The sequence below is a fragment of the Haematobia irritans genome, unplaced genomic scaffold (genome assembly GCF_050003625.1).
Source record: "Haematobia irritans isolate KBUSLIRL unplaced genomic scaffold, ASM5000362v1 scaffold_45, whole genome shotgun sequence".
Classification (NCBI taxonomy): domain Eukaryota; kingdom Metazoa; phylum Arthropoda; class Insecta; order Diptera; family Muscidae; genus Haematobia; species Haematobia irritans.
Genome location: NW_027445804.1, coordinates 1 through 62,507, shown reverse-complemented (window position 1 = coordinate 62,507; position 62,507 = coordinate 1). Strand labels below are relative to the sequence as shown.

Here is a 62,507-nt window from a genome sequence, read left to right as displayed (position 1 = left end):
GCTTTCCACATTGCGGTGAAACCGTTTAGATCATCTTTGAAATACTCCAACATGTTACCGGCATTACTGAGAGAAAATCTACCAAAGAGTCTTCTAGTCGAAAATACGATTTTCGACTTTTGTATCTCTATACTGGTGGAAAAATATTTCGGGCATTTCATCTACTGAGCGTCAAATTAGGCATAATACAGCCCTAAGAATTTTTTACCATCTTACATGTAGACATGTAGGGAGCCACCGCGGTGCAATGGTTAGCATGCCCGCCTTGCATACACAAGGTCGTGGGTTCGATTCCTGCTACGACCGAACACCAAAAAGGTTTTCAGCGGTGGATTATCCCACCTCAGTAATGCTGGTGACATTTCTGAGGGTTTCAAAGCTTCTCTAAGTGGTTTCACTGCATTGTGGAACGCCGTTCGGACTCGGCTATAAAAAGGAGGTCCCTTGTTATTGAGCTTAACATGGAATCGGGCAGCACTCAGTGATAAGAGAGAAGTTCACCACTGTGTTATCACAATGGACTGAATAGTCTAAGTGAGCCTAACACATCGAACTGCCACATAACCTAACCTAACCTACATGGAGAGGATATTGATCCACGGTTGCTATAATTGGTAGAATTCTACCGAAATCGGTAGATTTTCCACTCTTTGGTAGATTGGTAGAATTCTTAATGTTTTGGTTGATTTCTATAGAAATAAAATTTTGACAACATGTTCTATGGAAATAAAATTTTGACAAAATTTTCTATAGAATTAAAAATTAGATAAAATTTTCTCTAGAAATAAAATTTTGACCAAATTTTCTATAGAATTAAAATTTTGACAAATTTTTCTATAGAAATAAAATTTTGACAATATCTTATATAGAAATAACATTTTGACAAATTTTTCTCTAGAAGTAAAATTTTGACAATATCTTATATAGAAATAAAATTTTGACAAAATTTACTATAGAAATAAAATTTTGACAACATTTTCTACACCCTCAAAAAAATCGCCTCTCTAACATATGTTCCAAACATATTTTGCAGGAAGCACATATATTATTGGATACTGCCGAAACATTAATATGTTTGTTTTATGTGAACATATTCTATTTTTGGAAGCATTTTGAGCCAAAAATATTATATGCTTGGAAGAATTTTCCCCAAAGAAGATTGTGCTCATTCCCTAATATAATTTTCACTTCCACGAAATTTTTTAGTTCTTGGCACCTTTTTCTGTAATACAAATAATGTTGAAGAAATTATTCAATTTTATAATTTTTTTAAATTTTACCTTTCGCCTGGACGGACAATCGAACCGAGGACCATACAGTTTGTAAGCCAACACACTACCACTGAGCTACGTAGCTGTTATAGTCACCAGAAGACAATTATCGTTATAAGTTACATTTATATAGCATAGTTTGCAGCGCCCACGAGCCCATGCAAACATAACATTATTTAACAGAAACATACATGTGTTGGCAAAGTGGAGCAGTGGTTAGCATGTCTGCCGTACATGCAAAGGGTCGTGGGTTCAATCCCTCCTCCGACCAAACACCAATTGTTTTTTTTTTTAATTTACGCATTTATATTTATACTATATAAATTTTTATAATGAAACTTCGAAATGTGGGTTATTAAAGATTTACAGTCAGAAACAGTGCTTGATATAAACGAAATGGACTGAGCTTTTGGATAAAAAATTATTTTTTTATTGCAAAAATAACAATTTTGTAATAAAAAACTGGTTTTGGTATAAAAGTTTGATATTTTGAAAGGAATTCAAAAACTCTAACAAAGGAAGAACGTGGGGTCGAGTATAAACATACATAAATAATTTTATAATATACACAAATTAAATAATATTTAGACTTAAATTAAATAATATTTATACTTAAGCGTATACAATTTTTGGCCTTATCATAAAGCAGTTTCCGAAACAACATATAAGCGGTTTCACAGAAATTGCTCTCTTTCGATCCTCTCGCTGTGTTAATTTGATATCTTTCGTCAACCCTCCCGGTTTTTATCTCTATTTCTTTCTCCATACTCTCTCTCTCTCTCTCTTTCGCTCTCTGAATAAAATATCACAACATATATATGTTTACTCGAAATTTGTAAATTTATATATGTTTACATTCACACATATAATTTTTATGAAACATGCATGCCCCAAACATAATATATTCTAACATATTAACATATGTGTTCCAAACATTTAGTGTTAGTTTGAGAACATTACATGTTTGCACTTAAATATATTGTGTTTAAAAATTGTGCCCGAAACACATTTTGTTTATATCGAAACATATGAAAAACATATTTTTCTAACAGTGTATAGAAATAATTTTTTTTTTTTGGATCTCAGCTTAAAGCCATGCATAGACTAAACTACAAGTGTAGATTAAACAACAGAGGAAAAGTATGCTTGTCAAATTTATTTGGGCAAAGCCCGGAATTACCACATTCCTCATCAGCATCCTCTACTTGCAGCAAAACTATCAACCAATTATCAGAATAAATTCGGGTAATTCACTCAACCCAAAGTGAACTACACTTGAACCTCCCGAAAAAGGGTTTGATAGTCGGCTACTGCCTAAATAAATTTGCCAGCATATCTCTTTTCCTTTGCCAAACTCAAATCATCGATTTGAATGTATTTGGCTGGGTTTGTTTTGGAGCGTGCTTCCTCTATCTTCATTCGTTTTGTTTGTTATTGTTGGCTTCTCTTCAATCGTTATTGTTGTTTTTTTTTTTTTGATCTCAGCTTAAATCCATGCATTGACTAAACTACAAGTGTAGCTTAACCAACAGAGGAAAAGTATGCTTGTCAAATTTATTTGGGCAAAGCCCTATAGACTGCAAGATGGTTGGATGTACAGCTGTTTCGGAATTACCACATTCCTCATCAGCATCCCGAATTTATTCTGATAATTGGTTGATAGTTTTGCTGCAAGTAGAGGATGCTGATGAGGAATGTGGTAATTCCGAAACAGCTGTACATCCAACTATCTTGCAGTCTATAGGGCTTTGCCCAAATAAATTTGACAAGCATACTTTTCCTCTGTTGGTTAAGCTACACTTGTAGTTTAGTCAATGCATGGCTTTAAGCTGAGATCAATAAAAAAAAAACAACAATAACGATTGAAGAGAAGCCAACAATAACAAACAAAACGAATGAAATAAAAATTTGACAAAATGGTCTATAGAAATAAAATTTTGACCAAATTTTCTATAGAATTAAAAATTTGACAAAATGGTCTATAGAAATAAAATTTTGACCAAATTTTCTATAGAATTAAAATTTTGACAATTTTTTCTCTAGAAATAAAATTTTGACAATATCTTATATAGAAATAAAATTTTGGCAAAATCTTATGTAGAAATAAAATCTTGACAACATCTTATATAGAAATAAATTTTGACAAAATTTTCTATAGAAATAAAATTTTGACAAAATTTTCTATAGAAATAAAATTTTGACAAAATTTTCAATAGAAATAAAATTTTGACAAAATTTTCTATAGAAATAAAATTATGACCAAATATTCTATAGAAATAAAATTTTGACAAAATTTTCTATAGAAATAAAATCTTGACAAAATTTTCTATAGAAATAAAATTTTGACAAAATATTCTATAGAAATAAAATTTTGACAAAATTTTCTATAGAATTAAAAATTTTACAAAATTTTCTCTAGAAATAAAATTTTGACAAAATTTTCTATAGAATTAAAAATTTTACAAAATTTTCTCTAGAAATAAAATTTTGACCAAATTTTTCTCTAGAAATAAAATTTTGGCAAAATCTTATGTAGAAATAAAATCTTGACAATATCTTATATAGAAATAAAATCTTGACAACATCTTATATAGAAATAAATTTTGACAAAATTTTCTCTAGAAATAAAATTTTGACAATATCTTATATAGAAATAAAATTTTGACAAAATCTTATGTAGAAATAAAATCTTGACATATAGAAATAAAACTTTTACAAAACTTTTTCTAGGAATAAAATGTTGACAAAATGTTCTATATAAATAAAATAATGACAACATTTTCAATAGAAATAAAATGTTGACAAAAATTTCTATAGAAATAAACTTTTAAAAAAATGTTCTATGAAATAAAATGTTGACAAAATTTTCTATAGAAATAAAATTTTTACAAAATTTTCTATACAAATTAAATTTTGACAGAATTTGAAAGAAAAAATTTCACTAAATTTTCTACAGAAATAAAATTGTGACCAATTTCTCTATCGAAAAAAAAATTGTAACACAATTTTCACTAAATTCTTTATAAAAAGTTTAATTTTCGTTTTAAGCCATACTACCAAAGTCTCATTTTTTCTTCATTTTTGTAGAAGTGGTAACTTTCTCGACACATTTACAATTTGCATCGTGAGAAAAAATGGGACCCAAAATTGAGTTTATTTTATTATTCAATTTGTTTTTAATTAGTATAAACCAAAAATGCATAAAATGGTTGAATTAGTATAACTTAAATTTATTATTTCCCAATCGATCAAAATGCTTTGAAGATCGAAAATGAAATAATGTGTCGTCATTTTGACGAAGAATGACTGTCTAGGGCTAAGAATTGTAGTAGGTGTTGGTATTTTGGTCGTATAAAAGTTTTTTACATATTTTTGTATGTCAATCAAATGTAATTTTTTTTCATTCTGGAGTTTTTTTGCAAACGGTTTGAGAAAAATAATTCCAATTATTTTTACAAAGAATTTCCTACTGCATTTTTGGTTACGTTAAGAAGAAACATGTATATACGGCCGTAAGTTCGGCCAGGCCGAAGCTTATGTACCATCCACCATGGATTGCGTAGAAATTTCTATTGAAGACTGTCATCCACAATCGACTTACTTGGGTTGCGGTAACACTTGCCGATGGCAAGGTATCTTAAAACTTCCTAACACCTTAATATAGTCCACATAGTCCATACGTGGTATATATTAAACTAAAAAGGCTGATTAAATACGTATATAATTAAGTTTAAAGTTTCTATAGAAATAAAATTTTGACAAAATAAAATTTTGATAACATTTTCTATAGAAGTAAAATTTGGAAAAAATTTTCTATAGACAGAAAATTTTGACAAAATTTTCTATAGAAATAAAATTTTGACAAAATTTTCAATAGGAATAAAATTTTGACAAAATTTTCTATAGAAATAACATTTTGACAATGTTTTATATAAAAATAAAATTTTGGTAGATTATTTTTGGCGCGAGTGGCAACCATGATTATGAACCGATATGGACCAATTTTTGTGTGATTGGAGATAGGCTATATATAACTATAGACCGATACGGACCAATTTTGGCATGGTTATTAGCGGCCTTATACTAACACCACGTTACAAATTTCAACCGGATCGGATGAATTTTGCTCCTCCAAGAGGCTCCGGAGATCAAATCTGGGGAACGGTTGATATGGGGGCTATATATAATTATGGACCGATATGGACCAATTCTTGCGTGTTTCTTAGAGACCACATTCTAACACTATGTTCCAAATTTCAACCGGATCGGATGAATTTTGCTCCTCCAAGAGGCTCCGGAGGACAAAACTGGGGATCGATTTATATGGGGCCTATATATAATTATGGACCGATATAGACCAATTTTGGCATGGTTGTTAGAGACAATATACTAATGGCATTTGCTCCTCTAAGAGGTTCCGGAGGTCAAATCTGGGGATCGGTTTATATGGGGGCTATATATAATTATGGACCGATGTGGACCAATTATTGCATGGTTGTTAGATACCATATACTAACACCATGTACCAAATTTCAGCCGGATCGGAAGGAATTTGGTTCTCTTAGAGGCTCCGCAAGCCAAATCGGGGGATCAGTTTATAAGGGGACTATATGTAATTATGGACCGATATGGACCAATTTTTGCATGGTTGTTAGAGACCACATACTTACGCCATGTACCAAATTTCAGCCGGATCGGATGGAATTTGCTTCTCTTAGAGCAATCGCAAGCCAAATTTGGGGATCCGTTTATATGGGGGCTATACGTAAAAGTGGACCGATATGGACCAATTTTTGCATGATTGTTAGAGACCATATGCTAACATCATGTACCAAATTTTTTAGACATAATTAATTTTTTTCACTTGTTAAAGAAAATTTTGTAGTTTGAAAGAAAAAATTGGAGTTCAAGATCATGGACCAAAAGAGAGTGAATTTCATTGAAATACGAACGCGTAACGACTAAGGCAGAATATTTGGCAATTCTGTATGGAAATCTTAACGAATGAGCCCGAAGCAAACATAAGTCGACTGTTCGACTCCTGTAGAAGAAGTTATTCGACAATTGGTTCACATGCATGCAAAAGTGTATTAATCTTAATGGGGAATATATTGAAAACAATAATGCTATTTTCGATTAACAATATTGGTTTTTATTCTTTAATACCGAAATATAAAAGGCAATCACTGTACCACAAACTTTTACTACAGCTTAGTTCAGTTTTGAAATCATTGGTTGATTTCATATTCCATTTTTCTAAGGAATAAGGGAATAATCAAATTTCTCAAAAAGAAACCCCAATATTTGGTTCCCACTGCCCCATACGATATACATAGTCCTGTCTTCAGCTAACAATTGCTGAACTGGTTTATGGTTTGATTTTAGCAAAGGATATGAGAGGGCTGACCCAAGTTAGCAGTGAGTCAAGCAAACATATCCCTGATTGAATTAAGCATTTATAGTTTGTTTACACTGCCACACCACACAAAGGAAATGAACTCAGACCGTAAATTCTTGGCCCGCATAGTTGAACGATTGGAATTGGCAATGGGTATAAGGGTTAATAATAGCTGCTTACCCCATTCTTTGACTCAAAAACTACAATCATTGAATCATATCACTATCATCAATTAAAACCATAAACCTATTTCTACAACGTATATGGTTTTTGGGCTATAAGATTTAATTTTAAATAAAAAATTTAACTCAAAATTTTTAAATTTAATATAAGAGTCATGGGAGATACTCTAATTTAACTTCTTGTCGTAACATTGTCGTCTAAAACAATTAAAAATCACATCCACATAAAATGTCTTTAAGCAAAAAATAAAAAAATATCCTGGCTTTAGTGGGCGACAATATGAGGTAAATGGTAGCACAAAAATGGTTAGTATGCAAAAACAAAATTGGTCATTTGGAAAGACCAATACAATATTCACACATGGAGAAAAATTTCTATCCATCAACTGCAGACACAAAATATAACCAAAATATTTCCAATTAAAAAGTTGATTGACAATGAAAATGTAATCAATTAAAAATTATCAGACCCGCCTGCGAATAGTTGGGTATCAGGGATTCATACTAGATGGATGACAGATGCAGCATCTTTCAGGCGGAGGTATTTGCCATTGCGAAGGCTGCGGAACTACTGTTGATGAGGCCGATATTCAGGAGCGATATCAGCTTCTTCATCGACAGTCAGGTAGCAATAAAGGCCTTAGGAAATCCGAGCATAACATCAAAGGTAGTCAGCCGCTGTCGTAGAGAGCTTAGAGCTTTCACTGAACACTGTGCTGGGTACCTGGACATTATGGAATAATGGGTAATGAAGAGGCGGATGTGTTGGCTAAAGAAGGCGCATCGTTGCAGATGTCTTCCCCCCGCTATCTTTATATACTTACAGGATCAACATCAGATACGATGAATTGTGGAATGTACACACAAAGAAAAAAACGTTTGGAAAACGTGTACCGAAAACGTTTTTCTTTTATTAGAGTTTTTTGAATTTCTTTCAAAAGATTTAAACTTTTATTACAAAAAAAATCGTTTGTTACAAAATTTCTATTTTTTCAATAAAAAACAAGTATATACGGCCGTAAGTTCGGCCAGGCCGAATCTTATGTACCCTCCACCATGGATTGCGTAGAAACTTCTACGAAAGACTGTCATCGACAATCGAATTACTTGGGTTGTGGTATCTTAAAACTTCTTAACATCGTTTTCTAAATTGTGAGTTAATCCATACGTGGTATGTATTAGACAATACGTAGAGAGCCCGAATTGAAATATGGGGGTCGCTTATATGGGGGCTATATACAATTATGAACTTGATATGTACCAATTTTTGTGTGATTGGGGATCGATTTATCTGATGGCTATATATAACTATAGACCGATATGGACCTAGTTAGGCATGGTTGTTAACGGCCATATACTAGCACAATGTACCAAATTTCAACTGACTCGTATGAAATTTGCTCCTCCAAGAGGCTCCAAAACCAAATCTCGGGATCGGTTTATATGGGGGCTATATATGATTATGGACTGATATGGACCACTTTTGGCATAGTTGGTTAATATAATATACTACCACCACGTACCAAATTTCAACCAGATCGGATGAATTTTGCTTCTCCAAAAGGCACCGGAGATCAAATCTGGGGATCGGTTTATATGGGGGCTATATATTGTTACGAATTTGATAATTATAGACATAAGTTTATTTAAATTAGTTTCCGTTAATTTAAAATTTCAAATTGTAACGATAAAATTCGCTATCACTTGTTGGAATCCTCTATTAATTTTCTAGTATTTTCCTGAATTTCTTTTATGTTCTTTTGTTTGCTTACCGAAATGTTAGTTCTTACTCTCTCATAGAATAGCAACCCCTTTGCTTTGTTATTCTGCATTCTCATTTCATCTCATTGTCTATTGTCATTGTTGTTGTAGTAATGCGAGCATATATCTATGTGAGTGTGTATGTGTTTGGCAGCCACAGGACGAATAACTTAATGGTCGTAGATCCTTCTAGCATTGTCTAAGAATGTTCTGGCGTTGCCAGAATATTGTAGTGTTACCAGAATGTTCTCGTATTGCCACACCGTCATATATAAAAGCGCTCGCATGCTGCTAACGAGTCAGTCTTAATTAAAGCATCAAACGAATAACTTCAGTGTGAACGAATTGTAAAGTGTGAAGTCATAGTAAATAAATTGTAGATTGTCGTTATTTAAAAGAACTGTGTTTTAATTGTCGGGTAATTAAAAACGCCTAAATATAAAAACGTAACAAGTGGTGTCAGAAGTGGGATAACGGAAAAAAAATCTACAATGAAGTTTAATGAGCTTCGTGTGGAAGGCTTAAAAAAGGAATTGAGCAAACTGGAGCTGCCGACAACAGGCAATAAGGCCCAGCTTCAAAAGCGTCTACTGGAAGAGTTTGAACGGCGTAATATGGACATTGCGACGCATGAGTTTTATTATAAGGAAGACATTGATGAATCAATACTCGTCAATACAAGCAGTGTAGAAACTCCATCTGTGGCTTCGAGTGTTGTGGATTACACATCAATGCTCAATGTTTTGAGCAAAATGATGGAAGAAAACTCTAGAAAAATCATGGATGAGAATTCTAGAAAAATGGAAGAAAATTCTAGAAAATTGCTGAAAGAAAATGTCCTACAAATGGAAGCAAGTTCTAGAAAATTGGAAGAAAAATTCGACGAAAATTCTAGAATTCTCAACGAAAAATTACAACAAATTTCTGAAGGCCTGGAGAAACGTGTGGACCATATAGAAAATCAAATTGTGGAATTGGATAAGAAAGTTCTTTCCGTGGATGAGAAAATTATGGTTCATGATGAGAAGTTTCTGCACATCGAGAAAAAAATGTCAGAGCTGGAAATTAAAGGTGGTCCAGTGCGCGTCATCGAGGGCTCAAAAATCAAAACTCCTGTTTTCGATGGCTCAACGTCATTTGATGTCTTCAAATTCCAATTCGAAATGGTTGCTTGTAGAAATTTGTGGAATGACGATGATAAAGCAATTGAACTTCTATTGGCATTAAAGGGCAATGCTGCTGATGTGATACAAAGCATTCCCGCTGCTTCTAGAAATAACTATAATGAAGTAATAGCGGCACTTCAACGCAAGTATGGTGGAGAGCACAAGCTTCAGAATGGAATTGAGAGGAAGAATCCAGAAATCGAATGAAACCCTACAAGATTTCGCAACAGAAGTTGAGCGGCTAGTGCTTTTGACATACCCAGGTGAGAGTCATCCTCTTGTGGACCGCATCAAGATTGAAACCTTCGTCAATGGAATTCGAGACCCAGATATAAAATGTGCAACATATGCGTCACAAAAGGCTACATTCGCTGAAACAGTAACATTCGCACTTGCACAGGAGACTGCGAGATTGCTAGCGCGGCCTCAAATTCACAAGGTACGTAAAGTAGAGACAGAGTGTGACGAATCAAAGTCCGTTATTGAGTCGATGAAAGAGGCCATGAAGCAGGCAATGCAAGAAATGAAGCAAGAGGCAAATAAATCCCGGATCAAATGCTATAACTGTGATAAGCCGGGACATCTAGCTCGAGAATGCAAAGCACGACGCAAACGGTCAAGATCCACATCACCATCTCTATTAAACAATAGCCATAAGAAGGTGACCCCACAGTCAAGTGAGTCACCTTTAACCTAAATCGAGCTAGTTCAGCGGGGCAAGAGCTGGCTCCCACAGACGATGGCCCCACCATCTCCATAGCAATAGTTCAGCAGAAAAATAACAATTTAACTATTGCGGGTGTCTATCATTAGATCTGATCATTAGATCTGATTTAGTAAAAGGAAAAGTTACACCACTGATTGGAGTCAAGCTACGCACGGCTACAGGTGAACCCGCAACCGTATATGGAAAGGTCGCCGTAAAATTAACTATTGCTAACAAATCCGTTACTTATGATTTCATTGTGGCCGATATAGTAGACGAAGTTATAATTGGAGCGGATTTCATGATTGCTTTTGGCCTTAATTTGGATATGAAGCGTCGTGTAATGACATGGTGTGATGCCGAAATAACGGTAAACGTGGGATACGACGAGAATACACCTGTCAGACGTTTGACAACGAGCCAGTCAGAGTCTATACCACCGAATGCCGAAGCAATTATATGGGTTTCTATGGATGGAGATTGTGAAGTCGGCCAATTGTGGGTTGTTGAACCAGCAGAAAACAAAAGCAACAACATCTTGATAGCAAATGCCCTGGTAACAACGAACGAAGAGAGACTAATACCAGTTCGTGTCTTGAACTTGTCTGACAATCACGAGCAAATTGTAAAATTTTCTGACATTGGCAAATGTACACCAGCCGAGGCAATAGTCAATTTGGAAGGCAACTCATCAAAGACACATGGAGCAGTAAGAAAACATCTAGAAGCGTATGTCGAGGCTTGGACACGTCATCTATCGCCGTCAGAGAGAAATAAAGCCAAGCAATTGTTGTGGAAAAACGCCTCTGCTTTTGCTTCTGAAAAGGGAAATCAAGGAAGAACATCTGTAGTGAAACATGAAATTAAAACCGCAGAAGAAAGGCCCATAAAACAGGCACCACGAAGTGTTCCCCTGGCAAAAAGAGACGAAGTTCAAAAGCTCATAAAGGAAATGGCGGAGAGTGGTGTGATCGAGCCGTCATCAAGTCTTTGGTGTTCCCCAGTTGTGCTGGTCAAAAAGAAAGATGGAAGTACCCGATTCTGCGTTGACTACAGAAAACTGAATGATGTCACCAAAAAGGACAGTTATCCGCTTCCACGCATTGATGACACGTTGGACACACTAGCCGGAACAACATGGTTTTCTACGCTCGATTTGCAGAGTGGATATTGGCAAGTAGAGATCGCCGAGAAAGACAAGGAAAAGACGGCTTTTGGCGTTAATGGTGGTCTCTGGCAATTCAATGTAATGCCGTTCGGGCTCTGCAACGCTCCGGCTACCTTCGAAAGATTGATGGAGCGGGTACTGAAGGGGTTGCACTGGAAATCGTGCTTGATATACTTGGATGACATCATAGTGATGGGCAAAACATTTGACGAGCACCTTAAGAACTTGAAGGACGTTATCCAGCAATTGTCAGCCGCTGGTCTACGCCTTAACGCAAAGAAATGCTACCTTTTCCAGCGGGAAGTTAAATACCTGGGTCATCATGTGACTGCAGAGGGCATATCAACCGATGAAGACAAAATCCAAGCTGTCAGAGATTGGCCACGACCCCGAAATCTCCACGAATTAAGAAGTTTCCTTGGGTTATGTACATATTACCGACGATTCGTCCCAAACTTCGCAAGCATCGCCGCTAGTCTCCATAAATTGACGCAAAAAGGTCAGAAGTTCCAGTGGAGCGACGAACAGGAGGATTCATTCCAACATTTAAAAGAACTTTTATGTTCAGCTCCTGTTCTAGCGTATCCTATTCCGGGCGAAAAATTTGTTTTGGATACAGATGCCAGCGCGCATGGTATTGGAGGTGTGCTATCCCAACAGATAGACGGCAAGGAGAAGGTCATCGGATATTTCAGTCGAACGTTGTCCAAGCCCGAGAAGAACTACTGTGTAACGCGACGAGAGCTGCTAGCCGTCATAGAGAGTGTAAAACATTATCATAAATATTTGTATGGACAACACTTCTTGCTCAGGACTGATCACTCAGCTCTACGATGGTTGCTCCAATTCAAGAATCCGGAAGGTCAACTGGCACGTTGGATCGAGAGGCTCCAAAGCTATGATTTCAGTATCGAGCATAGAAAAGGTGGAAAACACGGTAACGCTGACGCTTTGTCACGTCGACCTTGCAGTATAGAATGCAAGCACTGCTCGAAAGCTGAACATAAGGAGGAGATTGTTGATATTCGGCTGTTACACATCGAATCTGGAGTGGACTGGCCAACAGAACAGCGTAAAGATCCCATTTTGAACAAAATTATTTCGGCAAAGGAAGAGAACAAGAAGCCCATTAAGAAAGACATCGCAGCCGAAAGCCCACTTATGAAATCATACTGGGCTCAATGGGATAGTTTAGTTCTAGTCAATGGATCCCTGCAACGTAAATGGGAAAGCGAAGATGGCAAGAGCAGCCGAAATTTGATCATCGTACCGGATTCCAAAATAAGAGACGTTTTGGCGGAGTTCCATAATGGTCCCAGTGGAGGTCATCTGGGAATAACCAAAACCGCCGAGAAAGTGAAGCAACGATTCTACTGGGTTGGATGCCAGAAATCAATTGCTGAATGGGTAGCCAATTGCGAGAAATGCATGAAGGCGAAAGGTCCAACAAGGAAAAGTCGAGGTCCTATGCAAGAGTATAGACCAGGAGCCCCGTTTGAAAGAATAGCAATGGACGTGGCAGGCCCTTTCCCAGTAAGTGATTCTGGAAACCGTTATGTCCTTGTGGTCATGGATTACTTCAGCAAATGGCCGGAGGTGTATGCAATTCCAAACCAAGAGGCAAAAACGATTGTGGATGTGGTCAACAAAAACTGGATATGTCGCTACGGTGTGCCGTCAGAGATTCACTCAGACCAGGGAAGAAATTTTGAATCGGCCATATTCAAAGAGATGTGTGAATCCCTTGGTATCAAGAAAACGAGGACTACACCATTACATCCACAATCCGATGGCATGGTAGAAAGGTTTAATCGCACTCTGGAGGAACATCTTCGAAAAGTGGTGGACAACGGCCAGAGGGACTGGGACGAGCATATACCAAAGTTTTTGCTGTCCTATAGATCTGCCATTCACGATTCCACCTCTCGAACACCGGCCAATGTTCTATTCGGAACTGAGTTGAAGTTGCCTGGAGATCTGATATTCGGCGCTAAACCTAATGAGCTCGCCATGGAAGAAAACAGAAACGACATCGCAAACACTTTCGGTGAAGTTCACGAATCAGTGCGCAACAAAATAAAAATGGTCAGCAACAGAATGAAGGCGAGATACGATCGTGCTGTAAATACTGAGGGCTTCCAAGAAGAAGAATTGGTTCTGCTATTTAACCCGCAACGAAAGAAAGGATTGTGTCCTAAACTGCAAACACAGTGGGAAGGCCCATACAAAGTCATCAAGAAGATCAATGATGTTGTATACCGGATTCAGAAGGACGACAGCCCTAGATCAAAGATGAAAGTTGTACATCTGGAACGATTGGCTCCTTACGGAACAGGTTCTGTGCCTGTTCGGGACGAACAGGCTTAAGCGGGAGGCAGTGTTACGAATTTGATAATTATAGACATAAGTTTATTTAAATAAGTTTCCGTTAATTTAAAATTTCAAATTGTAACGATAAAATTTCGCTATCACTTGTTGGAATCCTCTATTCATTTTCTAGTATTTTCCTGAATTTCTTTTATGTTCTTTTGTTTGCTTACCGAAATGTTAGTTCTTACTCTCTCATAGAATAGCAACCCCTTTGCTTTGTTATTCTGCATTCTCATTTCATCTCATTGTCTATTGTCATTGTTGTTGTAGTAATGCGAGCATATATCTATGTGAGTGTGTATGTGTTTGGCAGCCACCAGACGAATAACTTAATGGTCGTAGATCCTTCTAGCATTGTCTAAGAATGTTCTGGCGTTGCCAGAATATTGTAGTGTTACCAGAATGTTCTCGTATTGCCACACCGTCATATATAAAAGCGCTCGCATGCTGCTAACGAGTCAGTCTTAATTAAAGCGTCAAACGAATAACTTCAGTGTGAACGAATTGTAAAGTGTGAAGTCATAGTAAATAAATTGTAGATTGTCGTTATTTAAAAGAACTGTGTTTTAATTGTCGGGTAATTAAAAACGCCTAAATATAAAAACGTAACAATATAATTATGGACTGATATGAACCAATTCCTGCATTGTTGTTGGATACCATATACTAACTTCAGGTACCAAATTTCAACCTAAACGAATGAATTTTGCTCTTCCAAGAGGCTCCGGATATATATGGACCGATTTCGACCAATTTTTGCATGGGTGTTTGAGACCATATATTAACACCACGTACCAAATTTTAACTGAATCAGATGAATTTTGGTCTTCCAAGAGGCTCCGAAGGTCAAATCTGGTGATCGTTTTATATGGGGCTATATATAATTATGGACCGATGTGGACCAATTTTTGCATGGTTGTTAGATACCATATACTAACACCATGTACCAAATTTCAGCCGGATCGGATGTATTTGGAAGAAAAGTATATACTTTGTGTGATAAACGTTTATTCTTTTCCAGGATGTAAAAACAATTTCATAAAGACTAGCTCAAAAAAACATTGTTTTCTTGCTAATTACATTGTCCCTCACATTTTTCTCACATCCACGAGGATTTTTAGTTCTTAACATTTTTTCCTGTAATACCAACAATGTAGAGGAAATTATACGATTTTATAATTTTTAAAATTTTTTTACCTTTCGCCTGGACGGACAATCGAACCGCGGACCATGCACTTTCTAAGCCAACACACTAACCACTGAGATATGTACCTGTTATGGTCATCAATAGATAATTATCCATATAAGTTAAATTTATATAGCATAGCTTGCGGCGCCCACGAACCGAATAAACAAAGTTTATTTAACAGAAACAAACATTTAGTTTGGCACCGTGGAGCAGTGGTTGCTACGTCCGACTTGCATGCCAAGGGTCGTGGGTTCGATCCCTGCTTCGACCAAAGTTTTTTTGTTTTTATTTTATTTTTTTCATATATTCCATATATGTTCGGAAGATTCCGAAAAAATGTTCAACATTACATTGTACTATATTAAATTTTGAACTGTAAAATGTGTCTTATTAAAGACCTTAAGTCAGAAAAGAACAGTGTTTGATATAAACGAAATGGACTATGTTGTTGTTTCAAAAATAACTTTTTTTATTGAAAAAATGAAAATTTTGTAACAAACGAATTTTTTTGGTGATAAAAGTTTAAAATTTTCGAAGCAATTCAAAAAACTCTAACAAAAGAAAAACGTTTTCGGTACACGTTTTCCAAACGTTTTTTTTTTTTACGTGCATGTACCAAATTTCAGCCGGATCGGATGAAATTTACTTCTCTTAGAGTATTCGCAAGCCAAATTTGGGGGTCCGTTTATATGGGGGCTATATGTAAATGTGGACCGATATGGCCCATTTGCAATACCATCCGACCTACATCAATAACAATTACTTGTGCAAAGTTTCAAGTCGATAGCTTGTTTCGTTCGGAAGTTAGCGTGATTTCAACAGACGGACGGACATGCTCAGATCGACTCAGAATTTCAACACGACCCAGAATATATATACTTTATGGGGTCTTAGAGCAATATTACGATGTGTTACAAACGGAATGACAAAGTTAATATACCCCCCATCCTATGGTGCACTCTTAGAAAAATATGTTTTTCATATGTTCCGATATAAACAAAGTGTGTTTCGGGCACAATTTTAAAACACAATATATTTAAGTGCAAACATGTAATGTTCCTAAACTAACACTAAATGTTTGGGACATCTATGTTAATATGTTAGAATATATTATGTTTGGGGCATAAATGTTTCATAAAAATCATATGTGTGAATGCAAACATATATAAATTTACAAATTTCGACTAAACATACATATGTTGTGATATTTTATCCAAAGCGACAGAGAGAGTATAGAGAAAGAAATAGAGATGGAAACCGGGAGAGTTGACGAAAGATATCAACATAACACAGCGAAAGAATCAAAAGAGAACAATTTCTGTGAAACCGCTGGTATGTTGTTTCGGAAAACTGTTTTATGATAAGGCCAAAAATTTGACATGCTAAGTCTAAATATTATTTAATTTGAATAAAGAGAATGGACATTCGGAACCAAGAGAATAGACATTTGAAAAAAAAGCCTGTGTTTTCGCCTTGAGAGCAGCATTTTATGTATGTGTGGACATGTGTTTTGTTTATCATTTTGGCATTATGGGCACAATTTTTTTCTTGATTCGTTAAAAGAAATCATAAAAATAACGAAAGGGCACTATACTCTTTTTAGAGTTGGGACAGTAAAATGAAATAAGGAGGAAATAGTGAAAAATTACACAGTAAAATGTATAAAAACAAAGTTTAGTTCCTCTTTATTAATAAGTAGTCCAAGAGGAGTTGACGGACACCTTCAAATATAAAAGCGGGCATTAAGTTCGAGTTTTGCAGCTAAAACAATTTAAAAAGTTTATTTTCTTTAAAATGAATTAATTATTAAAGAAAAATAAAAGACATATTAGACCGATGGTGTTAAATGCTAGTAAAAAACTGTTCACGCCTAAATAAATTTATGTTTATATTATAAAATTATTTATGTATATTTATACTCGACTCCACGTCCTCTTTTGTTAGATTTTGAATTCCTTCCAAATATTAAAGTTTTGTACCAAAAACAGTTTTTTGTTACAAAATTGTTATTTTTGCAATAAAAAAATAATATTTTATCCAAAAATCAGTCAATTTCGTTTATATCAAGCACTGTTAATGACTATAAATCTTTAATAACCCACATTTCGAAGTTTCATTATAAAAATTTAATATAGTATAAATATAAATGTGTAAATTAAAAAAAAAAAAAAAAAGTGTTCGGTCGGAGCAGGGATTGAACCCACGACCCTTGGCATGCAAGGCAGACATGCTAACCACTGCTCCACGTGGCAAACAAATGTATGTTTCTGTTACATAATGTTATGTTTGCATGGGCTCGTGGGCGCTGCAAACTATGCTATATAAATGTAACTTATAACGATAATTATCTACTGGTGACTATAACAGCTACGTAGCCCAGCGGATAGTGTGTTGGCTTACAAACTGTATGGTACTCGGTTCGATTCTCCGTGCAGGCGAAAGGTAAAATTTAAAAAAAATTATAAAAGTGAATAATTTCTTCAACATTATTTGTATTACAGAAAAAGGTGCCAAGAACTAAAATATTTCGTGGAAGTGAAAATTACGAGTATGTTAGGCAATGAGCACAATCGTCTTTGGGAAAAATTCTTCCAAGCATATGATATTTTTGGGCTCAAAATGCTTCCAAACATATAATATGTTCACATAAAACAAACATATTAATGTTTCGGCAGTATCCAATAATATATGTGCTTCCTGCAAAATATGTTTGGAACATATGTTAAAGAAGCGATTTTTTTTTGAGGGTGTGGAGGGTATAAAAATATTTTTGAACCAACAACACAGTCCATTTCGTTTATATCAAGCACTGTTCTTTTCTGACTTTAAGTCTTTAATAAGACACAGTTTACAGTTCATAGTAAAAATTTAATATAGTACACGCAAAAAAATAATTCTTTCCTCCCAAACGAAATTTTAGACAAACAAAGTTCGTTTCTCATTTGCTTTTCGTTCAAAGGAAGTGCATTTGGAAGAAAAGTATATACTTTTTGTGATAAACGTTTATTCTTTTCCAGGATGTAAAAACAATTTCATAAAGACTAACTCAAAAAAAAATTTTCTGGCTAATTGCATTTTTCCTCACATCTTTCTCACTTCCACGAAGTTTTTTAGTTCTTAGCACCTTTTTCTGTAATACCAACAATGTAGAAGAAATTATACGATTTTATAAATTTTTAAAATTTTTTTTACCTTTCGCCTGGACGGAGAATCGAACCGCGGACCATGCACTTTGCAAGCCAACACACTAATCACTGAGCTATGTACCTGTTATGGTCATCAATAGATAAATATCCATATAAGTTATATTTATATAGCATAGCTTGCGGCGCCCACGAACCGAATAAACAAAGTTTATTTAACAGAAACTAACATTTAGTTTGGCACCGTGGAGCAGTGGTTGCTACGTCCGACTTGCATGCCAAGGGTCGTGGGTTCGATCCCCGCTTCGACCAAAGTTTTTTTTTTGTTTTTTTTTTTACATATATTCCAGATATGTTCGGAAGATTCCGAAAAAATGTTCAACATTACATTGTAGTGTATTAAATTTTGAACTGTAAACTGTGTCTTATTAAAGACCTAAAGTCGGAAAAGAACAGTGTTTGATATGAACGAAATGGACTGTGTTGTTGTTTCAAAAATAACTTTTTTTATTGAAAAAATAAAAATTTTGTAACAAACGAATTTTTTTGGTGATAAAAGTTTAAAATTTTCGAAGCAATTCAAAAAACTCTAACAAAAGAAAAACGTTTTCGGCACACGTTTTCCAAACGTTTTTTTTCTTTGCGTGTAGTATGTAATGTTGAACATCTTTTCGGAATCTTTCGAACATATCTGAAATATATGTAAAAAAAAAAAAAAACAAAAAAACATTTTGGAGTTCGGTCGAAGCAGGGCTCGAACCCAGGACCCTTGGCATGGAAGGCGTACGTACGGTGCCCAACTAAATGTTTGTTTCTGTTAAATAAAGTTTGTTTAATCGGCTTGTAGGCGCCGCAAGCTATGCTATATTAATATAACTTATATGGATAGTTAGCTATTGATGACAATAACAGATACGTAGCTCAGTGGATAGTGTGCTGGCTTACAAATTGCATGGTCCGCGGTTCGATTCTCCGTCCAGGCGAAAGGTAAAATTTTAAAAATTTATAAAATCGTATAATTTCTTCTACATTGTTTGTATTACAGAAAAAGACGCTAAGAACTAAAAAAACCTCGTGGAAGTGAGAAAGATGTGAGCGAAAATGCAATTAGCCAGAAAAGATTGTTTTTTGAGTTAGTCGTTATGAAATTGTTTTTACATCCTGGAACAGAGTAAACGTTTATCACAAACAGTATATACTTTTCTTTCAAATAAACATCCTTACAGCGAAAAGCTAATTAGAAACGAACTTTGTCTAAAATTTCGTTTGGGAAGAAAGAATTATTTTTTTGCGTGCACGTTGGGCTTCTTCTGCGACCTGCGAGCAAAACAAACTGATCTGGGACGACAAGAGCCGCAAGAACTCTGATTTTCTGATGGCGACTCGCAGAGACGATTTGAGAGTATTGATAGGCATCATAACAGGACACAACACCCTTGGAAAACACATGGTAAGGATTGCCTTGATGACTGACGATATTTGTAGATGGTGTCTGGACCCAGAGGCAACAGAAGACTGCTTCCATTTTCTGTGCCAGTGTCCAGCATTATCCTTTAGAAGAAACAAGATACTGGGGTCCTTTTTCTTTCAGGACATAACGGATGTACCGACCTGAAACATGAAGGATAACATATACTTGCCTTCATCAAGACCTCGGGATGGAAGACCTAAGAAACCTATATTTGGAACTCTCCTGCAAACTCAAATTATTGTTGAGGACGAAGAATAACAACTATGAGGAAACACCCGTCTCAACATGGTCCAAGTGGGAGCCAGCCCTTTTTTTTGCTATGGGTTGGTCTCATCCTACATAACCTAACCTAAACTAACCAGACCCGTCTTATGTACTAACCCTGTTCCACAGTGTGCCGCAGGGTATAAAACCCAATTGAGTTTTGCGACCAAAATCAATTAAATTTTTAATAAAAACAATTGAAAAATTATTTATAATTACCGAAGAAATCAATCGTGTTTTTAATTAAATATATTGGTAATAAATTCTGTGATACTATATTTGTCGTAATTGAAAACATTTCAATTAAACAATGAAATATCTGAATCAGAAAAAAATCACTATGGAAGGCTCCTTAGACTATGTGTTATTTTTTTCCATGTAGATCCCTGCGGTAACAAATTCCATGAATGTGGCTTAGTTTTGTGGAGCACTATGCAAATATGCGAGTTATGTATCCACCTCATAAGGTACGAGTACACGGTCATGTGGTCATATCTCAATGAGCAAATTTCACAAATTTACCAACCAGTCAGCTGAAAAATACCAGGGCCATCCAGCTTATTGCTTGACTATTTAAGCCTTTGGCATTAAAAAAAAAAAAAACAAATAAAACAATTTACATTACATGCCAGTCCATGTCTCGTTGATGTCCTTGCTGCACCATGTTGAACATAAGAATAAGTTTAAAATACAAAAATCTCTACATTTGACTTTGTGCGAAAGAAGAAAAAAGTAAAATAAAATAAAACAGAGGAAAGTGTCACTCGGTAAAAATTATTGCCCTCCAGTACATACCTACACATGTGTGCTAAGGATAACGGGTAGGCAAACTGACAGACCACCGACAACACCACCACCATCACCATAAGCAGAGCAACCTTAAATATCACAGCAGCCAAACGATTTACAGCTAATCCCTTATGGGCATTTTGTAGCTATTTTACATGGCCTTCTGCGCACACAAACACACATATATCCGATTGTAAAGTCCTTTACATACTGCCTCCATGGCTCCTCAATCCATTTATATTTTTTTTTTTCAAGGATATGCATACAGAACATGGTCCTGATATGACCATTTGTGGAGTTAACGCGAGCAAGCAACACGTCAGTTTTGCTACTGGCACAAGCGACTTCAGATTCATGCAAAATTTAATAGGAGTTTTTTTTTGCTGGTTGCTCTTATTTGCTTACAAACATAAAACACATTTCCTGTCGTCTAGTCACATGAACCTACAATGTGTCCGGGAAAATTTATCTTGGCTTAGTATGTGGACAAAATGACCAGAGCTCTGCTGATGAAGACCATCTCGTTTGACATAATGATCTGCCCGTACAGAATTTATGAAAAGTCTTATGTCTATTCCATAGGTAACAAAATAGGAAAAGAGCTAAGATTTATGTGATGAAAATACTATACTAAAATCGAACAATATAATATTTACGCACGAAAAAGGAAATATTTCCAATAGACACTCAAACATATATTTTTCTCCCCTCAAATAAAGTTTTCAAGTTCATTTGCTCGAAGTCGTGGATGGATTCTTCACTCGACGGCTTCGACTGGGGCCGAGCCAAGCCAATGATGAGGCTTCTTTAAAATAAATAAAAGTAAGATTTCATTACGCTGAGGGAAATTTCAAAACAAGTATATACAGCACTAAGTTCGGCCGGGCCGAATCTTAAATACCCACCACCATGAACCAAATATTAGGGTTTCCTTTGAAATTTCAGGAGGGCTTGGAGACTTGAGGAAACTTCCCGAAGATAAATTTAAAGATTTCACCTATGAAGACTATATCAGATTCTGAATTTATAAGAACCATTTTTGTTTGAGTTTTAGAGGAATCATTAACATCTCTTGTAAGTGTGCAAGAAAATTATAAAATAACGTCTTGATTTGAAATCTTAAATCTGTAGAAGTAAAATCTGGAAATTTTACATTGAGTTTCAAGCAATTTTCATGATCAGTGCGCCTTCTACACCCTCATGAAGTAAAGGCGGTCTATATGGAGGCATTACCAAATGGACCGATAAAAACTTAATCCGATACACGTTTTTGTGAGCCTAAAATACCAGAATATTTACAATTTCAGGCAAATCAGATAAAAACTCTGGTTTCTAGAAACCCAAGGAGTTAAATCGGGAGATCGTTCTTATGGGGGTGTTAAATCACCATGATTTATTGTTTTTGATTATGTTTGTTTGTTTCAAATAGTATACATGAATTCAATTTACTAATATTTATTTTATTTTAATTCAATTTGAAATTGTTTGAAATTACTTTGAATTCAAGTCTTGATATTGAATCTCTATTTTTTGTATCTCATACTGACATCCCTACTACTAATATCGTAAATGTCATTCTCAATTCTTTACCCACAATATTTTCGTTATTGTTGTTGCAACACTTTAGGGCAATGATCAACATGTAAATAATGTAAACAATAACCGATATATACATACGTATGTACATATATTATAACTGTCCCATCTTTTATATCATTAGAAGTTTGAAGTTTGGCAAATAAAATATTAATATTCTAGAAAGTGTTGAAAGTGAAACATCGTGTTTTTACTACAGTGGGCCAATAGTGATTTTTATAGAGACATTCTAAGTAATGAGAAAGTGTGTTCGAATAACTCTTTCATAGAGACATTTAATTAATGGGAAAAGGTGTTTGAGTCAATTGTGTTATAAAAAAAAAAAACTCTTGCGTAGAGAAATAAACTAAATAGAAAGTACCATACCTGTGGGTCAAACATTGAGTTTCCTAAAGTAAAGGAAAATATACAAACTTAAATATTCGAAACATAAAGTGAAGCATCTTACCAAAGTGTTCCATAATAAAATTAAATTTTTGATAAAGGTGGAAGCTGGCTCTACTACTACCATTTGTTTGTTGCCTGAAACTGTGGAAGCTTGTAAGTTGGCCCAAATACAAGGTAACGTTTTATTTTATATTTCAATACAATTTGCATACCCAAACCGAACCATTGGGTAAGGAATTTGTCCCATTACATATTGGACAAATTCCAGGGCTGTCAAAACAGGCAGTCCTTAAACATTGGCGACCGTGACAGGACAAATATTCAGTGGCATTGTAACATTTTTTAATATTCTGAATTTAATAAAATTCAGTAGCGAGTGTCTCAGTACCACGAAAACCCATTTGTATAATTCGTGCGGTTACATAATCACTGACAACGTTATTGGAATACATTTGTTTTTGCCCCTGGAAATTTTACGCCATTTTTAAATTGCATTCTGTAATATTTTGTGCCGCGAATAAAATCATTTATGTTATTGGCCCACATCGAATTTCCACCATTTTTTTAATTTTGATTTTTCACATATTGGATTGTTGTTGGAATTTCAAAGGGCAATCACATCGCATACATTGCAATCCTCACATAGGAAATAAATTGCCTCGGTGAATTTTTTAGAACAACATTCAAATTATAAATCATATTATATTGATTCTGTCTCGAAATTTAAATTTATTGGGAAGTATATTTTCGGAGCTTTTGTATACATAATTTCGAACCAAAAAATATACAATGCCAAACGGTGAAGAAATAACACAGCCAAGCCCATCGCTTGAAGAATTAAAACAGCGTCGTGCCTCATCGAAAGGTAGTATGACCCGAATCAAAAATGTTGTCGAAGGAAAAAATGCATTGTCTCAGACTGAGTTGGAATGTCGATTGGGCATTATTGAGTCATACTACAAGCAGGCTTCGTATTATCAGAACCAAATTGAAAGGCTGTCTCCTCTAGACGATGGTAGGGCTGATATAGACGAACTTTACATCACTATTAAGACCAAAATTTTAGATCTGATTGGTAGTGGCAGACGGCATAGTGTTACTGAACAATCTTTTTCTGTCCCTCAACACTCATCAAGTCGTCTTCCTAGCTTGAAACTTCCTAAGTTTGATGGAAAGTATTTAGAATACAAAAATTTTATAAATACTTTTAACAATTTGGTGCATAAGGACCCGAATATTCCAGTGACGGAAAAATTCAACCACTTACTTTCGTGCCTCAGTGGTGAGGCCTTATCAACAATTAAAGCGTTTCAAGTCACAGATGAAAATTATCAAAGTGCCCTCGATAGACTCAAAGAGAGGTACGATAATGACACACTGATCTTTTTGGAAAATGTGACATCAATGTTTGAAATTTCTAAATCAAGTAAACCTGTCCCAAAGCAATTAAGAAATATTGTAGACACTATATCAGCCCTTTATAGTTCTTTAAAATCACTTGGCTCATATGAACAAATTTGTGACGCATTCATAATTCATTTGGCGATGAGCAAAGTTGACCCTGAAACAAAACAGAAATGGGATGAGTTTATTGATTACTCAAAATTACCTTCGTGGACTGATTGCTGCTCTATGTTGGACAGACGTTGTCAACAACTCGATGCACAGTGCCGAAGAACATCTAAACAACAAAACCCATCTACCTCATCGAATTATTCGCATAATAATCAACCTTCAAAGCAGCACTCATTGCTGGCGAAAAATATGGCTCAAGAAATAATTTGCAATCATTGCTCAAAATCTGGTCATTTTATAACAACTTGTCAACGATTCATTGTTTTGACTCCAAATCAACGAATGGAGCAAGCAACGCAACAAAAACTTTGTCTCAACTGTCTGTCAAAGGGACACATGTATATGCAGTGTCCATCGCGATATTCATGCAGATTTTGTAAACAAAAACATCACTCGCTTTTACATAAGCAAGAGGAGCAAGAAGAAACTCCGACTACGTCATCTGCCTCAACTCACGGTACATTTCGACGAAATTCTGACTCACAAATAAGTAATGTTATTTTAGCGACTGCTTTGGTTTTAATTCGAGATTCTGAAGGGAATTTTAGAATGGGGAGAGCACTTCTTGATTCTTGCTCTCAAGTAAATTTCATAACGGAATCTTTCTCAAATTCACTCAATTTACGGAAATCGAAAAATCCTATAGATATTTTGGGAATTGGTGCTTCTGGTGTAAAAGTTTCATACAAAACACAAAGTACTGTCCGATCTCGATTAAATAATTTCGAATTGTCCCTCGATTTCTTAATTTCCCCAAAGATAACTGGCTATCATCCTGATGAGAATTTATCGATAACGGATTTCAATCTACCCAACAACATTGAATTAGCTGACCCTGAATTCCATTGTAGGCGTGGTATCGATATGTTACTTGGTGCCGAGTCATTTTTCTCACTTCTTTCTGTGGGACAAATTCGTCTTGGGGAAAATCTACCGACTTTACAGAAGACACTTTTAGGGTGGATTGTTTCCGGAAAATATACAAGTAATCATTTGAATCGACCTTCAAAAACAAGTTATGTTGTCTCAGAAGATATATTTTCAAAAATCAATAATAATGTTGAAATGTTATGGAAATTAGAATCTGTTGAAGGCAAACGCCAACCATTTTCATTGGAACAACAGGAATGCGAAAATCATTTCATTAAAAATGTATCGGTCCAAAATGATAGAAGAATCATTGTGAGATTGCCTCTTAAGGAAGACCCAATGGTTCTTGGTGATTCAAGAGACATAGCTCTTCGTCGTTTTCTTTCTATTGAACGAAAATTAAATAAAAATTCTGAATTGAAGGAACAGTACTCAAAGTTTATGAAAGAATATGAAGAGCTAGGACATATGTCTCCAATAGAAGAAAAATCGATTTCTTCTCCAAACTATTACATTCCCCATCATTGTGTTTTACGACCTCAAAGTGTCTCGACCAAACTTCGTGTGGTTTTTGACGCATCATGCAAATCCTCATCTCAATTGTCTCTTAACGATATCATGATGGTTGGTCCCACAATTCAAAATCAGTTACTAATAACTTTGCTGCGCTTCAGATGTCATAGGTATGGCCTTACAGCCGATATTGAAAAAATGTATCGGCAGGTATTGGTCCATCCTGATGATAGACATTTGCAACTGATTTTATGGCGTGATCATTCTACCAGTCCGATTAAAACATATACCCTGAATACTGTCACATATGGAACTGCATCTGCCCCATATTTAGCAATACGAAGTCTTCATTATGCCGCAGAACAATTTCCCAATTCTCACGAATGTGGCAAGGCTGTTGTCACAAAAGATTTCTATGTTGATGATATGATTACTGGCGCTGATGATTTGCATACATTGCAACTCATCAAGAAGGAGGTAACAGAAATATTGACTCATTCAAATTTCTCTCTCTCAAAATGGCATAGTAACTGTCTCAATCTAAGCTTAACTGATGCTGGTATAAAAAAGGTTCGAATTGACGATGACTCTACTAGCACATTAGGAATATCGTGGTACACCTCTGATGATACTTTCCACTTTGAATTTCGCTCATTGAAATCGTATTCACATAATACGAAAAGAACAATTCTGTCTCTTACGTCTACGCTTTTTGACCCAATGGGGTTAATCAGCCCTCTAATCATTAAATCAAAAATTTTGCTACAAACACTTTGGATTTTAAAATGCGATTGGGATGAATCTGTGCCTCAAGAAATTGATACAGCTTGGACTAATATTCTGGCTGATTACCATAATCTGCCCCAATTAAAAATTTCTCGATTCATTCGTTTAACCAATTTGATTGATCTACAAGTACATGGATTTGGAGATGCTTCTATTAAAGCTTATGGTTGTTGTCTCTATTTCCGTTGCATCGATTCATTCGGCAATGTTGTTACAAATCTGGTAGCTTCAAAATCTAGAGTTGCCCCACTAAAACCAAGATCTTTGCCCCGGTTAGAATTATGTGCATCACATTTACTTGCAATTTTTTGGAATCAACTGAAAAATCATTTCAATTATTCGATTTCAAAAATACATTTTTGGTCTGACTCGCAAATTGCATTACATTGGATCAGAACTCATTCATCAACTTTATCAACTTTCGTCGGTAATAGAGTTTCTGAAATCCAAAATTTATCAAATGATATATATTGGCGATATATACCTACGGACCAGAATCCTGCTGACTTAGTGTCACGAGGTTGCTCAGTTACCGAACTCGAGAATTCTAATTGGTTTTATGGCCCATCGTTTCTACGATCTTCCGAATCTGAATGGCCACCGTTTGATGGTCCGAATGTCAGCGAAGAAGAAATGACGATAGAAAAAAGGAAAACAATTTTACTCGCGCAAGAAGAAGATGTGCCATATATAGTTCAAGCGGTTCACAAATTTAGCAACTATTTGAAATGCCTCAGAATTTTCTCATATATTTTCCGATTTCAGTCGAAAAAACTTAGAAACTGCCTCACTATATCTCCTGATGAACTGAATCATTCACTTCACCGTATTATTTGGGCGATTCAACGTCACTATTTTTCGAATGAAATTAAGCAAATAAACAATTCTGGGACTTTACACAACCATTTATCGTCTTTGGCTCTCTTCATACAAGAAGTTGATGGAGTCGAATTAGTTCGTGTTGGAGGTCGACTTCTAAATTCCGACTTACCTGAAGATATGAAGTTTCCATTCCTCCTGCCTAAATCTGACCCATTCGTTAAAGTCATGGTAAATCATTTTCACCAATCAAATTACCATGCTGGCCCTAGAGCTCTGGTGTCATTAATACAACAACAATTTTGGATCATCAATTGTCGCTCGTTAGCAAGACAAGTGGTTTATAACTGCATACATTGCACTCGATATAAGCCAAAGCTTTTGACTCAGGTGATGGGAAATTTGCCAAAGGATCGTGTATCTGGCTCTCGCCCATTCCAGGTTGTTGGTGTTGACTTTGCTGGTCCGATTGCAACGTATCTCAGAATTAGAGGAAAAACGCCGTACAAATCGTATATAGCTGTTTTTGTCTGTTTTGCGACAAAAGCAGTCCACCTCGAAGCCGTTTCCGACCTTTCAAGTGATGCTTTCATAGCAGCTCTCAAGCGGTTTATTGGTCGAAGAGGTCTCCCATCCAAAATATATTGCGATAATGCTACAAACTTTATTGGCGCTGAGTCAAAATTAAAGGAATTCCACAAACAATTCCACTTAGAAGAAACAAAATCCAAAATTGAATCATTTTCTGTCTCGAAACATATTCAATTTATATTTATCCCTCCAAGAGCACCACATTTTGGCGGGTTATGGGAGGCGGCGGTCAAATCGGCTAAGGGTCACTTGTTTCGCACTCTTCCAAATGCACGACTCACATTTGAAGAATTATCCACAGCCTTAGTGGAAATAGAGGCCGTTATGAATTCTCGCCCAATTTCTCCAGCTTCAACTGACCCGAATGATCTTCAAGCCCTTACACCGGGACATTTTTTAATTGGTTGCCCTTTACTCAGTTTACCAGAGAGGAAAAATTTTGACCCAGATGTCTCTCATTTGCAATCATGGCAAAAAATTTCTGCAGTGAAGTCGCACTTCTGGCGCAGATGGCATAAAGAATATTTGGCTCAACTTCAACATCGTTATAAATGGCAAACCCCGCAGCAAGATCTTAAGGTTAATGATATGGTCATCATCCATGAAGATAATGTCCCACCGTTGAAATGGACAATTGGACGTGTAACAAACATTGTCTCAGGTGATGATGGTTATGCTAGAGTTGCAGATGTGCGAACTCCAACTAATCTACTCAGACGTCCAGTGGCAAAGTTGGCGAAATTACCAATTGATTGAAACCAAGGGTTTCAATGGGGCCCGGCATGTTAAATCACCATGATTTATTGTTTTTGATTATGTTTGTTTGTTTCAAATAGTATACATGAATTCAATTTACTAATATTTATTTTATTTTAATTCAATTTGAAATTGTTTGAAATTACTTTGAATTCAAGTCTTGATATTGAATCTCTATTTTTTGTATCTCATACTGACATCCCTACTACTAATATCGTAAATGTCATTCTCAATTCTTTACCCACAATATTTTCGTTATTGTTGTTGCAACACTTTAGGGCAATGATCAACAGGTAAATAATGTAAACAATAACCGATATATACATACGTATGTACATATATTATAACTGTCCCATCTTTTATATCATTAGAAGTTTGAAGTTTGGCAAATAAAATATTAATATTCTAGAAAGTGTTGAAAGTGAAACATCGTGTTTTTACTACAGTGGGCCAATAGTGATTTTTATAGAGACATTCTAAGTAATGAGAAAGTGTGTTCGAATAACTCTTTCATAGAGACATTTAATTAATGGGAAAAGGTGTTTGAGTCAATTGTGTTATAAAAAAAAAAAACTCTTGCGTAGAGAAATAAACTAAATAGAAAGTACCATACCTGTGGGTCAAACATTGAGTTTCCTAAAGTAAAGGAAAATATACAAACTTAAATATTCGAAACATAAAGTGAAGCATCTTACCAAAGTGTTCCATAATAAAATTAAATTTTTGATAAAGGTGGAAGCTGGCTCTACTACTACCATTTGTTTGTTGCCTGAAACTGTGGAAGCTTGTAAGTTGGCCCAAATACAAGGTAACGTTTTATTTTATATTTCAATACAATTTGCATACCCAAACCGAACCATTGGGTAAGGAATTTGTCCCATTACATATTGGACAAATTCCAGGGCTGTCAAAACAGGCAGTCCTTAAACAGGGGGCTATACTAAAATATGGACCGATACTCATCGTTTTCGGCACACCTCTTTATGACCCGAAAATACCTCTAGATTTCCAATTTCAGGCAAATAGGATAAAAACTTCGGATTCTAGAAGCCCAAGAAGTAAAATCGGGAAAGCGGTCTATATGGGGGCTATACCAAAATATGGACCGATACTCATTATTTTCAGCACACCTCTTTATGGTCCTAAAATACCTCTAGATTTCCAATTTCAGACAAATTGGATAAAAACTACGGTTTCTATAAGCCCAATACCCCAAATCGGGAGGTCGTTTTATATGGGGACCATACCAAAACATGGACCGATACTCACAATTTTTGGCACATGTATTTGTGGTCCTACAATACCTCTAGATTTCCAATTTCAGGTAAATTGAATAAAAACTGCGGTTTCTATAAGCTCAAGAAGTAAAATCGGGAGATCGGTCTATATGGGGGCTATACCAAAATATGAACCGATACTAATAATTTTTGGCACACGTATTTGTGGTCCTACAATACCTCTAGATTTCCAATTTCAGGTAAATTGGATAAAAACTACGATTTCTATAAGCCCAAGACCCCAAATCGGGAGGTCGGGTTATATGGGGACTATATCAAAACCTGGACCGATATAGCCCATCTTCGAACTTGACCTGTCTGCAGACAAAAGACGAGTTTGTGCAAAATTTCAGCACGATTGCTTCATTATTGAAGACTGTAGCGTGATTACAACAGACAGACAGACAGACGGACATCGTTATATCGTCTTAGAATTTCTCTCTGATCAAGAATATATATACTTTATATAGTCGGAAATCGATATTTCGATGTGTTACAAACAGAATGACAAACTTATTATACCCATTATTATCACCATTTTATGGTGGTGGGTATAAAAATAATAAAATTTAAATATTAGCAAATAATTTTTTTTGCAATAAACCTGAGTTAAATTTGGCGTTACCCAGCAAAAAAATTTGGAAGTTCTTCCAAAGGCACAACTTTAAAAGCACTTCCAAAAATGCCCTCCTAAAGATGTTCTTTATTTTAACTACATAGGAAGTTCTTTTGATTCAATTTCAAAAATTAAAATTATTTTATTTTAATAAGGTTAAAATAATAGTAAGAATTAATAAAATGGAACCGAAGATAAATTTAAAGATTTCACCTATGAAGACTATATCAGATTCTGAATTTATAAGAACCATTTTTGTTTGAGTTTTAGAGGATTCATTAACATCTCTTGTAAGTGTGCAAGAAAATTATAAAATAACGTCTTGATTTGAAATCTTAAATCTGTAGAAGTAAAATCTGGAAATTTTACATTGAGTTTCAAGCAATTTTCATGATCAGTGCGCCTTCTACACCCTCATGAAGTAAAGGCGGTCTATATGGAGGCATTACCAAATGGACCGATAAAAACTTAATCCGATACACGTTTTTGTGAGCCTAAAATACCAGAATATTTACAATTTCAGGCAAATCAGATAAAAACTCTGGTTTCTAGAAACCCAAGGAGTTAAATCGGGAGATCGTTCTTATGGGGGCTATACTAAAATATGGACCGATACTCATCGTTTTCGGCACACCTCTTTATGACCCGAAAATACCTCTAGATTTCCAATTTCAGGCAAATAGGATAAAAACTTCGGATTCTAGAAGCCCAAGAAGTAAAATCGGGAAAGCGGTCTATATGGGGGCTATACCAAAATATGGACCGATACTCATTATTTTCAGCACACCTCTTTATGGTCCTAAAATACCTCTAGATTTCCAATTTCAGACAAATTGGATAAAAACTACGGTTTCTATAAGCCCAATACCCCAAATCGGGAGGTCGTTTTATATGGGGACCATACCAAAACATGGACCGATACTCACAATTTTTGGCACATGTATTTGTGGTCCTACAATACCTCTAGATTTCCAATTTCAGGTAAATTGAATAAAAACTGCGGTTTCTATAAGCTCAAGAAGTAAAATCGGGAGATCGGTCTATATGGGGGCTATACCAAAATATGAACCGATACTAATAATTTTTGGCACACGTATTTGTGGTCCTACAATACCTCTAGATTTCCAATTTCAGGTAAATTGGATAAAAACTACGATTTCTATAAGCCCAAGACCCCAAATCGGGAGGTCGGGTTATATGGGGACTATATCAAAACCTGGACCGATATAGCCCATCTTCGAACTTGACCTGTCTGCAGACAAAAGACGAGTTTGTGCAAAATTTCAGCACGATTGCTTCATTATTGAAGACTGTAGCGTGATTACAACAGACAGACAGACAGACGGACATCGTTATATCGTCTTAGAATTTCTCTCTGATCAAGAATATATATACTTTATATAGTCGGAAATCGATATTTCGATGTGTTACAAACAGAATGACAAACTTAATATACCCATTATTATCACCATTTTATGGTAGTGGGTATAAAAATAATAAAATTTAAATATTAGCAAATAATTTTTTTTGCAATAAACCTGAGTTAAATTTGGCGTTACCCAGCAAAAAAATTTGGAAGTTCTTCCAAAGGCACAACTTTAAAAGCACTTCCAAAAATGCCCTCCTAAAGATGTTCTTTATTTTAACTACATAGGAAGTTCTTTTGATTCAATTTCAAAAATTAAAATTATTTTATTTTAATAAGGTTAAAATAATAGTAAGAATTAATAAAATGGAACAAATTATTAAAATTTTGGTAAAAAAAAAATTCAATATCCATTCTAGAAAAATTGTGAACTTTTGTAAATGTTTGAAGTCAAACGTTTCAAACAAACGTTGGAATGCATAAACAATCAATAAAAATTAAATAAATTATTTTTTTAGCAAAATATCACAAAAATGTTTGTCCAAACTTATGAGTTTAGACTTATAAGCCATTACTCATATGTGGAAATGTTTTACGATACCATTTGAATAATTGAAATAACATTAAGATACTATTGTGAATTTTGAATTTAGTAGTAAGATATTTCGCGGCAAGTCATTGAATTAGAATTTGGCCACTTGCTTTTTATACTTCAACGGTGAGCATCGAACACACTCAATAAACCTGTACGAATCGAACCCTAATATTCCTTCTTTGTCTTTTTGGTTCACTTGCCCATAATAACTCTTCCCTAAGATATTATGTTTGGCAAAACATTCCATGGTTGATCTCCTCTCCCTTTTGTTATAGTCCCTGCTGGTGGGAAGTAAATTGAAGAGGCCTATTCCCTATACAGTCCACTATCACTCCAGAGGTTGGTAAGAGTGAATACCATCTCTACAAACTTCATCTCTCTATACACATAAGCTCAAAAAATGTTTAATTCACATCCAAAACACTGAATCCAGATCACACCTTAAGAAATTGTGCAAATTCAGTGCAACAGCTGTTTAAATGGTGGACATCCGTTCTATGACAAGTCCATGTTAAATTCATCGTTTCTGCGCCACTTTTACACCATTTCCGGTTCCAAAAAGAACATTTTCACTACTTTTTTGGCGATGCTTTTTTTTTGCTGGGAAATTAAATGGAACAGAATGAAGAAAACAATAAGTAACAAAATTTTCTTCATTATCACAAAGAAATTTATGTTAGTAAGTTGTTGAGAAACAGTGCCACATCCGTATTCCGATCACATCCGTGTTCTTTACTGGTATTGGACTTAAAACTTGCTTGATACTAAAATCCCCAAACTAAAGATAAACTGAGGAAATACAGATAAGAAATTGCCGTACATAACAGGTTGGCTGATAAGTCCCCGGTCTAACAAAGAAAAACACATTTTTTTGTCAAAATTCGTTTTTATTATTCAACATAGTTCCCTTCAAGAGCGATACAACGATTATAACGACCTTCCAATTTTTTGATACCATTTTGGTAGTACTCCTTCGGTTTTGCCTCAAAATAGGCCTCAGTTTGGGCGATCACATCTTCATTGCAGCCAAATTTTTTCCCTGCAAGCATCCTTTTGAGGTCTGAGAACAAGAAAAAGTCGCTGGGGGCCAGATCTGGTGAATGCGGTGTGTGGGGAAGCAATTCGAAGCCCAATTCATGAATTTTTGCTATCGTTCTCAATGATTTGTGGCACGGTGCGTTGTCTTGGTGGAACAACACTTTTTTCTTCTTCAAATGGGGTCGTTTTGCCGCGATTTCGACCTTCAAACGCACCAATAACGCCATATAATAGTCACTGTTGATGGTTTTTCCCTTCTCAAGATAATCGATAAAAATTATTCAATGCGCATCCCAAAAAAACAGATGCCATTACTTTGCCAGCGGACTTTTGAGTCTTTCCACGCTTCGGAGACGGTTCACCGGTCGCTGTCCACTCAGCCGACTGTAGATTGGACTCAGGAGTGTAGTGATGGAGCCATGTTTCATCCATTGTCACATATCGACGGAAAAACTCGGGTGTATTACGAGTTAACAGCTGCAAACACCGTTCAGAATCATCAACACGTTGTTGTTTTTGGTCAAATGTGAGCTCGCGCGGTACCCATTTTGCACAGAGCTTCCGCATATCCAAATATTGATGAATGATATGACCAACACGTTCCTTTGATATCTTTAAGGCCTCTGCTCTGATCTGATCTCGATCAACTTCATTTTACGGTCATTCAAAATCATTTTGTGGAGTTTTTTGATGTTTTCGTCGGTAACCACCTCTTTCGGGCGTCCACTGCGTTCACCGTCCTCCGTGCTAATTTCACCACGCTTGGATTTTGCATACCAATCAATTGTTGTTGATTTCATTATCAAGCCAAGTTTTTGCTTCCACCCTGTTTTTCCCCTCCAGAAAACATTATTTTATCAAAACACGAAATTCCTTTTTTTCCATTTTTTTCACAATAACAAAAGTTCATTCACAAAAGACGCTCTATCTCACAAACTAATTGACTTGCACACGTCAAATTTTGACACGAATCATTTGAATGTTGGTACTATATAAAAATAATATGCATTTAATACTAGCGACGTCATCTATGTGTCAGACCGGGGACTTATCAGCCAACCTGTTATTAGCATGAATTTTAAAATAAATTTCACACAAAATTCATATTCAATTCATATCCATTGTTCTACAGGATTTGAGATTCTGTTTTTAAGCACCCAATACCCAACACCAATAAGTGAGCTCAGTGCAAATAGACTTGTTATCGATGTGGCCATCGAACCACAACCAGACATACTCATAGCTCACAGAGTAGTTCCGAAACTACTCTACAATCGCCTGACACAAGAGCCCAAAAAAAGGAAATAAAACGAAATTTGGTTTTACCGCATTTATAATCCAATAATAAATGGAATATTTCCGACCTCGGGCATTAAATTAAATGTTATCAGTCAACTTGCAGAAAATTATCAATTCAGGCTACATTTGCATGCGACTTCCTCCAGCCATGCTTGAAATGTAGCTGAACTTCAAGGTTCTAGTTAAAAACTTTAGCTCTTGGAATGTATAGAAGGATAATGTGAATTTGGATGACGACAGAGAGAGAGAAAGAGAGGAGGTTACAAATGACTGCAGATCCTGGCCAATGCTTCAGCTTCAATTAAAACTGAATTATGAGCTCATGTTGACTTTTGTGTTTTATTTTATGGATATTTTCACAGAGAGTTCCCCTGGGCTCCCCTTTACCCCCACCCCACTCTTTATTCACTCTTTTTATTTATGAAAGGGTCTCTTTTGGGGATTTTTAAATGAAATCACGAGACACATTACACACATGTGAATTAAGGATATGTATGGCATATCTACTCGGAATATCCTTGAATAAACGAATGTTGGGAATGTAAATATGGCCAAGTTATGTTTTGTTGATAAGCCCCAGAAAATGGGTAAAGGCAATTAAATTGTTAACTGGATTGTTAAACTGTGTAAAAACAAAAGTCCTCGTCCTTTCCACGTACAAACAGAAAACCAGTTAGAGATATCAAGGAAAAATAGAATAGATTTGTCCATGGGAAAACTTCTTTTCGTTAGTTACAAAGTTAGTTTTTCATTAATTTCCATTTATCTCAAATTTGGCTATGGTTTTATGTTATTTTGCCTACAAATATGGAAATATGGAAAAATGATTTAGCAAACCAATTTTTTTATTTTGTGTGTTTAAAAATGTTGTAAACACCAGTATGATAATGTATGTTACAAATTCAGTTAGGTCGGGTCAGGCAGGACAAAGTAAAGTAGGATATTTGGGTCATAACAGATTGGCTGATAAGTCCCCGGTCTGACACATAGATGGCGTCGCTAGTATTAAATGCATATTATTTCTATATAGTACCAACTTTCAAATGATTCGTGTCAAAATTTGACGTCTGTAAGTCAATTAGTTTGTGAGATAGAGCGTCTTTTGTGAAGCAACTTTTGTTGTTGTGAAAAAATGGAAAAAAAGGAATTTCGTGTTTTGATACAATACTGTTTTCTGAAGGGAAAAAATACTGTGGAAGCAAAAACTTGGCTTGATAATGAGTTTCCGGACTCTGCCCCAGGGAAATCAACAATAATTGATTGGTATGCAAAATTCAAGCGGGGTGAAATGAGCACGGAGGACGGTGTACGCATTGGACGCCCGAAAGAGGTGGTTACCGACGAAAACATCAAAAAAACTCCACAAAATGATTTTGAATGACCGTAAAATGAAGTTGATCGAGATCAGATCAGATGCCTTAAAGATATCAAAGGAACGTGTTGGTCATATCATTCATCAATATTTGGATATGCGGAAGCTCTGTGCAAAATGGGTACCGCGCGAGCTCACATTTGACCAAAAACAACAACGTGTTGATGATTCTGAGCTGAGTTTGCAGCTGTTAACTCGTAATACACCCGAGTTTTTCCGTCGATATGTGACAATGGATGAAACATGGCTCCATCACTACACTCCTGAGTCCAATCTACAGTCGGCTGAGTGGACAGCGACCAGTGAACCGTCTCCGAAGCGTGGAAAGACTCAAAGGTCCGCTGGCCTCAGTTTTTGGAATGGGCATGGAATAATTTTTATCGATTATCTTGAGAAGGGAAAAACCATCAACAGTGATTATTATATGGCGTTATTGGAGCATTTGAAGGTCGAAATCGTGGCATACGACCCCATATGAAGAAGAAAAAAGTGTTGTTCCACCAAGACAACGCACCGTGCCACAAGTCATTGAGAACGATGGCAAAAATTCATGAATTGGACTTCGAATTGCTTCCCCACCCACCGTATTCTCCAGATCTGGCCCCCAGCGACTTTTTCTTGTTCTCAGACCTCAAAAGGATGCTCGCAGGGAAAAAAATTGGCTGCAATGAAGAGGTGGTCGCTGAAACTGAGGCCTATTTTGAGGCAAAACCGAAGGAGTACTACCAAAATGGTATCAAAAAATTGGAAAGTCGTTATAATCGTTGTATCTTGAAGGGAACTATGTTGAATAATAAAAACGAATTTTGACAAAAGATGTGTTTTTCTTTGTTAGAACGGGGACTTATCAGCCAACCTGTTATACAGTATGTCAAGAATAACTTCCCGTGTAAAAATTTGAAGATCTAACATCTGACCAGATCCGAAAAATGGTTATATTTGTTTACATATATTCTACATGAAATTGGATCTGATTAAATCACCAAATGAAACCTAAATCTGAAGATACAAATAGAATTAGATATACATAGAAAAAAATTCCGTAGTTAAACTAACGCTAAATTTAACTTATTTTTATGGAAAAAAATGTATTTGCTTGTAAAGGGTGATTTGTTAAGAGCTTGATAACTTTAAAAAAAAAAAAAACGCATAAAATTTGCAAAATCTCATCGGTTCTTTATTTGAAACGTTAGATTGGTCCATGACATTTACTTTTTGAAGATAATTTCATTTAAATGTTGACCGCGGCTGCGTCTTAGGTGGTCCATTCGGAAAGTCCAATTTTGGGCAACTTTTTCGAGCATTTCGGCCGGAATAGCCCGAATTTCTTCGGAAATGTTGTCTTCCAAAGCTGGAATAGTTGCTGGCTTATTTCTGTAGACTTTAGACTTGACGTAGCCCCACAAAAAATAGTCTAAAGGTGTCAAATCGCATGATCTTGGTGGCCAACTTACCGGTCCATTTCTTGAGATGAATTGTTCTCCGAAGTTTTCCCTCAAAATGGCCATAGAATCGCGAGCTGTGTGGCATGTAGCGCCATCTTGTTGAAACCACATGTCAACCAAGTTCAGTTCTTCCATTTTTGGCAACAAAAAGTTTGTTAGCATCGAACGATAGCGATCGCCATTCACCGTAACGTTGCGTCCAACAGCATCTTTGAAAAAATACGGTCCAATGATTCCACCAGCGTACAAACCACACCAAACAGTGCATTTTTCGGGATGCATGGGCAGTTCTTGAACGGCTTCTGGTTGCTCTTCACTCCAAATGCGGCAATTTTGCTTATTTACGTAGCCATTCAACCAGAAATGAGCCTCATCGCTGAACAAAATTTGTCGATAAAAAAGCGGATTTTCTGCCAACTTTTCTAGGGCCCATTCACTGAAAATTCGACGTTGTGGCATATCGTTCGTCTATTCATGATGAAATGTCAAAGCATACTGAGCATCTTTCTCTTTGACACCATGTCTGAAATCCCACGTGATCTGTCAAATACTAATGCATGAAAATCCTAACCTCAAAAGAATCACCCTTTAGTTAAATTTTATTATTTTATCGAAATTTTTCACAGCTTAATGAAATCTTACTTCTTTTAAGTATGTCTCAAAAATTTTATTACCTAAACGTGAGTATAAAGTTCAATGACCGTACACATAAGTTCAATATGAACTAAAGCAAAAGAAGATTTTCGTACGATTCCCAAAAATAGTAAGAATGAACTAATGTATGGTTAAAATGGTCATGATTTGGCGCCAATGATTTTCTTCTTTACTTTTAGTTATTTTTTTCTTCTATGAGATTATGTAATTTCTTGAACTGCAGTTAAAAAGTACAACAGGGCATTAAAATTTCCTGGTTTTAACAACGCTTTGTGGAAATCTCAAAATGTGGAGTAACATTTAGTTCAATTTTCGTGCTAGGTAGTTCATTCTTCCTATAAAACAGTTCACTTTTTTCGGTGTAGCAACAGATATTACCAGTTCTGGTCACATATGGAAAGATGTAACATAAGTGGTCCGAAGAAGGCGAAGACTTTCCCATTGGAATCAAAAAAAGTTATCCCCATCGACTGCAGGTGGATAGTGTTACCATTGTGCGACTTTAATCGCATTTAGCAACTTTTCTTGTGACATGCGAACAGAGAATGAAACCGCCGAATCGCACGGTCGTTGCTGAATATGTCGACCCAATTAATTAAAAACATCGATTTAAATCAGAAAGTTAATAATTGTCAGATTTTTGGAAAATTTTAGCTAAGAAAATTTAAACTAAATGTGATTGTAAGATTTGATGTATAACTAATCTCATTACCATTCGAATAAGTTCAAATTGATTTTATAATGGATATTTGTCCGCCGCCAAATAGACAATTTTATATCGGCTTAGACGTCAAGCCGCCGCCGCCGGAAGCAAAAAATGTATTGTCAGCCGCCACTGACATGGAGGGATCATTTGTATACCCTTCACCACATTGTGGAACAGGGTATTATAAGTTAGTGCATTTGTTTGCCATACCCAGAAGGAGACGAGGTAGACATAGGGTGCATTTAGCAAATATTTCTCAGGGCCAGGCCCTGAGTTGATTTAGATATGTCAGTCTGCCCGTCCGTCCGTCTGTCTGTCTGTGAACACATTTTTGTGATCAAAGTCTAGGTCGCAATCGACTTCAAATTTGACATAAGTATGTGTTTTGTATCAGTATAGAACCCTATTGATTTTGGAAGAAATCGATTCAGATTTAGATACAGTTCCCATATACATAATTCACCCGATATGTACTTATATGCCCCCCGAAGCCAGAGTTTTACTACGATTTACGTAAAACTTTGCACAGGGAGTAGAAAATTTTGCAAAGTTGTAAGTGCAGAATTCAGCGCTACTTCTTCTAAAGGTGCAAATAATTTCTTTGTTTAATGCGGGCGACGCACTTAATATTTTTTTATTGAACGCCCGACAAAATTTTTTGTTTTAAAAATATGGAAGTGCTGAAATTATCGCAACTTCGTTGCACTAGGGTAAGCGAGTGCTTCCTCCTTCGTGTACTAAGTTGCACTTCTGTAAGGAAGAACGAACGATTTTGTGCAGACACATTAGTAACAAGTAAGTAAAGTCTAAAGTCGGGCGGGGCCGACTATATTATACCCTTCACCATTATAGACCAAAATTTGTGTTACCATCTCAACTCCTTGAAATTTGTTGGGAGTTATTATCAAGGTTTATATTCCCATATACAAATATTTATATCTGAAACGATTTGGAGACAATTTTTTGTACTTCTACAAAATCGCTAGAATTAAAAATTAAATCGGCCAACACCCTGTTAGTAAAAAAATATGGGAAATATAAAGATAGAGCAATTTTGATGCAAAAGAGCATTTATCGGGCGATACATATGTATTCGAGGTATAGGACAATTTGAGTAATATTTACAATTTTTGAAACATATTTCCCCTACTCTGGCGTACATATATATGGGAGCTATATCTAAATATGAACCTATTTTGATCAAATTTGACATGCATACTTAGAATAATAATCCTGCTATCTCAGCAAAAACACGTAAATGGGAGAATAGTTTAGGCCTCCGTGGGTGTAAATCGGGCGAAAGTTATATATGGGAGCTATATCTAAATGTGAAGCGATTTCCAAATTTGGCACGCTTAACGATACTATTAAACGTACTCCTTATGCAAAATTTTAAGCAACTCAGGCCAAAACTCTGGCTTTTGAAGTCATATAAGTGCAAATCGGACGAAAGATATATATGGGAACTATATCAAAATCTGAACCGATTTGGCACGCTTAACGATACTATTAAACGTACTCCTAGTGCAAAATTTGAAGCAAATCAGGTCAAACCACTGGCTTTTGTTTCCATATTAGTCGTAATCGGACGAAAGATATATATGGGGGCTATATCTAAATCTGAACCGATTTGGCTGATATCTTACGAAAACCCCAAAATATTTAATTCTAAGCCGATCGGTATACTAAACGATGGGTCTCAGACTTTTCCTTCACAAACTTATTATACCCACACGCAAAAAAATAATTCTTTCCTCCCAAACGAAATTTTAGACAATCAAAGTTCGTTTCTCATTTGCTTTTCGCTGTAAGGAAGTGTATTTGGAAGAAAAGTATATACTTTTTGTGATAAACGTTTATTCTTTTCCAGGATGTAAAAACAATTTCATAAAGACTAGCTCAAAAAAAACATTATTTTCTTGCTAATTGCATTGTCCCTCACATCTTTCTCACATCCACGAGGATTTTTAGTTCTTAACACCTTTTCCTGTAATACCAACAATGTAGAAGAAATTATACGATTTTATAAATTTTTAAAATTTTTTTTACCTTTCGCCTGGACGGAGAATCGAACCGCGGACCATGCACATTGTAAGCCAACACACTAACCACTGAGCTATGTACCTGTTATGGTCATCAATAGATAAATATCCATATAAGTTATATTTATATAGCATAGCTTGCGGCGCCCACGAACCGAATAAACAAAGTTTATTTAACAGAAACAAACATTTAGTTTGGCACCGTGGAGCAGTGGTAGCTACGTCCGACTCTCATGCCAAGGGTCGTGGGTTCGATCCCTGCTTCGGCCAAAGTTTTTTTTTTCTTTTGTTTTTTTTTTTTTTACATATATTCCAGATATATTCGGAAGATTCCGAAAAAATGTTCAACATTACATTGTACTATATTAAATTTTGAACTGTAAAATGTGTCTTATTAAAGACCTAAAGTCAGAAAAGAACAGTGTTTGATATAAACGAAATGGACTGTGTTGTTATTTCAAAAATAACTTTTTTTATTGAAAAAATAAAAATTTTGAAACAAACGAATTTTTTTGGTGATAAAAGTTTAAAATTTTCGAAGCAATTCAAAAAACTCTAACAAAAGAAAAACGTTTTCGGTACACATTTTCCAAACGTTTTTTTTCTTTGCGTGCAAATGCACAAACTTATTATACCCTGTACCATATTAGTGGTGAAGGGTATAAAAATAAATCAGATGATGTATTGTGTTTGAGGGATAAAGACGTATCTTGCGGACGATTTAATTCATTTTGTCTTCTTTTGTTTTGTATATTGTTGAATCTAAATCAAGGTAACAATAACTCTTGCGGCCAGCAACGCGGACCAGGCTAGTATAATTATAAACAAGTAAGTATTATACCCTGCACCACTGTGTAGATCTAAATTTTCGATACCATATCGCATCCGTCAAATATGTTGGGGCCTATATATAAAGGTTTGTCCCAAATACGTACATTTAAATATCACTCGATCTGGACAGAATTTGATAGACTTCTACAAAATCTATAGACTCAAAATTTAAGTCGGCTAATGCACTAAGGTGGAACACAATGTTAGTAAAAAAATATGGGAAACATTTAAATCTGAAGCAATTTTAAGGAAACTTCGCAAAAGTTTATTTATGATTTATCGCTCGATATATATGTATTAGAAGTTTAGGAAAATTAGGGTCATTTTTACAACTTTTCGACTAAGCAGTGGCGATTTTACAAGGAAAATGTTGGTATTTTGACCATTTTTGTCGAAATCAGAAAAGCATATATGGGAGCTATATCTAAATCTGAACCGATATCAACCAAATTTGGCATGCATAGCTACAATGCTAATTCTACTCCCTGTGCAAAATTTCAACTAAATCGGAGCAAAAAATTGGCCTCTGTGGTCATATGAGTGTAAATCGGGCGAAAGCTATATATGGGAGCTATATCTAAATCGGAATCGATTTCAACCAAATTTGGCACGCATAGCTACAATGCTAAATTTACTCTCTGTGCAAAATTTCAACCAAATTGGGCCAAAACTCTGGCTTTTAGGACCATATTAGTGCATATCGGGCGAAAGATATATATGGGAGCTATATCTAAATCTGAACCGATTTCAATCAAATTTTGCACACTTGACTATACTACTAATTGTACTCCTAGTGCAAAATTTCAACGAAATTCGGCCAAAAATCTGGCTTCTGGGGCCATATAAGTCAATATCGGGCGAAAGATATATATGGGAGCTATATCTAAATCTGAACCGATTTCAATAAAATTTTGCACACTTGACTTACAACTAAGTGTTATGTTTGTACAAAATTTCAAGCAAATCGGTATAAAACTCTGGCAGCTTGGTTCATATTAGTGCATATCGGGCGAAAGATATATATGGGAGCTATATCTAAATCTGAACCGATTTCTTCCAAAATCCATAGGGTTCTATTCTGACCCAAATTAGGAACATGTGCCAAATTTGAAGGCGATTGGACTTAAATTGCGATCTAGACTTTGATCACAAAAATGAGTTCACAGACAGACGGACGGACGGACGGACAGACGGACAGACGGACATGGTTATATCGACTCAGGGACCCACCCTGAGCATTATTGCCAAAGACACCATGTGTCTATCTCGTCTCCTTCTGGGTGTTACAAACATATGCACTAACTTATAATACACTGTCCCACAGTGTGGCGCAGGGTATAAAAATGTGACTGTTATAAATGTGTGTTCATTTAATAATTTTTAAGGAAAATATATTAGCACTATCTGGTGGTACATTAGCGCTACACACAAAAAAATAATACTTCTATTTTATGAATAGTTTTCACAAAAATTTTCCAAACACGGGATTCATAAATTATATGAAAACAATTCATAAAATCAAAAATACAGGTTTCCATTGACTATGAATGTGTACATAATATGAATGGAAATTTTAATATTACAAATGAAGTATACATATTTTTGTCATTGAAAAATATGTACATTTACATAATATGTACTACAAACGTCATGCATTATATAAAACTTTTCTTTTATTTTTTTTCTCCTGATTCTTAATGCCTGCATAATTGGTCAAAATGTGTGAACATATTTATTAAAACCCGCCAGCATAAAACATAATTTTATAATATTTTATATTATTGATAAACATGAGCACCAACGCCTCCAGTTAATAACGTTTTTTCGTACATTTTTTTACAGCAATAAAAAATCTTCAAATCGCGACGGCGACTCAAACTGTACTGAAAAACTCAAATACATCAAACTCGCGTGTTACCTTCAAAACGTTATGTTTCGTTTTTTGTTGTCTCGCATTATATGCTTGTATTGTATACATATGAGAGTAACTCTATGTTGTGGCTCTCTCACGCTAAGAGAAAACCAGTATTTTTGATATATTAAGTAAAATTTCATTCATTTTATGAAACCGTCTCTATATAGTATTAAATGATTCATAATTTCATAACAAGTATTTATGAAAACAATATATTATGTAAGTGTACACATTTTTTATGAAAAAGTCCATAAATTTATAAAAATGCACAAATTTATGTACGAATTCATATTTTATTTTTTTGTGTGTATAATGGTTCCAGTATTCGAAACTATTCTGAAGCGCACTAAAGTTGCAATGATTTCCTGGCGACCGGACATATCCCCCAACGGACATTTCGCCCAAAATGATTTTTGGGCGTTATGACCTCCATTGGGGCGGTCACATCGCCCAATTTTAGTTTGGGCTTTATGTCCTCCCTCATCGCGGTCATAAGCCCCATAAAAAAATGTGGGTGTTATGACCGTTTAAATATAATTGAATATAAACAATAGTTTAAAATAACAAAATGTATTTTTTTAAATCATTCAAAAGCTAGATATGATTACTTCATCTATCCATTAATTTTTTTTAAATATTTAATAGATATATATGCCTCTTATTGACAAATATGGAATCCTGCTTTTATTGTATATGCTGGAAGAAGATGTAAAACTAGCATATCTTGGATTCATCGTTTGTTTTAATTGTTTTTGACTGGAACAGAATTTTTGACCATTTTGACAATTGAAATGACCATTGAAATGGAAAAGCGGCTAAAGTGACACTACGAAGACCTATTTCGCTCGTGAAATAGGTCGGTTTAAGCTCCAAGACATTTGAATTTATATATTGAAACATGAAAATTCGGAAATTGAAAATTTTTTTCTTTTGAACAAACCAGACAAATGCTGAATTGAAAATTATGTATTTTAAACTGAAAATTGGAACGATATGAGATGATCGATTTGCTGCTGATGGGTACGTGAAAAAAATTGGGCGCTCGATTTATTTCAAGTACCCATCAGCAGCACATCGATCATCTCATCTCTTTCCAATTTTAATGTTTAGAACAAGATAATAAAACGAAAGTTGCAAGAATGTGAGGATGAACTGAATGTGATGAATTTAAAAAAGGATTCGCGCGCGCGATTTGGAGGCAGATGAGATGATTGACGTGCTGCTGATGGGTACTTGAAATAAATCGCGAGCGCGATTTTTTTTTTCAAGTACCCATCAGCAGCACGTCGATCATCTCATATCTTTCCAATTTTAATGTTTAGAACAAGATAATAAACTGAAAGTCGCTAGGATTTGAGGACGAACTGAATGTGATGAATTTAACAACGACCGAAAAAGGGACATCAATAAAACAATAGCATCTCCATCATCCATATTTCATTCATTCATTATTTCAGTTACTTGGTTGGAACACAAAGAGACTGTATGCCAAATCGGCTTCCATTAATAGTGGTTTGCTAAAACATCTTTTCCGGCACACTTTCGCAAAACTGAAAGTCGCTAGGATTTGAGGACGAACTGAATGTGATGAATTTAACAACGACCGAAAAAGGGACATCAATAAAACAATATCATCTCCATCATCCATATTTCATTCATTCATTATTTCAGTTACTGGGTTGGAACACAAAGAGACTGTATGCCAAATCGGCTTCCATTAATAGTGGTTTGCTAAAATATCTTTTCCGGCACACTTTCGCACATTTAGTATTCACTCATATGTTCTGATTTGGCAAGTTCTTGGGGACTTTGTGGAGCGTTTTGCACCATTTTCTCCTTAATTTTCTTATAGACCACGAGATCTGCACTGTCTTTCTAGTTACGGCATTTTGAATTAAATACCGTACGTATTTAGTTAACCAAAATTGGGGATAAAAACTACTTCATTTAGGACAGTTTTTGATTTGTATTCCGACATTATTTTCCCCATAAAATATTGGGCGTTTTGACCGCCTATTTTTTGAGACATATGACCGCGATGAGGGAGGACATAAAGCCCAAACTAAAATTGGGCGATGTGACCGCCCCATTAGAGGTCATAACGCCCAAAAATCATTTTGGGCGAAATGTCCGTTGGGGGATATGTCCGGTCGCCTGATTTCCTCATGTTAATGTATTGCTTCTGAAAGTGCATTTAAGTGGGACATTTCCTTATACATTCATCAGTGAATTCATCGCACAGGTAAGTGCACAGGTAAGTGAATTCCTCGCACAGGTAAGTGCAAGTTTTTTGTTGGGTTGTAAAGGGTGATTTGTTAAGAGCTTGATAACTTTTTAAAAAAAAAAAAACCCATAAAATTTGCAAAATCTCATCGGTTCTTTATTTGAAACGTTAGATTGGTCCATGACATTTACTTTTTGAAGATAATTTCATTTAAATGTTGGCCGCGGCTGCGTCTTAGGTGGTCCATTCGGAAAGTCCAATTTTGGGCAACTTTTTCGAGCATTTCGGCCGGAATAGCCCGAATTTCTTCGGAAATGTTGTCTTCCAAAGCTGGAATAGTTGCTGGCTTATTTCTGTAGACTTTAGACTTGACGTAGCCCCACAAAAAATAGTCTAAAGGCGTCAAATCGCATGATCTTGGTGGCCAACTTACCGGTCCATTTCTTGAGATGAATTGTTCTCCGAAGTTTTCCCTCAAAATGGCCATAGAATCGCGAGCTGTGTGGCATGTAGCGCCATCTTGTTGAAACCACATGTCAACCAAGTTCAGTTCTTCCATTTTTGGCAACAAAAAGTTTGTTAGCATCGAACGATAGCGATCGCCATTCACCGTAACGTTGCGTCCAACAGCATCTTTGAAAAAATACGGTCCAATGATTCCACCAGCGTACAAACCACACCAAACAGTGCATTTTTCGGGATGCATGGGCAGTTCTTGAACGGCTTCTCGTTGCTCTTCACTCCAAATGCGGCAATTTTGCTTATTTACGTAGCCATTCAACCAGAAATGAGCCTCATCGCTGAACAAAATTTGTCGATAAAAAAGCGGATTTTCTGCCAACTTTTCTAGGGCCCATTCACTGAAAATTCGACGTTGTGGCTCGTTAGTAAGTCTATTCATGATGAAATGTCAAAGCATACTGAGCATCTTTCTCTTTGACACCATGTCTGAAATCCCACGTGATCTGTCAAATACTAATGCATGAAAATCCTAACCTCAAAAGAATCACCCTTTAAAATCACTACTGCTAAGGCAGCAACTTGTAAAAATGTCTCAAATTTTACATATTTATCGACCGATAAATCATAAATGCACTTTTGCAAAGTTGACTACAAATTGCTTTAGATTTAAATATTTCCCTTTATTACTAACATTGTGTTTCATTCTGGGGCGAAAACCAATTTAAATTTTAGTCTATAGATTTTGTACAAATCGGGTCATATTTAAGTATATGTTATGGGAACATAAACGTTTATATGTAGCACCCAACATAGGTGAAGGATTTGGACGGTGTAGATCTACAATGTGGTGCAGGGTATAATAGGCTTTCCTCATTGTTTTTTGTTTCTAAAATGTAGAAATGAAGTTTCAATGAAATGAAAATATATTGAGATCTGCTGAAATGTCCATGCATGGTAGTGGCCGAAATTTTTTTCTCTGGATTTCAACACTGTCTTTAAGACATTTTCCCTATGATATTCGGTATTTATTTTGCACCGCGGTCCATGAATTCGAGCGACGAACGACTTTGACTGTTACCGCGGCCCACTCCATTATTATCATCAGGAGTACTGAAATCGTCACTAGATTACCGGGATAGCAAAAGTCGACTCTTTCCAAATAGTCCTCCTTCTACGATTAGAATCTAAGTCCTTATGAATTTCAAATATATCCTATACTTCCCTCATAATAATTTCTTATATGCAATCCTATGACCATAGAATTTCTTAAATGTACATCTAAACTCAGAACCCGTACTACATAAGAATATTCTTGCCATATATGTTCGCTTCTATGTATGCTACATATTTGTTTTTATCCATTAAGGCAAGCGAGGGACGGACATCGAAGTGGCCAAAACCGACCACATGGAGATAATTGCTTTATGAGCTGTTGTAGTTATGAGTCTAAATGAAATTTTCAGTTATTAAAACAAATGGCCATTCTGGTCATGCCGTTTGCACATTGAGTATCCTGACCCACAAGTATCCTTGTCTGGGACAACGAAGTATGTTTACCACACAGAGTGTGATGTGGTCCAAGAATATCTTAATTTTGGTCATGAATTATTTAATACGGTTATGACACTTGTTCTTGATTCCAACAGATTCTCTAGAGAGAGAGCGTGAGAAAGAGAGAGGTGTTAGATAATGGTTATGAAAACTTCCCAAAGGATAATTCAATTTATTTACTACAAGTATTATGGTGTGGATATGAGTATGTCGGTTACTTCCAATGTTTCTATCTTATCTACAATTTTATGCTTCTCTAGCAAAAATATCGTAAAATAGGAGGGAAAAAACTTTGTTATTTTTATCGATAGTTGCAACCATTACAAGTGTCACCAAAGTTTTACTCTTCTAAATTATGATTCAAGTGAGTGGAAAACAATTTGCTTAAGAGGTTTTCTTTCTACATATTTGGTAATCTATGAAACCTGACACCATGAAAATGAGATGAGAACACACTTTGCTACAAACGATGAAGTATAGGCTGGGGGTCAGTGTTTCCACAACGAGGGAAAATTCCCTGTATGTAGGTTTGGTTTTTCTAATATTTAGCGTCTTGTAGGGACGTAGGTGCACAATGTAGTTACTTTTTTACTCAACACAAGTTTTACTAATTTTTACATTTTGGTAGCTCTAGAGGAGGAAATTAGAAGCCCAAAATACAAAAAAATGTAGGAAATTTTTTTAGAAAATTTGATTAAAATGTTATTTCTATGGAATATTTTGTCAAAATCTTTTTATCTATATATTCTTTTTATCTATATATTCAAAATCTTGTTTCTATAAAAAATTTTGTCAAATTTTTATTTCTATAAAAAAAAAATTGGTCAAAATTTTATTTCTATAGAAAATTTGGTCAAAATTTTATTTCTATAGAAAAGTTTGTCAAAATTTTATTTCAATAGAATATTTTGTTAAAATTTTATTTCAATAGAATATTTTGTTAAAATTTTATTTCTATGGAAAAGTTGGTCAAAATTTAATTGCAATAGAATATTTGATCAAAATTTTGTTTTTCTATAGAAGATTTTGTCAAAATTTTATTTCTATAGAAGATTTTGTCAAAATTTTGTTTTTATAGAAAAATTTGTCAAAATTTTATTTCTATAGAAAATTTTGTTGAAATTTTATTTCTAGAGAAAATTTGGTCAAAATTGTATTTTTATAGAATTTTTTCTCAATATTTTATTTCTATAATTTTTTTTCTCAAAATTTTACTTCTATAAATAATTTTGTGAAAATTTTATTTCTAAGAATTTTTTATCAAAATTTAATTTCTGTAAAATTTTTTCTCAAAATTTCATTTCTATCGAAAAAATGGTCAAAATTTTATTTCTATAAAAAAAAATGGTCAAAATTTTATTTATATAGAAAATTTTCTCACAGTTTTATTTCTATATAAATATTTGTCAACATTTTATTTCTACAGCATTTTTTCTCAAAATTTTATTTCTCTAGAAAATTTTATCAAAATATTATTTCTATAGAAAATTTTGTTAAAATTTTATTTCTAGAGAAAATTTGGTCACAATTTTATTTCAATAGAATATCTTGTCAAAATCTTTTTTTTATAGAAAAGTTTGTCAACATTTTATTTCAATAGAATATTTTGTTAAAATTTTATTTCTATAAAAAACTTGATCAAACTTTTATTTCTATAGAAAATTTGGTCAAAACTTAATTGCAATAGAAAATTTGGTCAACATTTTATTGCAATAGAATATTTGGTCAACATTTCATTTCAATAGAAAATTTTATCAAAATTTTGTTTCTACAGAAAATTTTGTCAAAATTTTATTTAAAAAGAAAAATTTGTCAAAATTTTATTTCTATAGAAAATTTTGTCGAAATTTTATTTCTGTTGAAAATTTTTTGAAATATTTATTTATATAGGTTTTTGTCGAAATTTTGTTTCTATAGAAAATTTTGTCAAAATTTTATTTCTATAGAAAATTTGGCAACATTTTATTTCAATAGAAAATTTGGTCAACATTTTATTCCTATAGAAAATTTTGTCGAAATTTTATTTCTATAGAAAATTTGGTAAAAATTGTATTTCTATAGAATTTTTATAGAGACTTTTGTCAAAATAATATTTCTACAGATAATTTTTTTCAAAATTTTGTTTTTATAAAAAAATTTGTCAAAATTTTATTTCTATAGAATATTTTGTCGAAATTTTATTTCTATAGAAAATTTTGTCGAAACTTTATTTCTGTTGAAAATTTTTTGAAATATTTATTTATATACAATTTTGTCAAAATTTTATTTCTATAGAAAATTTGGCAACATTTTATTTCAATAGAAAATTTGGTCAAAATTTTATTCCTATAGAAAATTTTAGAATTTGGTGAAAATTGTATTTCTATAGAATTTTTTCACAAAATGTTATTTCTAGAGATTTTTTTCTCATAATTTTATTTCTATAAATAATTTTGTGAAAATTTTATTTCTAAGAATTTTTTCTCAAAATTTTATTTCTATTGAATTTTTTCTCAAAATTTTATTTCTATAGAAAATTTTCTACAGCATTTTTTCTCAAAATTTTATTTCTATAGAAAATTTGTAAAAATTTTGTTTCTCTAGAAAATTTTGTCAAAATATTATTTCTATTGAAAATTTTATTGAAATTTTGTTCCTATAGAAAATTTGGTCAAAATTTTATTTCAATAGAATATTGTGTCAAAATCTTTTTTCTTTAAAAAATTTTCTCAAATTTTTATTTCTATAAAAAAAATTTGTTTCTGTATTTGTCAAGTTTGTCAAAATTTTATTTCTGTTGAAAATTTTTTCAAATATTTATTTATATAGAATTTCTATAGAAAATTTGGCAACATTTTATTTCAATAGAAAATTTGGCAACATTTTATTTCAATAGAAAATTTGGTCAAAATTTTATTTCAATAGAAATTTTTCTTTAACCCTTTCCGACCTATAGCCGATCCACGTGATAGATTTTCCTAAATTTTTGAATTCTGTTATTTATGTGTACATAGAACAATTTAAATTATTAAGTTTGTTCAGTTTGATCCTGTATCCTGTTTTTTCAGGATACGTACAATTGTTGCAGTCCGGTAAATTCCGGTAAAAGTCCGGACGTAAAAATATCAAAAAACACAAAATAATCACGAAGTTACTGTTTGCATACAATATTTAAAATGTTTTCTTATTGAAAACACTTATTTGATGAAATATTCCACAATTTAAATAATTTTAATATATTTGCAAACTTACATCTTCCACTCATTTTTACAAATGCGCAAAGTACGTTGCTGAAACTACAAAATTAACATGAAAAGCAAATATTTATAACGGTTCTTCACATTCTTAGACAAAGAGAGAGCATACACAATTATTTTTTTGCCGCTCTTATCGCAGTACGTCATATATTAAAGAAATTATAGAGACTTAAAGTTACCCGCACAATTGTGCGTACACGGTCGGAAAGGGTTAATTTTTTAAAATTTTTATTTCTTAAATTTTTTATTTCTATAGAAATTTTTCTCAAAATTTTATTTCTATAAAAAATTTTGTCAAAATTTTAATCCTGTTGAAAATTTGGTCAAAATTTTATTTCTATAGAAAATATTTTCAAAATTTCATTTTTATTAAAAATTTTGTCAAGATTTTATTTCTATAGAAAATTTTGTCAAAATTTTATTTCCATAGAAAATTTTGTTAAAATTTTATATCCACAGACAATTTTTTCAAAATTTTATTTCTATAGAAAATTTTGTCAAAATTTTATTTCTATAGAAAAATTTGTCAAAATTTTATTTCAGTAGAAAATTTGGTCAAAATTTTATTTTTATGGAAACTTTTGTCAAAATATTATTTCTATAGAAATTTTTTTTCAAAATTTTGTTTTTATAAAAAAATTTGTCAAAATTTTATTTCTATAGATAATTTTATCGAAATTTTATTTCTGTAGAAAATTTTGTCGAAATTTTATTTCTGTTGAAATTTTTTTCAAATATTTATTTATATAGAATTTTGTCAAAATGTTATTCCTATAGAAAATTTGGCAACATTTTCTTTCAATAGAAAATTTGGTCAAAATTTTATTTCTATAGAAAATTTTGTCGAATTTTTATTTCTATAATTAATTTTGCAAAAATTTTATTTCTAAGAATTATTTCTCAAAATTTTATTTCTATAGAATTTTTTCTCAAAATTTGATTTCTATAGAAAATTTTCTCAAAATTTTATTTCTATATAAAATTTTCTCAAAATTTTATTTCTATAGAAAATTTGGTCAAAATTTTATTTCAATAGAATATTTTGTCAAAATCTTTTTTCAATAAAAAAGTTTGTCAAATTTTTATTTTTATAGAAACTTTTGTCAAAATACTATTTCTATAGATGATTTTTTTCAAAATTTTGTTTTTATATAAAAATTTGTCAAAATTTTATTTCTATAGAAAATTTTGTCGAAATTTTTTTCTATATTTGTCAAATTTGTCGAAATTTTATTTTTATAGAAACTTTTGTCGAAATTTTATTTCTGTTGAAAATTTTTTCAAATATTTATTTATATAGAATTTTGTCAAAATTTTATTTCTATAAAAAATTTGGCAACATTTTATTTAAATAGAAAATTTGGTCAAAATTTTATTTCTATACAAATTTTTCTTAAAATTTTTAATTCTATAGAAAATTTGGTCAAACTTTTATTTCTATAGAAAATTTTCTCAAAATTTTATTTCTATACAAAATTTTGTCAAAATTTTATTCCTGTTGAAAATTTGGTCAAAATTTTATTTCTATAGAAAATATTTTCAAAATTTCATTTTTATTAAAAATTTTGTCAACATTTTATTTCTATAGAAAATTTTGTCAAAATTTTATTTCTATAGAAAATTTTGTCAAAATTTTATTTCTATAGAAAAGTTTGTCAAAATTTTGTTTGTTTTTCAAAATTGTATTTTTATAGAAAATTTTCCCAAAATTTTATTTCTATAGAGATTTGATCAACCAAAACATCAAGAATTCTACCAAACAGAAAAAAAGAATTGGTAGAAGTCTACCAACTGTGGCAACCGTGGTGATGATACAAATTTATGTTTACGTAATATACGTTGCAGTTTCATGTGTTTTAAGATAGTAAAAAAGTAAACCTTTTTTGTTTTGTAAATTTTGTTTAAATTTAACGAAAAATATTGTAGTGAAATTGTTGGGAATGTAGGGGAAAGTAGGGAACGTTTTTGTCCTTGTAGGGTAAACCGAAAATTTTCCCTGTCAACACTGCTGGGGGTTTGCATTCATCTCCATTTTTCCAAGTGTCCTAGAGTGAGTGTCTTGAAGTGAAAATACTGTAAACGAGAAAATGTTATACTTAAAATTTTAATATCTATATATTTTATCATAAAAATTTTCTTTTTGAATATGTTTCATTTGAGCCTATAGAAAATTTTAACTTTTCTGCATTAAATTTCCAAATAACCCCTGCAAACAATAGTTGCTGTCAACTATACAACCTTATTAAATATTGTGTAAATATGTGTTTTAATTATGGTAATTAAATTAAAAATCACATCCCGTTTAAATATTCACACCGAAGCATAACATAAAGGCCAACGCATAATAAATATTTATTCCATAATCCAAACACATTTCCCAGCAATTGGCGTTAAACATTCCAATGGGTATTCATGGTCTGGACATAGGATGATGGTGTTAATTATATTTATCTATAAAGCCACACTAAATGTATTTAAATCGATACAATAACAATTGAGTACAATGAGAAAATTACACATTTAAAAATGTAAAGGAAAGAAAAAATACTCCAGTGTTTACAGGATCGTTTTCCTGAAACTCTGAAGCCAATTTTAATTTTTCCCAGTGCACATTCATGCGAAATACATTGCTATGCAATCTCGTGAACAGTTTTTGACAAGTTTTGAATTTATGATTAAATAATTTAATAAGTGCAAACTTGTATGGCAAATACATAATAATATTATTATGCAAATAGCCAATAGGCCATATCCACATGCCGATACAAACACTCACACTCAAACAATGGGCAATTGTATTGACCAATGACTCTATGAATTGGATTTAATTTTCATTGGTAATGTGATTATGGCAAATAAATGTCATTCAAAAAAAAATAACGATTTAAACTTTTTCGTTCGATTATTATAATTATAAACAATTATGCTGAATTCATTGAGTAATTGAACTATAAAATACCATTAATCTAAATTGAATATAAATTTTTTTTTGAGATTTTATCTCTACAACTACTGCTACTAATCCTTTATTTTCCCACAATACTTAAAATTAATAAAGAAAATTCTTTAGACTTTTTTTAGACATCAACCATTATCTGCAACACATTTTTTTCAAAGGAATTTTCATTAGTCTATTGTTTGTAGTTGGTGGATGGTTCCACCTAAATCCCCTCTTAGTACGATTCTATCTCCTCATTGACATCCTTCCTTATTCGCATTGATTCCTTTCTTGAACTTTTGCTCTCTTATCTACAGCGAAATAGATGGAATGCTGCGTTGTTGGTGTGAGTCCCGTAAATGATTCATGTTTCTGTTCTATCTTTTGTGCAGCAATTTCACTGTTGCATAAGTTATAAGTTCACGCCATTCTTAGTCCTTAAGATTCTCTTTTAAGCCTTTTCTTTCAGCTGTGGCAATGTCTTCCGCGTTTTGGGCATTAATACATTTTTTGAAGATGACACAGTGTTGTGTACTCGAAATGGAGTTATCGTGGTAAATTTCACAATAGTGGCAGAAATAGTGTCATTAACAAGAGCACTGTTAGTTAAAAGGAGTGACACTCTTTATTATAAAAATAAAAAATACTCCATTTAAATCAGTGTATAATAAAAAATTAAGAAATCATTTTTTTAATTACAAGAAAAAAAATGAATTTATTCAACAGTCGTATTATATGGAAAAGGTGGCATACAAATGGGAAAAATGTGACATTTAGTTTCACAAAATTCTCATTGTATGAAAAACGGTGGCAAATTTGTATTTTAAAATTGCACAACTGTAGTATTGAGAAAAACTATAATGACTATATCAGGTTTCATAGGTTTGAACCCTCGTAAGACACTGACAGAACTTGTCTTGTTCTTTGACAACACATTGTCCCCAAGTCCTTCGATAGTTGATGGATTATGGAAATTTCTGATTTCCTCTTATATTGTTACAAAATTAGTCCAACAGTTGAATTGAAAATTGAACTCTTCTCAGTTTATTTTACATCCTCTCAGATTATTTTCCGAAGCTCTATGTAATTTTTTAGACCATCATGATGGTCGATATTTCAACTCGAGGTTTATGCTTAAAGTTCATGTCCTAGAAAAAAAAACCCAATTAATCCGTAACACAACCTATGTTATTCCCTCACAACTAGTCAAGCAACAAACGAAAACTTCAAAACTGATAAAGTTGATACTTTTGTAATTTATTTAGAAAAAAGTACCGAACCACCCCCACAACACATTTTTTTATACCCTGCGCCACACTGTGGAACAGGGTATTATAAGTTAGTGCATATGTTTGCAACACCCAGAAGGAGACGAAATAGACACATAGTGTCTTTGGGAAAAAATGCTCAGGGTGGGCTCCTGAGTCAATATAGCCATCTGTCCGTGAACACATTTTTGTAATCAAAGTCGAGGTCGCAGTTTTAGTCCAATCGACTTCAAATTTGGCACAAGTATGTGTTTGGCTCAGAATAGCACCCTATTGATTTTGGAAGAAAGCGGTTCAGATTTATATATAGCTCCCATATATATAGTTCGCCCGATATGGACTAATTTGCTTAAAATTTTGCACAAGAAGAACCATTAGTACTATAGTCAAGTGTGGCAAATTTTATTGAAATCGGTTCAGATTTAGATATAGCTCCCATATATATCTTTCGCCCGATATGGACTAATACGGTCCCGGAAGCCAGAGTTTTACCCCAATTCAGTTGAAATTTTGCACTAGGAGTACAATTTGTAGTGTAGATTAGATTTAGATATAGCTCCAATATATATCGTTCGCCCGATGTCCCTTGTCCACCTTCTTCGCCGCAGAAAGCCAGTTTGCCTTGAACTGCTGCTCGTCCTTAGCAGTTTTTTTGGTCTTCTTTAGGTTCCGCTTGACAATAGCCCAGTATTTCTCAATTGGGCGGAGCTCTGGCGTGTTGGGAGGGTTCTTGTCCTTGGGAACCACCTGCACGTTGTTGGCGGCGTACCACTCCATGGGCCTTTTTACCGTAATGGCAAGATGCCAAATCCGGCCAAAACAGTACGGAACAACCGTGTTTCTTCAGGAAAGGCAGCAGACGTTTAATCAAACACTCTTTCGCGTAAATTTCTTGGTTGACAGTCCCGGAAGCTATGAAAAATGCTGCTTTTCAAGCCACAGGTACAGATGGCTTGCCAAACCAGATATTTCTTGCGAACTTGACAGTTTTATGTGCTTGAAAAATACTGCTACCTTTCCCCTTCCTTTTGCCGTATAAAACTCCCTGTCCCGGAAGCTGCTTGTAGTCGGCTTTGCCGTAGGTTTCGTCGTCCATTACCACGCAGTCAAACTTCGTCAGCATCGTCGTGTACAGCCTCCCGGGATCGCGCTTGGCCGTCGTATTTTGTTTATCATCGCGATTTGGAGTCATTACCTTCTTGTAAGCCGATAGTCCGGCCCGTTTTTTGGCTCGATGCACGGTTGTAGACGATACACCCAGCTTATTTGCGGCATCTCGAGAGAGAGGTTAGGGTTTCGGCTTGAAACTACCGGCAACTCTCTTTGTCGTCTCAGCGGCTTCCGGTTTTCGATTTCCCCCCGATCCAGACTTCCTGGCTGTCGACAAACGTTCCCCAAACACAAACATTACATTTGTAACGGTTGATTTGGCAACTTTCAGCGATTTTGCCAGCTTTGCGTGCGAGTAGCTCGGATTTTCGCGATGCGCGAGCAAAACTTTGATACGCTGCTCTTCATGCTTGGACGGTATTTTGACAACTGAAGAGTGAATTCCAAAATCAAAATAGGAGCAACATTCTACACACACACACACCTTCAAATGAGGGGTGTTCAGGTTTTTTAAATGCAAAATTGAAAGAAATACGTCAAGTTTATATTGACCAAATTTTGACCATATCACCCTTTACACTCATATGACCGCAGTGACCAATTTTTCACTCCGATTTAATTGAAATTTTGCACAGGGAGTAGGATAAGCATTGTAGCTATGTGTGCCAAATTTGGTTGAAATCGGTTTCAGATTTAGATATAGGATTCACCGTGGCGCAATGGTTAGCATGCCCGCCTTGTATACACAAGGTCGTGGGTTCGATTCCTGCTTCGACCGAACGCCACAAGTTTTTCAGCGGTGATTATCCCACCTCAGTAATGCTGGTGACATTTCTGAGGGTTTCAAAGCTTCTCTAAGTGGTTTCACTGCAATGTGGAACGCCGTTCGGACTCGGCTATAAAAAGGAGGTCCCTTATCATTGAGATTAACATGGAATCGGCCAGCACTCAGAGATAAGAGAGAAGTTCACCAATGTGGTATCAACAATGACAGAATAGTCTAAGTGAGCCTGATGCATCGGGCTGCCATCTAACCTAATCTAACCTATAGCTCCCATATATATGTTTTTCTGATTTCGACAAAAATGGTCAAAATACCAACATTTTCGCCACTGCTTAGTCGAAAAGTTGTAAAAATGACTCTAATTTTCATAAACTTATAATACATATATATCGAGCGATAAATCATAAATAAACTTTTGCGAAAGTTTCCTTAAAATTGCTTCATATTTAAATGTTTCCCATATTTTTTACTAACATTGTGTTCCACCCTAGTGCATTAACCGACTAAAATTTGAGTCTATATGATTTTGAGAAGTCTATCTGTCCAGATCGAATGATATTTAAATGTATGTATTTGGGACAAAACTTTATATATAACCCCCAACACATTTGACGGATGTGATATGGTATTGAAATTTAGATCTACAAAGTGGTGCAGGTATAATATAGTCGGCCCCGCCCGACTTTGGACATTCCTTACTTTCCAGTCCATTCGACTCAGAATCAGAGTTGTATAACCTGACAAATTAATTTAGATAATTTTTCCGTAGATTATTAAAACCACGTCAACCAATACACAGACACGAGGCGAAAGTCATAATTATACTGAACAGCTTAGTGGCTGAGTGCTGTTGACAAAATTCAATCACGCTAGAGAAGCTAATTCTCAACCAGTTTCATCGAACGAATTGCTTATATAGTTGCCCTTTCCAATCAAAGGCAGACTCGGATAGGCGCCTGACTGAGACAAAACCAGCACCTTATTGTATACAGTGCTAATCGTTCTGCTCCTGATTCGGTTATATTTTTGGCGTCGTCTGAAGAATTTATTCTCAGACGCGAATAAAAAGTATCACGGAGACCTTCGGGCCTTCTGTTCTCCCACAGAGACTATCGGGCTTACAGTTCCCCCACAGAGACTTTCGGGCCTACGATCCCCCAACAGAGACCATTGGGCCTACTGTTCTCCCACAGAGATTATCGTACATACAATTCCCCCACAGTGACCTTCGGGCTCGTAGATAAGTTAGTAGTCGTAGTAGCAGTTTGCACCGACCGACCGACAATTCGCCCCACGGCCGATACCGAAGCTGACACCATACCGCTTCTACAACAATCAACTGTAGCAACTGTAGCACTGGCCACAATCTAAAAACTGAAAATCTCATCAGCATTTCCCGATCACCTACGAATATCATGACGAATACACAAGTTTCCGGCCAACTACAAATCGACGAAAACACGACTTCTTATCGCCAACGACCGAACTACTCAGCAAAAAGCATCGTCGTTTCAACGAAATCATCCACGTTTCAACGAATGCATTAGCCTCTAATTATCAATGAACTATCAACTACTGATCATTGACGAACTGAAGTTTTCATCCAATACCGAGCATCAATCTACAAATCGACATCCCAAATACCTGCTCCCATCTGATCGCGAGAGATTGTCATACATCACATAAGTAGATTATAAAATTGTTTATATCAATAAAACCGAATTAATTAATATTTAACTCTAAAGAGATAAACACTTGGGTTCTTATTCCGAAAACTCTATTGGGTCATTACGGTGACCCTGGATGCGACGGAGCTTATCTCAGCCGACGAGAAAACCACGTTACAGCTGTTGAATGGAGCCATATTTATTAGGTTACAACTCTAGCAAGATCCTTAAATCACGGAGTAGTATTGCTTACCATCCTTCCTTTATTGTCGATATTACTAAATCTTTTGGTCCTAAATTAGGGGTTTTTTGGTCCCAACTTAGGGGCAACATTGACACTACTTGAATATCGAAATATTGGATAATTTCAGGAAATATTCATATTCCAATATGAACAATGAAAATCTTTACACATAAAGAAAAACTTTTGCTGGTTGAAACGAAATTTAAAGCTGATGCATCAACCATCGATCATTTACGACCCGAATTCCCCATTAGCAAACCGAATTTTCCATCCATCTAGGAAATAAAGAAACATTCATTCAAAAACTTCGCTCATCGGTGAAAACCGTGTCGAACCGAATTACCGATCAGCAACGAACTGAAGCCTTTAACAATCTGTGAACTAACAACCTGTCAACTGACATCCGCTTAACTGCAAAAGCTCGGCTTCTCTCTAAAGGGTGATACGGTCAAAATTTGGTCAATATAAACTTGACGTATTTCTTTCAATTTTGCATTTAAAAAACCTGAACAACCCTCATTTTGAAGGTGTGTGTGTAGAATGTTGCTCCTATCTTGATTTTGGAATTCACTCTTCAGTTGTCAAAATGCCGTCCAAGCAAGAAGAGCAGCGTATCAAAATTTTGCTCGCGCATCGCGAAAATCCGAGCTACTCGCACGCAAAGCTGGCAAAATCGCTAAAAGTTACCAAATCAACCGTTACAAATGTAATTAAAGTATTTGGGGAACAATTGTCGACAGCCAGGAAGTATGGATCGGGGGGAAATCGAAAACCGGAAGGCGCTGAGACGACAAAGGGAGTTGCCGGTAGTTCCAAGCGAAACCCTAACCTCTCTCTCAGAGATGCCGCAAATAAGCTGGGTGTATCGTCTACAACCGTGCATCGAGCCAAAAAACGAGCCGGACTATCGACTTACAAGAAGGTAGTGACTCCAAAATCGCGATGATAAACAAAATACGACGGCCAAAGCGCGATCCCGGAGGCTGTACACGACGATGCTGACGAAGTTTGACTGCGTGTAATGGACGACGAAACCTACGTCAAAGCCGACTACAAGCAGCTTCCGGGACAGGAGTCTTATTACGGCAAAAGGAAGGGGAAAGGTAGCAGATATTTTCAAGCACATAAAACTGTCAAAGTTCGCAAAGAAATATATGGTTTGGCAAGCCATCTGTACCTGCGGCTTGAAAATCAGCCTTTTCATAGCTTCCGGACTGTCAACCAAGAGATTTATGTGAAAGAGTGTTTGAATAAACGTCTGCTGACTTTCTGAAGAAACACAGTTGTTCCATACTGTTTTGGCCGGATTTGGCATCTTGCCATTACGGTAAAAAGGGCATGGAGTGGTACGCCGCCAACAACGTGCAGGTGGTTCCCAAGGACAAGAACCCTCCCAACACGCCACAGCTCCGCCCAATTGAGAAATATTGGGCTATTGTCAAGCGGAACCTAAAGAAGACCAAACAAACTGCTAAGGACGAGCAGCAGTTCAAGGCAAACTGACTTTCTGCGGCGAAGAAGGTGGACAAGGTGGCTGTACAAAATCTGATGGCAGGTGTCAAGCGTGAGCCCGGCAATTCGGATTTGGAAAAGCGAAAGCCTAACTGAATATTTTTCCTGAATTTTATACTAATTGAACTTGAAAAAGAAATTTAATTTTGATTTTTTAAATAAACGATTTCAACGATTTAGACGCGTTTTCCCTTGACCAAATTTTGACCGTATCAACCTTTATAATCGATTTACTATCAAATTCATTTGTTTTCTGATCGACTTTCTGAACAATTACCGATCACCAGCATCTACAAATCGAAGACCGTAAGCACACTCCCAATAGACACAAGCAGCCAATTAAACGCGATTACTTACTGATGAGAGATAAACCCTTGTAGTTTTATTCCAAAAGTTTCAGCTGATCTAGTGGAGACCCTCAAGACAATTGAATTTTCCTCAGCGAACGATAAAACTACGTTACAATAACGACTTCTTCCAGTATCCATATCGAATGAATGATAGCTCCAACCTGATTTTCTCACATTTGGCGGAAGGATGGTCATTATTCCTACAGCCCGTCTGACTGTCGTCGTATGGTTATGGCACACACTTCTACCTGCATGCCCATAGCACATTCATGTGTGCCATAACCATACGACGACAGTCAGACGGGCTGTGGGAATAATGACCGGGCTCATAGAATTGACAGTACATCTGTGCCGAATAGGAGCAGCGAAGGGTAGTGTATGTTTTGGGGATGATGGGACCTAATCGACATCACCTTTATATTGGCTGTACCAAATGCTAAGACCATCCTTCCGCCAAATGGTAATCGGAATAGTATCTCGGTGTCTGTGTCCCCCTCCATATTCGCCCAGTCCCGTTCTCTCACCCATCTACGATCCATCGGTGTAGCAGTTTTATCCCTCTGGTATCTGTTCTGGGGTCCCATTCCCTAGGACTATCGTATTGGCCTTCTCAAGAATACGATCATGGTTTATAATGGCGGCATCCGCCATTATACCCATCGTCTCCCTATTATCCTTTGATGGTTCGTAATGTTTCCTATGTCTGTCCATTCTACCCACATCTTAAATGTCATCACAGCCATAGCGGTATAGCTTTGGATCTGAACTATAGGTCTTAAGTCCAATATTGTCCCCAGGACTATCGTATTGGTCTTCTCAAGGATATGATCTTGGTTTGTTGCAGCATGCGCCCTACACCCATCGTCTCCCTACTATCCTTTGATGGTTCTGTAATGTTTCCTGTTTCTGTCCATTCTACCGACATCTTAAATCTCATCACAGCCATAGCGGTAAAGCTTTTGATCTGAACCATAGGTCTTAAGTCCAATATTGTCTCACGGCTCTGGTTGACGTGGTCTTCATTATCCCCGTTATAATCGTTACAAAAACTTCCCTGCTGAACTTCATACGATGTCAACCAGACTATCGAAGCATATATCAGGATTGGCCTAATTACACTCCCATATTTCCAGGGCTTCACCTTTGGATTCAGGTCCTATCTAGAGCCATTGCTCTCGGCACAGCACCCAACATCTGTAGGCTTTCTCAGTATTTTCATACTCGCATAGCTCAC

At 35.0% G+C, this 62,507-nt stretch overlaps 1 protein-coding gene across 1 annotated transcript; it reads left to right on the top strand.

Annotated features, from left to right (window-relative positions):
• Nucleotides 1-23,650: 23,650 nt before the first annotated feature.
• On the top strand, nt 23,651-58,871 carry LOC142242565 (uncharacterized). Its single transcript, XM_075314133.1, has 5 exons — nt 23,651-25,588; nt 25,637-28,746; nt 28,930-29,064; nt 54,808-54,939; nt 58,607-58,871. Exons 1-5 carry the CDS (start codon nt 23,651-23,653, stop codon nt 58,869-58,871), a joined length of 5,580 nt encoding a protein of 1,859 aa, XP_075170248.1.
• The last annotated feature ends 3,636 nt before the right edge of the window (nt 58,872-62,507 follow it).

Excerpts from the sequence above, each read along its gene's own strand:
- LOC142242565 (XM_075314133.1), top strand. The coding sequence starts at position 23,651 with ATGCCAAACGGTGAAGAAATAACACAGCCAAGCCCATCGCTTGAAGAA. Across the intron at positions 29,065-54,807 it reads TTTAGGGCAATGATCAACAG|CTGTGGCAATGTCTTCCGCG; the intron begins GTAAATAATGTA and ends CTTTTCTTTCAG. Across the intron at positions 54,940-58,606 it reads GTGTCATTAACAAGAGCACT|AGACTATCGGGCTTACAGTT; the intron begins GTTAGTTAAAAG and ends GTTCTCCCACAG.